This window comes from Pyrus communis, chromosome 7 (assembly GCF_041283825.1).
Source record: "Pyrus communis isolate YQ-2024b chromosome 7, ASM4128382v1, whole genome shotgun sequence".
NCBI lineage: Eukaryota > Viridiplantae > Streptophyta > Magnoliopsida > Rosales > Rosaceae > Pyrus > Pyrus communis.
Genome location: NC_142571.1, coordinates 17,885,912 through 17,957,100, shown reverse-complemented (window position 1 = coordinate 17,957,100; position 71,189 = coordinate 17,885,912). Strand labels below are relative to the sequence as shown.

The 71,189-nt window shown below is 38.2% G+C and overlaps 5 protein-coding genes and 1 pseudogene across 10 annotated transcripts in view; 2 read left to right on the top strand and 4 right to left on the bottom strand.

Moving 5' to 3' along the window:
* The window catches only part of LOC137733953 (sphingoid long-chain bases kinase 2, mitochondrial-like), a 3,589-nt gene extending 2,975 nt beyond the window's left edge, over positions 1 to 614 (bottom strand). The window contains exons 1-2 of the mRNA XM_068473174.2: positions 320 to 614; positions 153 to 229 (exon numbers count right to left, since the gene is read on the bottom strand). Of these exons, the coding sequence (XP_068329275.2) occupies positions 153 to 229; positions 320 to 515 (273 nt within the window). The 5' untranslated portion in view covers positions 516 to 614. The remainder of the gene's footprint in view (positions 1 to 152; positions 230 to 319) is intronic.
* An 822-nt stretch (positions 615 to 1,436) lies between these two features.
* Positions 1,437 to 3,874, bottom strand: LOC137735037 (large ribosomal subunit protein uL5c). The gene is made up of 3 exons (XM_068474397.2): positions 3,586 to 3,874; positions 2,784 to 2,984; positions 1,437 to 1,887 (listed from the first exon to the last, which is right to left on the bottom strand). Exons 1-3 carry the CDS (start codon positions 3,832 to 3,834, stop codon positions 1,555 to 1,557), a joined length of 783 nt encoding a protein of 260 aa, XP_068330498.1. The 5' UTR covers positions 3,835 to 3,874; the 3' UTR covers positions 1,437 to 1,554.
* Positions 3,875 to 9,917: 6,043 nt separating this feature from the next.
* Positions 9,918 to 17,040, top strand: LOC137735607 (uncharacterized). 2 transcript variants are annotated; one of them, XM_068475040.2, is made up of 11 exons: positions 9,918 to 10,273; positions 10,791 to 10,899; positions 11,028 to 11,126; positions 11,277 to 11,476; positions 12,292 to 12,485; positions 12,710 to 12,815; positions 12,944 to 13,248; positions 13,638 to 14,060; positions 14,484 to 14,562; positions 14,670 to 16,310; positions 16,669 to 17,040. In XM_068475040.2, the coding sequence occupies exons 2-11, from the start codon at positions 10,832 to 10,834 to the stop codon at positions 16,830 to 16,832; spliced, it is 3,279 nt and encodes a 1,092-aa protein (XP_068331141.2). In that variant the 5' UTR covers positions 9,918 to 10,273; positions 10,791 to 10,831; the 3' UTR covers positions 16,833 to 17,040. The 2 variants fall into 2 exon arrangements, with proteins under 2 accessions (XP_068331141.2, XP_088552476.1); XM_088696350.1 differs by having other exon boundaries at positions 9,987 to 10,301.
* A 679-nt stretch (positions 17,041 to 17,719) lies between these two features.
* On the bottom strand, positions 17,720 to 25,993 carry LOC137735608 (protein REVEILLE 3). Of its 2 annotated transcripts, none has more exons than XM_068475041.2 (9): positions 25,510 to 25,993; positions 24,266 to 24,323; positions 23,103 to 23,226; positions 22,847 to 23,020; positions 22,595 to 22,723; positions 19,309 to 19,418; positions 19,103 to 19,162; positions 18,052 to 18,168; positions 17,720 to 17,972 (listed from the first exon to the last, which is right to left on the bottom strand). In XM_068475041.2, the coding sequence occupies exons 1-8, from the start codon at positions 25,809 to 25,811 to the stop codon at positions 18,061 to 18,063; spliced, it is 1,065 nt and encodes a 354-aa protein (XP_068331142.2). In that variant the 5' UTR covers positions 25,812 to 25,993; the 3' UTR covers positions 17,720 to 17,972; positions 18,052 to 18,060. The 2 variants fall into 2 exon arrangements, with proteins under 2 accessions (XP_068331142.2, XP_068331143.2); XM_068475042.2 differs by having other exon boundaries at positions 22,847 to 23,014; positions 25,510 to 25,989.
* A 4,915-nt stretch (positions 25,994 to 30,908) lies between these two features.
* LOC148695806 (uncharacterized) lies at positions 30,909 to 32,780 on the top strand (annotated as a pseudogene).
* A 6,806-nt stretch (positions 32,781 to 39,586) lies between these two features.
* On the bottom strand, positions 39,587 to 45,110 carry LOC137734995 (C-terminal binding protein AN-like). Of its 4 annotated transcripts, none has more exons than XM_088696349.1 (8): positions 44,320 to 45,078; positions 43,328 to 43,496; positions 43,103 to 43,233; positions 41,544 to 42,335; positions 41,362 to 41,409; positions 41,147 to 41,260; positions 40,107 to 40,199; positions 39,587 to 39,851 (listed from the first exon to the last, which is right to left on the bottom strand). In XM_088696349.1, the coding sequence occupies exons 1-7, from the start codon at positions 44,920 to 44,922 to the stop codon at positions 40,125 to 40,127; spliced, it is 1,932 nt and encodes a 643-aa protein (XP_088552475.1). In that variant the 5' UTR covers positions 44,923 to 45,078; the 3' UTR covers positions 39,587 to 39,851; positions 40,107 to 40,124. The 4 variants fall into 4 exon arrangements, 3 of the variants coding, with proteins under 3 accessions (XP_088552475.1, XP_068330447.2, XP_068330446.2); XM_068474346.2 differs by having other exon boundaries at positions 39,587 to 39,790; positions 44,320 to 45,065; XR_011068595.2 differs by having other exon boundaries at positions 39,587 to 40,199; positions 41,362 to 41,440; positions 44,320 to 45,062.
* Positions 45,111 to 71,189: the final 26,079 nt, after the last annotated feature.

Below are 71,189 nucleotides of genomic sequence, written 5' to 3'. Positions count from 1 at the left end.
ATTAATCCAAAAGATTAATACAAGCAACGCAAGTACAACCAAAATTAACATAAATTAGTGGGTTTCAATCTCCAACCTCTAACGAATGGTGAAACCAAAATTGGATAATTGGGTAAAAAACCAAAGAGAGGAAAATTGGGTAAGAAACTCACATTGCAATCAGCGCTAAGGCGAGACCTTAGATACGGAAGCAGCTTCTTCCACTCCGTCCCTGTCCTCCCATTCGCACCTGCTCCAATTTCCCATTTCAATAACCCACAATAATCATAAAAACACACCCACAAAACTTATAAAAACACAGAAACAGAGAGAGAGAGACCGCTGGGATTGACGACGAAAACGAGGTCGCGGCGGCGAGAGGAGGAAGACCCATTTCGCAGAATGGAGCGGTCAGCGCACAGATCAGGAGCTTTGGGGAGCTCGGCTCTCACAGCCCATGATGTCGCCATTGAAAATCTCACTCCTCCTACTGCTATTCCACCACCGCCTCCGAATGCTATCAGATTAATGCCCATATCTTTTCTTTTTTAAGCTTCGGTTTTGGTTCTGTCGGTTATCCGATTTGCCTAACTTTGCAGAGGAAATCAGGGTTTTAACTGGTTAATCAGATTTCTCACCTGACTAATCACTGGTTTGGTATTGCTATGCTTTGAAAAAAAGATTGTTTCTGCTATGGTGTAAGAATAAGCAGCAGTGAAATAAAGCAACGGAGTTTGGTAAACTTTTTTGTAAAAGTGTTTTTGAAAAAAAAAAAAACAGTATTATAATGTTTCGTAAACTTTTATGTAAAACAAATGTGAAAAAAAAAATCGGTTTTTTAAAGTTTGGTTTTGCAGCTTCTTGTTCTTGGCTTTTTTTCACCAAAACTATGAAAAAAAACTGAAGCATGTTTACCAAACACAAAAAACAGCACTCAGCTTGTTTTGATACCAGCTTTTTTCAGAATCACGTCAGTATCAAATCAGGCCTAAATCAAATATAAGATCTTATATTTACAAGTAAAAATAGAATACCAATGAGTCCGTAGTACTAACTGACTCGACAGACCAAACTCTTATACCACCATTCAAAACTTAACCGAGCCTTATCTAGGTTTTTAAGTGATTCCCATTAACGTTATTAGTTGTCGGACTATTAAAGTAAAATAATCGCTGGGTGAATTTATAATACTAAACACAAAATCATTCTGATGGGAATCAACGTCATTATCTAATTTGTTGGTAGACGACACCTTTCTGTTTATTTCTTGATCCATATATTTGATTAGGATTTAGTGATACGTTAAACTTGGAATCTTTGATCATAATTATTGTATAAATCGATAGCGACATGAATTATACTTTTCACCATTAATTTTATTCATCCTTATTAAAACAAATTATCAAACAATTAGTTCGTTTTAATGAATGAGCCACTAGTGATTTACAGCTGCATAATTTACACAAGAAGAACTAAGATCATTTTCATTGAACATACAGTAAAACAGTTGGTGGTTTTAACTTGGCAAAATTACAAAACAGCATCAAAATGTCATCCTCTCCAACCTCCAAACTTTCACCGTCGTCCTCTTCCACCCTTCGAACTGAAATGGTGAGACTTGAGCTTCTTCTTGCGCACCGCTGATGCAGGGCCGGTCTCTCTGAACGGCATTCCCATCTGAGCCAAAAGCGTCTGAGCTTCTTTATCTGTTTTGGCAGTTGTTCTGATGCACACATCCATTCCCCTGCCCTTGCCAAGATCAAAGCGGATCTCTGGGAACACACTCTGTTCCTTAACCCCAAGGGCATAATTTCCGTTTCCATCAAAACTATTCGGGTTTAGACCTTGGAAATCCCTTGTCCTAGGAAGACCCAAGTTAATGAGACGATCAAGGAATGCGTACATCACCTACAAAATCGAACAGTAAGCGTAGTGCATGAGATTGGATGCATTTGGGATGTATCAGAGAAACAGACGTATTTTCAAAACTATTGGCATAGGAAATACTGGCTCAGAATTTTTCAAGGACCGATAAGACATTATGGTGCATGCGTCTTCAATCAATACTAACAATGCAATATTAAATGTTTTGAGCGGAAGGAAGAAGAAAAGATTCGCCCACATAACAGTTCTTGAGTACCATTTTGTAAGAGGAAAGAATTTTGCTTCTCATCAAACTATTTCTTTCTGTTGCAACTTATTATTTCTCATCCTCACCATCACCGATGCAGAGTTGCTACAAACACCAAAATTCACTCAGCACACAAATCATGGCTGCTCTTGCAGAAACCGCTAACCACCCTCACCATCGAACATCAATTTACCAAGCAACTTACAAATTCGGTCGCCGTTGCCAACTTGCCACCACGACTGCAGTCTAACAACTATACCAGCACATCCTTATTGATCATACTACCTCATCAGGATATAATTCCACACTGTAAATAAAGGCACTCTTTGCCTATGATCAGACCTTATAGACCAAACTACCACATCATTAATGATACGTTTTACGCACTAAATTGTTATTGAGCATTATTGATATGATACCCAACTAAGAAGGAAAAAAAAGATATGACCATTGTGTCACCATCATATAATCTACAGAACTTCCAGAAAGGCGCCGCATAATTTAAAGTGTTATCTTAAATCGTGATTAATGAACATTTTAAGTATTGAAATGGAGATGATAAGAAACATGAAGAGTATACAACAGACATGCTCAAGAGCAAGAAAAAGAAACAGTCTTGTTAGTATCTATGCAGAAGATAAGATTCACTTTTAGGGGTGAAAAGCAAACTCACATTTCCTCTGAGTGTGACAGCAATCCCAAGTGGCTGGCCTTCCCTGATCTTGAAGGTAGCAAGGGAAACCTTTGCTCGTGTCTTGATGGGTCTCTGCCCTGTAATGAGTGCTAAGTCATTCATTGCCGCTTCCAATCCCTTAGCATTCTGTTGAGCATCTCCAATACCGCAGTTCACCACAATCTTCTCAATCTTTGGAACCTACCCAAGTTCCCAGGTGCAGAAACAAAAGCAAGATAACACTCCATTAAACTGCTGAACCCCATGGCGGAATAACAAAACTACCAAAAGCAATATGAACAAGAATATCAACAAAATAGTATTTCCATTGCTTACAAGGATAATGCATCCCGGAAATCTCCGGACAAGGCAAAGAAGAATGTATCTTGCACCCAACCCAATTGACCAGTATAGATAATACAAATCTTCAGGGAACAATGCAATGGGGGTTGAATTATCAAATTCAACACGAAATTCTCCACTTTCGGAAGGTATTAACACAAAAAATAAAGTCTTTATGATTGAGAAAATTGTATCATAACACCAAAATTGAACCACATTGTCACTGTCTGCTCTCAAAGTTAATTTCAGTAAAAGGAAATTCACTGCAGCTAAATCCAAAATTTGATTGCTTACCCAAAACGAATCAAGTTCTGCTAAAATTAGAGGTATTAATTCATTTTCCCACCAAAACAAGCAAACCCCATTTCATTATCACAAAACAATGCCCAGAAAAATAAAAATTAGCAAAATTAATAAACAAAAAAATTATTTAGAAATAAAATTGCGGGTTTTTTTTTACCTGGTGGATGTTGGTGTAGGAGAATTCTTCTTTGAGCTTAGGGATGATTCTTTCGAGGTAAGCGGTTTTGAGCCGGCTGACCTTCTCTGCCTCGGACTTCTCCACCAGCGCCACCTCCGCGGCCTTAACGGGCACCACCACAGTCCTCGGTTTTCCGTGCGACTGTCGAAAAGGCGGAGGTGAAACCGCAACTGGGAATTGGCCGTGAAACGACGACGTGGCAGAGCGGAAGAGCGAAGGCCAGGCCATTGTTGTGTCTAAATTTTCCAGTATCCGTTTGTTTTTTGAGCTGAGGGGGAAGGGGTTTACGGAGGGAGGTGGTGGAAGGGGCTCGTATTTGAACTTATTTACGATAATGGCCGTGAGAGAAGGTTGAGGTTTTGTTTTGTAAATTTGGCTAATAATAAGAGTAGTTGTTGGACATAGCTCTCTGTGAATGAAATAGGATAAGGTAACGCGCTTTAGGAGAAAATGACGTATTATCTGTCTAACCAAGAGTAAGGGCAAGTTTGGCATTGCCATTTTTCTTAAAAAAATTGCTTTTGTTGTATTGTGGGAATAAACAATTTTAAAATAAAGTTGTTGAATTTTTTGTAAAAAGTTGTAAGTGTTTAATAAATTTTTATATAAAACTGTTGTTATATGTTTTCTTTTTGGTCGAATGGTTGTGAATATGTTAAACGACTAAAAATGATATAGTATTGGATGTGATGTAATAATTGTTAAAAAGAATAATGTAACGACAAAGATTGTAATTTTTTCCAATATGCTGGGCATACTTGTCATTTGAAAATTTCATTAAATGGGCACTGTTCGTTATGCTTTGGAAAAAAAAACATTTTTGAGGGAAAAAAAAAACATTTTTGAGGAAGAAAAAAACATTTTTTTTAGAAACATGGTAGTTTCTGCTTTTTTATGTTTTTCTACTTTCATTAATAGCATTTAAAAAAAAACACTTTTTTCTTGTTTTACCAAACACATTTAATGTTTCAAAAAATTTTAATAAACTGTTTTTTCTAGAAGCACCACAATCTCAAACCAACCCTAACACAATTGTGTTGCTTGAATTTTTTAGCATAAATAAGTAAAAATTGGGGAAGATCCTACTACTTTTACCATAAGGCCAACTTCAACGGTTGGAGTTAAAACTTAAACTTTTAGCCCATAAAATTTAAGTTCTATTTCAGAAACAACTCTTTTCCTCTAACGATTTTGACTTAAAATTTTAGCCCGAGATTATTAAAAGATGATTTATTTTAGTTTTATTTTCAGTGACATTTTTAAAAATAAAATTTATGTAGCTTAACGATAGGGAGTACCGTAGTATACAATCATGCACAGTAATGGTAGTCCTTATTACATCTAAGGTCAACTTAGATTCACCAAACCAAGGTTCATCTCGTGTAGTGATTGTGGACTTATAGAAGGATATTGACTAGACATTTGATGTATCAGACTTGGCTCAATCTTTCATAGCATGCATTCTCATCTGTGTCGCAATTGGATTCAATCCCCCAAACTGACTCTACTTGTTGCAACCTTCCAACCGCTCAACAACCTATAACCTAAAATATTTAAATTATGATAAATAATGAAAAATCACTAAACTTACCTCATTCTGACACATATGCACCACATGAAAGAACATTGAAAACCACACAACCTACCCCCGTTCTTAAACACAAATACATGGGTGGATAGAAGGAAAAAAAAAACAAAAAATTGTATGTCAAAAGTGAATTTTTGTAGATGTTTGAACAAATACATAAGTATTTATAGAGTTTTTAGGTGAATTTTGATTTAAATAAAAAAAATTAATTATTTTTGATGTTGGATTTAATGTATTTATAAATTTGATTTTTTATAAGAAAAATAATTTGAAGTTGGATCATTGGTTGATTCAACAGTCCAACTTGCCTCATTTTATATGGCTAAATTGGGCCCAAAAATAAGTTTTAACCCAAGTTCATTTTAAGCCCAATGATTGGAGAAATTTTGGGGGTTTTAAAACTCAAATGTTGAGTTGTAACCCAACCATTGGATTGGTCTAAGAAATGGTAAAATAACAAAACACACAAAAAAAAGTATCTTTTTAATTTATATTTTGGGTTTTCATGTATGTCATACTTTAACTTGTGAAATTCCGTCCCCAGATTTCACTATTTGATTTCTGTAATTCGTATTTTCCCGATTTTATTTTTATATTTGTGAATTTTAGAGGTTTTGACTAGTTATTTAAGTTCGACTTTTCTTCACCAACCATTAAAAATTCATAGCCCTTTCGAGACCATACTTAGTATTTTCGGATAAAACTCAATCCCATGAACGCGTACGCGAAAACCATTCATGAAACATATTTTGAACAAAGGAAATATAAGCAAGCAAAGGCAAAAGCATTTTCGTCATTTGGACTTCTATATATAGAAGACTCCATCAAAATTCGAGCAGCCTTACCATTTTTTGAAACTTTGACCCGCAAGCTGGCTCGTGAGTTGACCCAAATATCTTCCTTGACTCGCAACTTTAACTCGTTTTCTGGGCAAATTTTCCAATGCCGATTCCAGTGAATTTCAACGACGACGAACTTACCCACCACCACGAATCCGACTCAGCGCTGCCCCAACATCCTTTTTCACCCAAGAATCTTTTTGGTTGACCACTTGTCATGGTGAAGCAACGCTCAAGTTTTTTTTTTTCAAAATTTTTACGTCGATGATCTCATATCTCTGTTCACCTCAACACTAATCACCACCGCCAGTTGACTCATTGTGTCCCCAACTACAAAACCCAAACTTCACATTGGACGTTGAAGCTCCAACGAGTCCACAGCGAGGTACACAATTTTCTGACGATCCGACTATAGAGCCGTCTCTGAGATTTCGGGGGCCCTATTTGAAGTTTATAAAAGGGCCCCTTTTTAAGATATAATTTTTTTTCAAAGTATGACAATATATTGGTACTAGAAAATAATAACTTAAATCAAAAACAACATTTAGGACTCACTGATTGTAAGTTTACAAGTGTCATTAAACAAGTAAAAAGAGTTACAAACATAACATTCACTAAATAATAAAAAACAGTTCAATCTTAAGCAATCAAAGGGAAAAAAAAAAAAAAAAAAGCTTCAAAAACTCTAACTTTAGAGTTTCACTTGAATATATAGCATTATTATATAATTAATAAAATTGAAAAGAAAATTGTTTTTTAAGGTGTTGTTATTAGCACTCCTAATATCTCATTGTGCACTCCAAATTTTTATATTTAGAAAGAAAAAATAATTTACACTTATAAAAGTGCACTATAAGATTTTAAAGTGCTAATAAAAGTAATTTTTTTTTAATATATAACTTTATTACATATAAATATAAGATACCAAAAATTTTGGGGGCCCTTCAAATTTGGGGGCCCTGTGCGATTGCACCTTTTGCTCCCCTTCAACGCTGCCTCGACGACTTCCCAATGAAATTTGATTACCTTAAGCCATTTTCTAACTTCGACTTATGTATAGAAATTGTCTTAACTCTTCACGAGCTTCAATTTGATATATTATGGGTCAATTTTGGTATTGGTTAGATTCCAGGGAGTTATGGCCGGCAACTATAGTGTGCGGCAGCACGTGGCCAAATGACCCTACCTTGTTTGCCTAAGCTAATTGCGATGCCTTGAATCCATGTCTGTTTGATGAGATTCAATCATTTGATCTTAGTTTTGTAAATGATTGCCGCTTGACCTTTGTAAGATGGGAAGATACAACTGTTGGATTGTTATTGAAATTGTAATATGTTGTTGTGAAAGTAATGTTATGCCCTTAGGAACTCTTGGATTGAAAATCCGATGTGCGGATCTTTTGAATTGGACTGATTAGGATTGTTGACCTCAGCAGGGACCACTTTGGTTAAGGGTTGACTTTTGGTCAACATGTCCCAAATCATTCTTGAATGTTACGGCTTATATGATCTAGAATTACATAATTTATCAAGTTCTAAGATGAAACTTGTGTTTTGTTCTAGGCGTTGATCGTGTATGAGCGCTTCTATCCTTGTGTTAGGGTGCTATAGCGCGAACTCTAGGTGAGTGACTTTAATATATGTGGTATAATAGTACCCATGAGAGATGTGACATTGAACTTGTATCTTATGGATCCCATTGAGTTGGTCTAGAATCCTATTTATATTTGGTTCCATTAAGTTGGTCTGGAACTAGATTCCTAGAATTCTATTTGGTTCCATTGCATTGGATTAGAACCTTGTAACATCTGGATTCCATTGATTTGGTCTGGAATCTCACTTCCAATTCGATTCTGTTGAGTTAGTTTGGAACCCTATATTCCTTTAGATTCCATAGAGTTAGTCTAGAACCCCACTTCCTATTCAATTTCATTAAGTTAGTCCAGGACCCTGTATTCTATTAGATTCCATTGAGTCGGTCAAGAATCCCACTTCCTATTTGGTTTTGTTATGGATTCCATTAAGTTGGTATGGAATCCCATCTCCTAATTCCATTGAGTTAGTCTGGAACTAGATCCCTACAATCGTCAGGTTCTTTTGAGTTAGACTAGAATGAGGAATCTTAAGAATTACAGGCTTCAGCCAAATTGTGTCACTCTATCTCTAGTTTTTAGCGTATTTATGAACTAGAGATTTAAGGACCTTTGTGAATCAATTTAGAAAAGTTGATGGATGTCTGTGTGATTCCTTTGGACCTTAGCGAGTTTTGGTTATAATGTATGATGTATGAATAATGTTTCTAAACTTAGAGTTGCATACGTTGAATTATTGCTATCACATATGTTGAATTATTGTCACGCACACGAGCTTCGCAGCTTATATGAATTTTTCTTCGCACAGTGCACCTTCCCACGATGTAGATGACGATTATGCAGGTGACAAGGTTTAGTAGGCACTAGGTGCTTTTTGGGTAGCAGTGCATAGATCAGAGTGCTTGAAGTGACTGGGTTACGCTTGTACCTTTCTTTGCATTTCTTTTGGATTATCATTTTTTTTAGCCTATGGGCATGGTACCCTAACGATGGTTATGTGCATTTTGTTGTACAGTTGTTAAATATATTTGTAGGAGAGGCCCCATTAGCATATTTTTCTTTGTTTCAGTTTTAGTATTCCTTTGTATCTTGTTCGTTTTCCTCACACTCAACATTATAGTGTCTCATGTCGATCCTGAACATATGGGAATCAGGCGTGACACAACTCTCTTAGGCATACGATTATATAATCAACATAATAAGATTCAAAATGCAGATGCTCACCACTCTCCTAGGAATGACGAGGAGATGTTGAATCAAATGATGAAGTGGATGATGAATGGGTAACACCTAAGTGCTTCTACTAATGTAATGTTTGATTGTTTTTTTTGTTTTTGGAATCAAGTCATGGTGGGTTTTTATTTACTTTAAGTTGTTTTTTACTAATGTAAAGGTGGATTGGTTAAATTTACTTTAATTAATAATATAATTTTGACCTTTGGATTTAAATGTGAGTCGTTGGATTTTTTTTTACCGCTAAAATTGATTAACATAGGTTTGAGCCATTGCATTTAAAAATAAAAGAACCGTTGAAAAAATCATTCAAAATTGATCGTTCGAGCAAGGGTAAAAAAATTTTCCCTACACAATAAAAACCCGTTGGAAATTGGTGGGGGTAAGGTGCACCATATTGGATCATAACCCAGGAATGCACTCTAGCCATTGGATTCCAACGGCACAACAATCCCATCCGTAGAAAGGCTGCTGCTGGTGCACTCGCCTGTAGACGATCATTTTGCCTTGCACAGGGTTTGCCTTTCCCCCTCATCACGTGCTATAGCAACAAGCTGGGTCTATGCCGCCACTTGCTTTTCTTATCCATCGGTGGTGGGTTGCAGTCTTAGATTCCTATCTCCAAACCCAAAATCCCAAAATTATGACTCTATCCATCATGGGTGGGTTGCAGTCTCAGATTCCCATCTCCAAACCAAAATCCCAAAATTTTGACTCTAAAATACACCATTTGGAGAGATATTGGGCCGAATTTGGATTTTTTTTGTTTCCCACTACCCCTTGGAGACAACCTAAGGTTTCTGGTGAAAGAAGACGAATGTGCAAAGGGTTTGGGTGTACTCTTTACTCTTATTTGTAGAGCATGTGCTCAGCACATGATAACCTTAACGGAAAAATGGATAAAAAATTTAGAAATCTAACATCAAATTGATAATCGGCCATTAATAAAAGTTCAAGGAATATTCAATTAAAATAAAGGCTTATTGGTAAATTGATAAAGAATTACAAATTCAAGACGGAAATTGGCAAACACCTCTCTACTATTATTTTCTCCTTCAGCGATGTGAAAGGTGAAGGTAGTCTTGTCCCTCTCTCTCTCTCTAGCTTTCTCTCTCCAAGCAACTCTCTCGCGCTCTGAAATCCTCTCACTAATACTCTCTCTCTAAACATACCGATTGAAAGGAGAACATGGCAGAGAAGATCAAACCCCCAAATTCCAGTCAATCTCTCGCTCTACATCTCTTTTCATTTGGATCCCCGTAGCTCCTCCGTGCAAGAATACCTTAGTTTTTGGAAGATCTTAAAAAATATTAAAGAATGGAACCCTAGGCTCGTCGTCCCGTTCGATGCTTATTCCGGAGCCCTTTCATCCAAAATTTGAGGATTTTTTGATGAATTTTTGTTGAAATTTACACGGTATTCGAGTTTTGATTTGCAGAAAAAGGTTGACATACTTGTATTTGTGTATGTATATGTGTGTGCTTTGGTGTTTGGATTGGACAAATTTTTTTAGGGAGAGTATTGGGGGTGGGTTTTTGAAATATTTGGTGTTTTGAGTTTTTTGTTGTAGATTGAGCTGGATGGATCACAGAATGGATTTGCTTTGTTTTTAGGGTCTAGTGTGAAGTGGGTTAGATGTTTTTGCTGGTTCTGTATTGCTGGGGAGTTGCGAAATTCGATTTCGGATATGGTAACAGGTGATGGGTGAGCTGGGGTTACTGATTTTCTTGCACTGAATTGTACAACTTCCTGTATCCAGTTGACTTTTCGGGTTAGAATCGGTGTACCAATTAGTGGAAGTTCTTGTGTTGGTTTCGATGTTGATGTGGTTTCTGGGCTTTGCATTCTGAGCTTGGAGTAGTGACTATTGAATTGAAGAGTGGTTTTATTTTTATTTTTTTATTTTTTACTGTTGAGAGGTTACATTGATTAGGTCCTAGTTGGGATATACTATTTGCATCGACGGTTGGCAGAATGAGCTTAGAGAATGAAGAACCACACTTCCCAGATCAGCCTACTGAAACGAATCACGAAATGCAAAAGTAAAAGATTTGTTTTTGGCATTTTTGATTTTACTAGTAGATGTAGTTTCTGTTTGATATGTATTCATGCATATTTCATTGCTTTGCTATTGGTGAACTATAACAAATTTTTTCCTCCGGTGATCCAGGAAGTCAAAAATATCATATAGGAGAGAATTCCTACTGTCGTTTAGTGAATTAGATACTTGCAAGAAACTACCAAGTGGGTTCGACCAGTCAATAATAAGGTTAGATGCCTATTTTGAATGGTCTGATTGCTGTATCTATAGCTTCTGTTTCTGAAGGTAGTTTTGTGCTTTAGATGCCCGATTTAGATGGTTGTTTTACTCATCTACCATGTTAGGCCTGATATTTTCGTGTTTCCCTTTTCAAATCAGTGAATTCGAGGATGCTTTCAAAGATCGACAGAGAACTAGTGGTTTGTCAGCTTATAGTTTCAGGCGAAACGAGTATGGTTCATCTCCACCTACTAGAGGGGATGTAGCTGGTTATTCACGGCCAATCCATGGAAGGTGGGAAGGTCGTTCAACTGGACGGAGTGACAGGGATAGTGACTCGCAATCTGATAGGGATTCTGGTACGGTTTTGTTAATCTGTTGATATGCTTTTCTCTGTAGAACTACAAATGTAGCTGAATATGCATGTTTCAGAAAAAAGTTTCACATGATTGTTAGTTCCTTGTGGTAGAGGTTGGCAGCATTCTTCACAGCGATTTCAGTAGTCTTCCATAAGTACGTGCTAAGCAGGACTGTTGCCTTGCATCTTCTTTACATCTCTTCGATATGCAGTCATTTGACAGAAAAAACTTATGAATTTTTTAGCCTTTACCCAGACCTCTACCTACCCTCTCATCGTTGACCAAGCAATGCAAATTACATTTCAATTTTCCAAAGGACTGGGCTAAGATTGATTATGCTTTACATTCGCAGGAGGAAAAGATATATTTACGGGGTTATGTGAAAGTACTTAGGGATTGTGAGGGATGTCCAGATTATGCTTTTACGGATGTCTGGATTATTCATTTATGGATGTCCAAATTATGCTGTTTAGGAGAGCCATTGGAGTTTACATCTGAGACAAATACTTTGTGGAGAAGCTGATATTTGTTGTGAGGAGATTGAAGGATCTACTATTAAAAACATTCATTAGCATATAGAATTGGTGACTGGTGCCCCTGTGGTGATTGTTAAAATCTTACCATTGTTCATTTTCTGGCTTGAAACTATTAAGAAATTAATTTCTGATTGAAAAACTTTTTGTCCTTGTTCTGTGTCAGGTTCCTTTCTGTGGCAATATCATCTTACATTCTACCCTGCTATACTGTTTCTCTAGATAAATTAATGTCTGAAGTATTGTACTTTCTGTCCTGTTGAATTACTGTATCACTATCAGATTCCGGAAGGCATTTTGGGAACCAGTCTTGGCGGCCATTGCAGGTTCCTGAGCATGATGGACTACTCGGAAGTGGCTCCTTTCCTAGACCAGCTGGGTTTACTGCAGGGATATCAGCACCAAAAGTTCGATCTAACGAACCGTACCAGTTGAATAGAACCAATGAGCCATATCACCCTCCCCGTCCTTACAAGGTATACCTTGTGCTTATTTGTGGCGTTGACATGTTTGTAAACAATTATCCGAAGCTTAATGCCTGCAGTAGTGGATTTAAGTATCCGCGACTTTTAAATTGGAGCAGCATAAGTTTATTTTTCGTTTTCTTTTTGATAAGATATTTTTCTCTATCTCAAAGAATCGTATAATGTGAATCTAAAGCATTCCAATTATCTCTTTCCTCGTATCCTGTAATTTGTAGGCAGCACCTCACTCACGGAGGGACACTGACTCGTTTAATGATGAAACGTTTGGTTCATCTGAGTTGACAAGTGAGGAAAGAGCAGAAGAGGAAAGAAAGAGAAGAGGTACTTGATGAAATGTTTTTTACTTTTTTTCTTCTATCTTTTATTTGTCTTTCATATGTATCTAGTTTGGGTCAATATATTTCTGCTCAGTTAAATCCAAGTTTGAAAGTTGATGGATTTCCTCCCAGCTTCATTTGAATTAATGAGGAAAGAACAGCACAAAGCACTTCAAGAGCAGAAGCTGAAGCCAGAGAAGAATAAAGGTGAATTTGACTTTGCTACGCTGGTGGATGATTCCAAAGATGAGAGGAGACATAGAAGCAGTGAAGTAGAGGAGCCTCTCATACCACTAGCTGCAAATACTGATTCTGAAAAATCTAGTTTTCTTTTGCAAACTGCTGCACCCAGACCTCTTGTACCCCCAGGTTTTGCTACCACAGTTTTGGACAGAAATCTTGGACCAAAATCCTTGAGCGATACCCGTGAAGTTGAGGTAACCATAGTTCATTTCACTAACCGTTGATGAAGATGCTGAATTCAAGGATTATAATGGTTTGAATTCCTAATGTATTATATAGGTCATGTTATCTATTGAATCAAAATGATAAAAATCTTGCTTGAAGTGCTAGGAGGTTATATTGTGGAAGGCTGGTTTTTCATGTGAAGAAATTTGCATTCACTTGTATGTGATGCCAGGTTAATATTTACAACATTTTTCAATGTTGTGTGATTTGATTTTTCTTATCTCTGCAACAGATAGTTTACACTGCCACTAAAATACCATGTAGTAGTGCCAACCCAAGCTTGAACCTTCCTAATTCTCATGCTCTATCAATTGCGTTCTGCTATTAATGGAATACATCTTTTCCTTCTTTTTGATAGGTTGGGAGTTCTGGACTTGAGGAAAATATCTTGCGTGCCAAAACTAAACCTGTTTTAAATGGGACTTCTGATAACCAAGTGGAGAAACAATCAACTGAACAAATGATCTTGAGCAAGCAACATGGAAGTGCAAGTATTGATGTCCCAGTTGATGGCATGAGTGAGAAGAATCAAAATTTGTCACCACCTCAAGGTGCCTTGAATAAGATAATTGGCATTGAGAGTCAACTCTATAACATAGCTAATACATCACAACCTGTAGAAGTCTCCAGAAATAGTGAAGTAATTGACCTTAATGCTGAAAAGGTGATGAGGACTAAGATTGTTGGTGAATCCAATCAAGGTCCTCCTGCGTCAATACTGGAAAAGCTTTTTACCAGTGCTGTAGCATTAAATGGAGTTGGCTCCTCTAATATCGCTGAGGTAACTGTGGTGTCCAAAGTCATTCTTTTACTATATAGATTTTTGATAAATTCTTGCAAAGATTATTACTCAGGACAGTTAGGTTCCCCAGGGTCTTGATTCGTTCTAATTTTTATAACTATAAAGTCATACAGTGAATGGATTCCCCTCTATCTTGGCTTCTTTTATTTGTGCCTGCATATGCCATGCTATTACTATACTGAGACCTTCTGCCTATAGGGTCCAATGTCAGTGTGAAAACAAATTTCTTTGCTTCAGCTTTAATCTGAAGCATCCATCTACATATTTCCCCTTAAAATCAATTTTAACTGCAATTCATGGTTTATGTGTTTCAAATGTTTGTGTTTTTCTTCTCATTTAAATGAAAAACAAAGTCATTAGTTTGAATTATGAATCTCATGTATTTCTTTTGTGCTTTTATAGCATCAAGATAGTAAAGATGATGAGACACGGAGCTCTGACACTGCCCATTCTTCCAAATTTGCTCGTTGGTTTCATGAAGGTCTGCTGCTGTTGATATCTTGGAGTTAAAGCGCTTTCCAACTTAAATTGTTTATGCTTGGAACTAGAAATTACATTTAAGTTCTAATTGGTTCTATCTTACTGCAGAAAGGAAACCCAGTGATGATTTCTCATCTGGAAGGCAAAATGACTTACTTTCATTGATCGTTAGTGGTGAAAAAGGCGGATCCGGCATTACTGCTGGGAAGATACGTGATCACAGGTTTCCTAGTTTTTCTTCTCAAAACTCTGAACCTGCGGACAGGGTTATGAATTCAGATGTATCTCCTACAGTTGGTAGCTCTGAGCAATTGTCCAAAAGTACTAAACCAGAGGCAGTTTCGACAGTCCTTACATGTGAAGACCTTGAACAATCAATTCTGTCTGGAATTAGTGAAAATGGTCTGAACTTGCTGCCCCCTGTTCAAAAGTGGAGTCCACCTGGGGCTGGTGGAAAGCCTGAGCAGCTGAAAGCTAATGTTGATAATAATGCATCCCAGCACTTACTTTCACTTTTGCAGAAGGGAACAGGCTTGAAAGATATGGAACCATCCTATAATCAAGAAACAATGTATTTTGAAAAATTACACGACACTGAAGGAGCGACTATTGGCAATGCAGTCTGCATTTCAAAAAATGAAATTTCTGAAAATGTTTCTGATGCAGGGAAGAACCTGACTCTTGAAACACTGCTTGGAACTGCTTTTATGAAAGAGTTACAAACAGTTGGAGCGCCAGTTTCTGTTAAGAGGGCCCCAATTGGATCTGCAAGAGTAGATCCTATGCAGCCTCACAGCGTGCCCTTTCCTGTGACAGATAACAGTCTAAATCCTCCTGCAATTCAAATTGGACCCAACTCAACCAGTCATAGTAGTAGTGACTTAACAGCAAATCAGAGGAAGCAAACAAAATCAGATATGATCGAAGAGCAGTGGCTAGGTCTCAATAATCATCATATTGAACTAGGTTCATCATCATCACAGGTTGGAACCGACATGGGTTCTAAGATTGGGGCCTTTGAGGGGCATCCTGATTTTCGACTTCCTGAGGAGGATGGCTTGATTGCACCCAGCGAACCGTTGAACATCCAAAATTTTATGTCTTCCGGGAATCAAGTGAAAAGCAAATTGTTCTCCTCCCCGAACACACAGGTTGACATTGTTGAAAAGTTGGCAGCTATGAATTCTGCTTTTAAAGATGAAGGAAGCATGGGAAGCCAAGAAGTTCCTCCTTTTCTTTGTGGTCGTGGTCGTGGTCCTTATGATATGAGAGAACATGATAATCCATATCAGAACCTGCAACCACCTTCTCAACAGCTCCATCATCCTCAATTGAATCATGTGGGTCCCCCGTTCCACCCGTTAGACTCTCATCCTGGCAACATCAACTCTCAAATGAGTTTTTTGGGGCCAAAAGGCATTTTGCGAAGTGATCCACCTCCAAATCATCAATTTCATGCAAATATGCTTCGTCCACCTTTTCATCATTCTAACACTGGGCAATCTGGGTTTGATGCTCACACCCATCACCCTATGATGCAACAGATGCGTATGCAAGGCAACTTTCCTCCACCTCACCTGCTACAAGGATTATCCAGTTCTCCACCCCAGCATCCTCATCCCAATCTGGGTGCAACTCTGCCTGCTCAACCAGTCAGTCAGGCTTTTATGCAAGAATTGAACCCAATGCAAGGTTTCCACTTTGGTCCCCAGAAGCTCGACTTTGGTGGTCATGGAATGCCATTGCCTGGTAAGGCACTTCTCGTTGCATCTTTTGGTGGTGCCTTTGGTTGATTTCATTGTGTCTTGCCTGATATTCTGTTTTTAATGCGTTCACGTAGTGGCTTGTGCAACTTTTGCTTGTATTTTCCTTAGAAATTACTCTGAGTGATTAAATCTCCCAAAGTTGCCGGCAACAATTGTAGCTCTTTGATGTTCCACTTTCTTCAACTTCCAAAAATTGCCTGATTATTTTTTCTTGTTTTCGTTTCTATTTAGTTCAACATTAAGTCGAAATCTTCTACCCCTCATAAACATTGGCTGAACTATAAATGGTATATTGTGATGTTGGAAATTTCATGAAGTACACTGACTTCCTTTTAATTCAGCTCCTGACGCTGCCGGTGGAAGCAACCACCATCCAGAGGCGCTCCAAAGGCTTATTGAGATGGAACTACGGTCAAACCCGAAACAGATTCATCAGTTTCCTGCTAGTGGACACACTCAAGGGACGCATGGACACGAACTTGACATGGGTTTCGGGTATAGATAGGCCACTCGGATGTCTTGAAACTTGTGTATATTCAATTTACTCAGATTTCAGAGTCCTCTTGAATGGGCATGTGCAACTCAAGGAATGGGCGATGTGTTTAATATTTTGCTTCTTTGAAATGGGATGTGTTGAGGGCAGGTGGTGTAATTAATGCATTTTTCATGACCTTATGTTTCTCATATTCTTATTTGATTTCCGAAAGCCACAAGGAAGAGCATAAGGGTGACAAACTGATATGTCTGGGTCTTAGGTTGTTGTATGCCACTATTTCAACACGAATTGAATAAAGAAAATAAATGGACTTCTAGGGAGAGACTAAATTGTTCGTAGATTGTAGAAACGCTTTATGGAAAAGCAACTTCAAGAAGCACTTAAATTTTGGGTTAACGAATGCTAGTTACTGAAGCAGTCCCGAACCTCCAAATGTACGTCTTTCTCGTTGATAATATGAAAATTCAGCTGCCCAAACATAATAGCAATATCTAAAACTCACGATTCCGTCTCCACACTAACGTTCATCTCGTCAGAAAACGAAATAGAATGGCAAAAATGAATAAAAACACTTTAGTGCTTCTTCCAGGAAGCAGTTTAGGTGTTTTTTCAGGATTCATTTGCATATTTACTAAGAATTGGTTCCAAAAACATTTTCATCAAAAGCGCTTTCACCTATTTTAAAATCACCTCCAAACAAGCTTATAATCTAAATTCAGGCCGGACTTAACCGGAGAAGCTTCAACGTCAAAAAGACCAGAGGTATGAACTTTCTGCATGATGTTTATTGTTTCAGACGGAGACGGGGAAACCACTTAACAGTAGCAGGTTTCCCTTGTTTGGCACCATTTTGAGGTCCTCCTTTATTCCAGTTATGTAAAACCGAAAAACAACAATTGCAACGAAGTAGAGTCCACAATCAACGATAACATCCTCGAAACACTATACAAGACGGCCTCCGGAACAAACACTGGAGTTGGCTGTATCATTCCACATTCCTTCATGACGAAATTACAAGTATGGTCTGCACACAAAACTGGGTTTGGTCCACTCACAAGCTACATGTATTCAAAACCGTGTATTCTACATATATACAAAGCCACTCTGCGCTATTAACTGTTAGCGAACTTGGTCGTTCAACACTCTGCCCTGAAATCCGTAGGTAAAAGAGTCAGCATGGGTTGGATATTCGCTGTAAATATTGAGGAGTTTAAAATTTCCATTTTACCTTCATCTCTCAAGAAGATAGGATGGGATTCTCTGATTTGACAATGCGTGACAAGTTGAAATTGCCGTTGGATTTAGTTTTGACTGAGCTGGCGCCATGCGATTCAATTACCTTTCTCTGTGTAGATAAAGATAACCGTTAGTTGCAAATACACCATATTATATAGTCGAAGCTAGAAAAGAGACCAATACTAGAGAGTGAAAAGTATTGACGTGATGCGTCCTAGAAGGCTCACAGACACAAGCAAAGCACAGAGAGTTCGTCTGAAGTCAGAACTTAAAGAACTTTTCAGATGGATAGAGCGTGCATGCTCAAACTATTGGATCTTCTTATGCAACAAAATTGATGTTATAGTTTCCTATAATTATTTTACAAGTTCAGCTGAGTAGAGTAGATCATGGACTTGAGTGGCAACCACTGCCTGCCAATGAGAATAGGGTATAATTTGCAACAGTTCAATCACGGACAAAAGATATGAACTTCCGAGCGATGCCATGTGCACAAGATATGAACATGCCATTTTTTTTTTTCAACAAACGATATTATCTACACTAAAAGGGAGGGGGTGGGGTTAGCCTTAAAATGGGCTAGCAATAATGTGGTTCAAGCTCGCCTTTGGCGAGAATCGAACTTAAGACCCCTCACTTACAAGTAAAGAAGAATACCACTAGACCGTAGTACTAAGTGGCTGAACATGCCATTCTTAAACTGCTTGAACCTCTCTCTATCAGACACATCGGTTCCTCAGACTCTGGAGCTCCATGATGAAATAATACCAATCAACTATTACCATGTAGAGCCACCACACACTAACCTTTTTGTGAGTTAAGTTGACATACGACTATATTTTCATGAAGTAGACTGTTATTTTATTCTTAATGCAATGATGAAAGTTCGGTTTACAGCTGTCAAACAAAAATTAAAATGTTATTGGGAGGTGCGAAGGTTTGGAAATTTTTTAAGACCGTAGAAGACAAACAATTAGAGCGTTGCCTCTTTGTGCAAATGTGCAAACAATTCGAACTTAGAAGTTGAGACGGTGAATACTTACATGGTCCTCAAACTCGGGCCTTGTCAAATTAATGGAGAGGTTCCGCATCAGCAAAAATGCCTGGGAAGGAGCCAAAATAGAACACGTCAGTAAACTTAGCGGTTAGAGCAAGACCATCCAACTCTTTTAGAAATAGGGCTCTAATAACCCTTTTGATGATATGATTGCCAAAAATAATGGTTACAGTGATTCTAAAATTGACTTACTGTTTCCAAATTTATGGGATCCAATTGTCTCAGCCTCTCCATATGATTAGTTGTACTGGGGTCGAACACACTTCCGATAAATTTATACACCTGAGCAAAATCTGGCAAAACTGCATATACAGGAACTATAGTTAATACCAACAGAACTGCAAAAAATGTCATAAACGCAGGATAAACATTGCAACACCAAGGAATATATCAATTGCACGTAAACATCGTCTTCAACTCTGAACGTGCTGAAGGAGAAGATTATGGACCCGTGTACAGTATGGGGCATCTAAAAGCATCACATGGACATCACAGAGCTAGGAACATTGATTATCCTCCATGGTTTGTGGTGTTATAGGAAGTGACAAAATATTGCCAAACCATATGAAGCAGGTAATACATTCTCAAGGATCTATAGACAAGAAGGAGCACATCATATTATTTTGATTCTTTTCTGCAAGAGTATTTTTGGCTAGATTCATTTTATCTTTTTTTAAGAAAGAAAGAAAGAAATAGGGGTCGAAGTTTAGACCGCTCACTGTAGTTCTACCTATAGAAAAGATCGTCAGAGAGGAGACAACCCAATTTTGATTCCAGCCGAGACGACTAGTAAAAGGAAGGATCCAGAATGTCATATATTTCAGGAGCTAGATCAGTTGCCGATGAACAAATAAGAATTGCCTCAACAAAAATTGATGGAATTGGACCTAGAAAATTGGACCTAGAAAAGCCATTCAGGTTCATTATCGATTAGTTATCAGTGGGAACCAGTGTATTAAAAGCGTGAGGCGTGGGCAAGGCGTCCAAGGGATAGCCCGGCCTAGGCGTAAGGCGAAGCCTCACAGGACCTAAATTTTTTAATATATACACTGAGCGTACACATATATTATATTAAAAACAAGAAGATTATTAATCAATAATCACCCTAAGCACACACACATATTATATTTTATATATACATATAAAATAGAGGATGAAAAGTACAATGAGCAAACATATAACAATGCATGCAGACAACACACACATCCATTATATAAAAAAAAATAAAAATCAGAAAAAAAGCAGAGAGGTGATAGTGCAAGGAAGAGGTATATAAGGCAGTTAAAACCTACCAAAAATTTTAAAAAATAAAATAAAAAATAAAAAAAACCCTGAGGCTTGCCTAGGCGGCTCCGGTGACGCCTTCTGCCCACTCCCTCAAAACAGAGGCGTTAGCCTTCGCACCCAACCTTAAAGGCGCCCTAGGCGCGCCCTGAGGCTAGTTTTTTAAAACATTGGTGGGAACATAAAGATAAAAGAGTTAACTAAGTATCAGATCGACCAAATTGAACAAATGATAGGTCAAGATCATGTTGTTCATTGGGAATTGAAGGAAGGGAGAATGGGCAGACATCGAACAATTAATTTCTATTTCTCGTTATCGTGGAATTCGTCATCAAGATAGATCGCCCTTACGCGGTCAACTAACTCATACTAATGCAAGGACTTTTTGCAAGCAAATTCAAAAATGAAAGAAGTCTACCGAAAGCCCTTGGTACTTGTCTAATCAATCACACCGATAGCTTCAATAGTTCACTGATTTTTTTTTTTTTTACCGGTTACTAATCCAGCATACGTATAGTAGGCCTCCTTTGCCACTCCACTAGTGGCTCGGCTTGGTCTCGCTCCCTTCGCCCAACTATTGTATCGGCTCAACTTCGTCCTAGAAGCTACTGCTTCAACCTTTCTAAGCTTCACTATCGCCCATGATTGGTATATGGATCTCTCCATATAGTGTGGTTGGCCTTCTAGAAGCTTCACCAGAAGTGACTAGTCGCTTCCCGAATGCCTCTTTACTTTAGTATGGTCCCAATGCCTCAATCTTTGCCGCCAAAGTACACTACTAGGAGAGTAAGCAAGCTACTTTGCTTGCATTCTAGAAACGGTAGCTTCCGCCCCCTTCCTGCCTGCTGAAATTGATGTGAATGACTGTGACAACTCTTCAAATCCTATTCAGTTTGATTAGATGTCACTGAAACAATCCGTTATGTCTCTGTTTTATTTTTGGATTCCGAGGATGAGCCGGCCGATCCTAATATCATTTATGTGGAGCCGGACAACGAAGCCGCCTCCTCAGATAAAGATGTCTCCAACGCGGCAAGAACAACTTTTTCAATTGTTATTTTTTGGGAGGTCAAGAGAGACAAAAGGGATACTTTCTATCAGTCAAAAGCAGATACCACCCCCCATGCTCCCACGATCCGCTCCCCGAGGAATAGAAAGGGAAGATCGGGGGCCGGGGCAAGTTGGGTTGGGGTATAGAGCCGTAAGCGTGGTTGGGGGGGGGGGGGGAGTGACAAAGGACGTGCTTGTACGGTTCAAAGAAGGGTTTGTTGGGAACTTTCACTACTCTATATTCAAAATATGCCTTTCTAGAAGCATTACGATCCACAACTCAAATGGTCCCTTATGAAGTCTCTATTGGTCTTATTTTTATTATGCGCCTTGTGAACGCGTTTGGATCTGCGAAGGCAATCGCTCGGATGTTCCCCTAACCCAACCTGGGAACGGACCAGAGGGAACCGCAACATGGGGAATGTCCGCGTCTCGTTGCAAAGCTCATTTTAAATTGTGGGTCATAGGGCGGGCAGCTTTATTTGATCAAGGGCCGGGGCACAAGGATCCTGGTACTATCCAGGTGCGAAGAACCCCGAAGGTGACTGCAATGAGCAGAAATCTCACTCACCGGCCTAAACGACGAGCAAACACTCGAACGTGAGAGCAAGGGATCACTCAACAAATGGCCGAGCTCCAAGGAAGGAAGGAGAGAGGAAGACAAGAACCATGCTTTCAGAGAAGTGGCGGTCCAAATCTTATCTGAACTGCGAGAATAACTGACTACGCCGTGCCATAAGGGTCATTCTCCAAACGGGACGAGGCCAAGCCCTTAGGTTGTTTAGAGCCTCCTTAAGCAACTATTATAATTTTAACCACAACAAGGGCTGGTTTGGGATTGCTTAAATTTTTTTAAAAGCAGTTTCTTAAAAAAGTTGGGATCTTAACTGTGTTTGGTAAATGAAAAAAGAAAGTGGTTTTTTTTTCTTTTCAAAATCATGGGTCAAAAACAGTAAAAAGAAGGTAAACAATAACCTTTTTTCTTTTTTGTTTTTGTTTTTTTTTTTTTTTGCTAAAAGCACTTTTAGCATTATAGTTTACCAAACACTTAACTACTTCTAAAGCACAGCAACCCAAACTAGCCCTAAGACTTCTTAATTCAAGCACCTGAAAGAGGCATTAAAAAAAAAAGGGAGAATTTTACCTCTTTGTGGCTGGCCAGGACCTACTCCATCAATTGTCTCACGCATTTTCCAATTTATTGGGTTGCTTTCGTTGCTACTGCTGTAGCAAGAGTTATGTGTAACAGTTGGCCCAGATAACCTTCCTTCGTCTAAGAAAAAAGCATAATAAAAAAGGAAAAAAGTAACATTTTAACAAGATAGGGAAAACAACTTATTATGGTCAAATTGATCAAGATTAGATCACTAAGGCAGGCAGAAAAAAAAAATGAAACCTTTAGTTTGTGACATGTTGACTGGTGGCCCAGAATTACAACTCCAAGAAGATAATGTTGCAGCGTTAACTGGAGTTCCAAGCACAAATGAGGAATCTGGCTGGTAAACATATCCATGTTCAAGTGAATCAGATGAAGATTGAAACGGCCCAGCTACTTGAGATACAACTGCAGCTGCCAGATATTAACTTATGAGCATTAATTCAATCAAAACCATAAGAAGCATTGACAAGAAACAATGGTTGACTATGCTGACCACTTTTTGGAGCTTTTTGCGGGTATGGGTGAGTTGCTTTCCTCTTTGGCCTAGGTGGAGGTACATGTTCGCTTGTCCCTTTCTTCTGAACCTTCAAAAAGTACTTCTGTGCATGACTACGGATCTGAAGACAGGAATATCATTTGCCCTTAGTACAACGCAGACATGACTCACATATGCATTCAAATGCAGCCAAAAGAAAGATTACAAGACAGAGTAGATACAGGGCCTACTAAGACACAATTTCTCAGATGGTATCTAAATTCTAGGAGGAGAGAAGATAAGAATTGCAGAGGCCTGTATTTCTCTGTCACCTTGTCCAAACTGTTCGTTTTAATTATTTTTTCTATGCTAAGCAAACACCATGCTTGAAATAGTGAACTTGAAATCCATACACATGATTAAAAGGATGTTATTTTTAGGGCTGACTAGATTTCACACCCTCCAGGTTTGGATGATTTTCAAAATAGGCCATGAAATTTCAATTTTTTCATTTTGCACCACAAGGTATCGAAATGTATCAATGCAGGCCTTAGGTCGGATTGATTATTGGATCATTCATTAAATTGACGACATGGTGAGCTTAAGACTCTTATATGGACTAACATGTAAGCTATATTTGCATTAATTGACAAAGACAACTCATCAATTCAATGGAGGATTGAATGCTCAGCGAGACAAAAGGTATATTTTGATATAATTTCAGAGCCTCAGGGTGCAATGTGAGAAAATAGAACCTCATGGCCCTTGAAAACCACCTCAAACCAAGAGGGTGTAAAATGTAGGTAGCCCTTATTTTTATGTCATTTGACAATTTGTTAACTTAGAATTTCTCCATATTGGTTCACTATCCACGAGTTCAAAGGATAATCAGTTTCTGACTCAACTATCTAACTTCAATCAACAAAAATACTACAAAATGAAATTTGCGGAACCTATAAAAATGTTAGAGATCCTTCAAGTACCCACAAGAGATCACTTACAAGTTACAAGCGTTTCACTATACACATGTAAAACAACAAAAACCATCTAGCATCACTCTTTAAGTAATTATACAAACTTTAAAGCAAAATGGAATTCAAATAAAAAATAAAGCATATTGTTGTATTTTTATTTTTGCTATACGCAGATACATGATATATCTGACTATGATAAGTAGTCACCTGGATAACTGTTTTTGAGCCAACAAATGATTCAATCTTCTTCCAATCACGATCAAATCTGAGTCGACCCAAGCAAACAACATAAGAATGTATAATGGAGGAACAATTCACATGAATTAAAACCGAAAAGCTTACATGCGCAGTAGCTCATGCACACACCTCACACACAAATATAAAAGATGTATAGACACATATACTCATGCAAACATGTATATTGCGCTAAACATAAACCAGATATGTCAAGTGGTCACAATCAACAGTAATACATCTTGACCATGAGAAGAAGAGAAACTAAATACCAAATTGATAAAACGGCCTATAAAGACATTCCATTGACACACATACAGTTTGAAGATTATCCATTTGTAGTTAATCACTGGGGACTGACTCAAATTGGCCTTTGCAACCTTTGACATACATAACTTACACTTAACTTTTCTGCTAGTCTCTTTTCTTTAGTTTTTTTTCAACAACCTACTGAAGCAATGCATCTATTCAACAAATCTAAAAACAGAAATAAAATAATGAATCGTATTATATTTAGTACGATCTGATACCATTCGTTTATCTTATTTTTCTTGGATAGCAAACTATGTAATGAGTACCTAGTAAAACCTATAACAAATATCAAGAACTAGACCTAATTGTAAATTCCAAATTGGGATTTTGAATTCCTCAAATTCCTAGATCAGCAACTTACATAACATAACATTCCACTGGAATGAACTAATCCAATCAACTGGATTGACTAGAGCAAGATTTTTAATTTAGATACAGCCTAATGTTCAGAACAACATTCTTCGACAACATGCAAGTCTTTACCTACACTCGAGCACCTGTTCTCTCACTCACTAATACAAACCCGAAAAGACATCCCTTGGACAAAATTTTAGCTCCAACTTAGCAAAATTAATCTAATTAGCACAAGTTCACATACAAAACCCATCAAATTATCTAACATTACAAGTAGCAAATATCCGAAAACTGAAAGACCTTTAATAGGCACCAATTCTCTAATTGTTTAATAAGAAATGGGCTAATCCTTTACAGAACAAAAAGCACCATCCCAATCCCAAATTTTCCGCCATTAACTGAAAGAAAAGATTTTCCATTTAATTCTTATTTAATTAGATTAAAAAAGAAGCAGCCTTTTCAACTATTTTCCATACCCTGTCCCAAATTTCCTAGCAACCAAACAGAAACCAAATAAACAATACAAATAACACAAAAAGCCAACTCCTTACAGCTGAAGAGCTTCGAGAAACTTGTCGTGCTCCTGGTCCGTCCAGCTTTCTCTCGACTTGGTAATCGTATACGGTTTCCGGATTTTCTTGCTCTGATCATCCGCCGACATCGACGCGGCGTTTGCGGCCGCGGACGACGGCGTGCAGGCAGCAGTCGTACTGGTCGCCGCCGTAGCTGAAGCAGCACCAGTCGTCGGCGGCGGCGGTGGCGGCATAGAACTGAGACCCGGAAGACCCATATTGGTATTCATGGGATCGAATAAGTAGAAACCTTGAGGTGGGTTTGGATTCACAGACACCATGAGCTAGAAGCTAAAAGCTACAAGCCGAAAGCTGAAATTATCAAATACAGGTAGTGAAAGCTATCAAGTTTGTAAATAAACCACACAAAAGTGAAATTTTCTCTCCGAATTGTGGTGGCTTTTGTTGCTTTGCTTTGCCTTGTGATTTTGGTAGGAAATGAAATGTGGTTTAGAATGTAACCGCCTTTGGGGCATTTTGCTCTCATATTTATACGTGGATATTGACCGTTTAACGATAATATTTTATTGAGATTTTTTTTTTATATTAAAATATATATATGAATATTTGCATTTGTTGAAATAAAAGTGTAAATTATGAGTTAGAAGAAATATGAATATTTGCATTCGTTGATGTTGAGGTAGGCAGGGATAGGGGTGGAAAAAATTCCCAAAAATCCCGAACCGAACCGAAAAAATCCCGATCCCAAATCAAAAATTTCCCAAACCAAAATTTTCAAAATTTTTGAGATGCTATCCCGAACCGATCCCAAAATTTCGGTATGGGATTCGGGATTGGCTTCTCAATATTTCGGGAATCCCATACCAAACCGTAAATATATAATATTAATTATTATATATATTATTCTTTTATAATTGATGCTAGTAGTTTCTAATTCATGCTCTGCAACCTGGAATGCCCTACACCTTGCATATTTTTCATGTTTTGTTTGATATTCATGTGGATTTTATTATTGATGTTGCCATGGCTGATGCTTTTAGAAGACTTGATTAGTTTGTCTCTCAACATATTGCAAAAAGGGTTTAATTAATTTGAATTTTGACTATGATAAAAACAGTCAGGCATGCCAGTGTTCAATTAAATGGTAGTGTGAATGAAATGAAATTCCTAGTTCATGAATGTGTTCTTGAATTATATATTTGAAGAACAATTCATAATTTCATATTTCAATTTGGGATTCCCGATTTGTCCCAAAATCCCGAAAATATTTCGGGATTCCCGAAATTTGGGATTCTCAAAAATTTAGTTTGAGATTGGTCTTCAAATTCCCGTCCCGAAAAATTTTGGTTTGAGATTCAGGATACTAGTTTCGGTATGGTATCCCATACCGAACCATCCCTAGGCAGGAACACTAAAATATGGATATTACCAACTTGGGTATGACCCGACACGTGGCGGCACATAGATATGGTATCAAAGTATGTGTTGGGCATACTCGGAGTGGCACGTGGCAAGTGCCATTGCTATCGCATTTAAAAATTCCCCTTTTTTTTAACTATGTGGGACGATGTAATTGGTCATAGTTTAGAATAAATTAAAAACGAAAAATGAGAGATTTTGGGCAGCTTCAACTTCAAGGGTAGCAAACGTGGAGAGTCGGGCAATAGTCTTCAGTCACCTTACCATTGGGTAATGGAAAAATAATAGCAATTCTTATTAGTGCATTTTCATCCGTTGGTAAAAGATAAGGGTAAAAGCAACAATATTGCTTTTTAACTAGAAAAAAAACTCTCTAGCAGTCCATAAAATCAAGAGCAAGTGGTCGGCCAATTACTGCCAGCCCAAATGCCCAACCTTCTCAAGCCAAACTTGTTGCCTTCAAACAAACTAACGCAACATGACAGCAGAGAATATTTTTATTTTTATTTTTTATGTCAGGTACATGCGTTACACGTGCCCAAAAGGAAAGTGACACGACAAACCCTGTAATGGTGGGCCCCGTTGTATCAGATATCACAAAACCTGCAACAGTTAGCTGACGTGGATTGCTCCAACAGTAAAAAAAATTTAAAAATATTAACGGTTCGTCATGTGGCGCAATTTGGTGCATCTGATTTCAAATTAACGCCTAAGATTGATCTAACATTAAAAACTTATAAAAAAAACCAAAAAACCAGAAATAAGAAAAAATTCTAAAAGAAAAATCTGAAAAAATGAAAAAAAAAAAAAAGAAAAGAAAAGAATTTCAGAAAAAAGAAATAGTGAAAAATAATTCAAAATTAGAATTTTTTATATTGTTGTTTCAATTTCTAGTTGGTTATATGTTTTTCATCAAATTAATTATGTTTGAAATAATTTAGTAGAATTATACAATTGTTTTATGGGGTAACTTGATATAGATCCAATTTTGTGAGCCATTAGTAGAATTAGTCCACTTCATTGAAATAGGTCCAATAATTGAGATTCCATGTATGTTTATTTGCAGTTTGTACCATATTTACCCCTTAGGCTTATGAATTGTACTAAATATACAAAATTTCTTAATTATGAGATTATTTATGGTTTAACTAATCCCTTAATTGTATGATTAGTTATAGCCATATAATCACCTCAACCCCCAGTCCGTTTCATCCCTCATTTTTTCCTTCTTCCAAACAATTCCCTCTATCAATCCTCCTCTTTTTTGTCTCTTCTTTTCATGGGTGATAGTTTTGTGTTCTTCCCTCCAAATTCGTTCCTTTAATGGCGGTATATTATATCATATTTATATTTCTATGTTCCGCCATGTAGGTTTCCAGCATTTTTCTTCCAATACAATAGGTAGTTTATTTTTGTTTTGCGGGTAGATTATATCTATTTTGTAGGTATAAAGCATTTTTCTTCCTATACAATAGGTGTAACATCCCACATCGCTCAGGGGAGTGATCCTTATATGTATATTCCCATCCCTACCTAGCACAAGGTCTTTTGAGAGTTCACTGGCTTCGGGTTCCATGGGAACTTCGAAGTTAAGCGAGTAGCACACGAGAACATTCCCATGATGGGTGACCCACTGGGAAGTTCTCGTGTGAGTTCCCAGAAATAAAACCGTGAGGGCGTGATCGAGGCCCAAAGCGGACAATATCGTGCTACGGTGGCGGAGCGGGCCCGAGATGTGGTGGACCTTGAGTCAGGATGTGACAATAGGTAGGTAGTTACTAGATTATATTGGTTTTGTTTTCTTCATAAATAGTAGGTAGTTACTAGATAATATTTTAGTTTGAATATTTAAATATTCAAAATTTAAAAACTGAATAAATGATAAAAAAATTAAAGAATTTAAATATTTTTCTGAAAGGGAAAAATTGATATCAAAATATGTAATTGAATAACTGGACTTGGTCCCAAAAACTACCTAAGTTTTTGGACCTAGATCCAAAAGCCCCTTGTTTTATTTTCAAAGTATAAAAATAAAAATAAAAAATAAATATTTACTTGCCCTAGCTCTTTTTCTTTTAAAACTAGTTAAGTTGCACAAAAGACAACTTATATGCCCTTGCTCTTGCCTTCCACCACCAGTTGCTCTTAACATTTGAAAAAAAATTGCAAGCAGGGTAATAATCTTCTCTTGCCATATCATTGTGTAACCACCAAAAAAAAAAAAAAAAAAAAAATCTTTATTAGCCCTCCTTTTTTTATTTAACCTTTCATAATAAATAAGTTCTTTTTGGTGGCCTTTTCAAATGTAGATAATATCTCCTCAATAGTAACAAGTAATTTTCATGTACGCGCGTGAAATTAATCAAAATAGCTGAATTCATATAATAAAATCGGTTTCTATTGAATTTACATTAAGAATAGAGAAAATAATATTTAATAACAACTGATTGAATCACATTATTGCTAGCCTATTATGAGGCTAAGCCCACCCCCTCTCCTTTAGTGTAGATAATATCGTTTGTTAAAAATAAAAAAAAATAAAAATCATTTGACAAATAATTTAATCATATTATTATGCGGGTGCGAAAAACTTTTTTTATAATTGGCATTACACACATCTTAAGATGTTTTAAACGTGTTTAAAAATAGAAAAAAAATAATATTTAATGAACAATTGATTAAATCATATTATTATTAGCCTATTGTGAGGTATTAATTAAAAATAAATAAATAAATAAATAAATAACTGTACAAAACAATTAATTATTAAAAAAACACTATTAAAATGACAAAAATCACTATTCAAAAGACATGTCGGCTTTATATATAAGAAGATAATATTAAACATTGTATAGTTTTCACTCAAAGGGCTATGCTGAGATGACGTCAGTATCTCTCAAATATAATATATTGTTCTCCAAAAGATGAAGACATGGAAGGAAAGCTCTAGAGTTTCTTACCAGCATAGTTGAGAGAAGCCCAATCCATTTGGCAACTACTAAACCAATAAACCCGATTAGTTTAATGACTTAATTATCAAATCAAATGTTAACCACACGATTAATTTAATGGGCAAAATACTCATGTATTAATATTAGTTGTGTGAAGCTAAAAATAATCACAAAGCGACATGTGGATTTTTGAATAAAAGAGGACAAAAATACCCTTGAGGCATACCGGGATTTATACACGCGAGCAGCGGACAATCATCCTTCAACCAAATCAAAAGTGCCCAAAATAGGTAAAAATTCAAAATCTATTTCATCGATCCTCATCCAATATTCTCTACAATGTAACTCCCAAAATCTTTCCTTTTTATTATATTTATTAGCTAATCAATTAGGTAATTATTCTATTAATTAGCTAATTGATTAGGTAATTATTCCATAACTCCCAAATTAACCTAAATCAAGAACCCAGCCCACCAACAAGGCTAGGTGGCCGGTCCTCTGTCACCTTAGGAGGCCGGCCACTCTCCTATTTAAACCTCATTCTTTTCCTCAAAGTTCACTTCCAATTCTCTTGCTAAAATTCTCTAAATTCTTCAAACATTTTTCCCTCAAAATTTTAACTTTGGGATCGGAGGATCTTCGGCCAAAGCCACCTATTCATCGTGGGCACATGAGGCTCTTGGTCTTAACCAAATGTGTTATTTGTTTTGTAGGTGCAATTTTGTCCAAGAACAAGGAGGAAGAAATTTGCATCCACAAATTGGTGCTTTCATTGAGAGTTGAAGTACACACACTCGTAAAAGACTCTTGCATAAAAGGTTTTTCTCTATTTTTTCTTGTCCATTTGTATATTTTTCCTACGTTCTTATTATTAGAAATTTTTATTTGCAAAGATTCTTTGATAAAACGTAAAAGAGAAATACAATGGCTAGAAATTTAGAAAATTCCACAAGTGAAAATTCCAATATTCAAGAAATAGGACCGTGGTGATCCACGAGGCTAAATGTGATCATAGGTGGAGACGCACCACCGCTATGGGGCTCCACCATGGCAACCACCGCGGTGGCCACCATGACCACTACCTACGGCGAGGTCCATGGCACCACCATGACGGCCTAAGCCATGCCATCTAAGCAAGCCCTAGCCGTGCCATCTAAGGCCCATGACACCAAAACCACGGCCTAAGCCATGTCACTCCAAGCCCAATGCATTGCCAAGCCGAGCCCTAGCCGCGCACCCACGTGTGTCGCATGCCAAGTAGCCCATTCCCGTGACCCAGCTTACTCCCACCGAGCAGCCTACTCTCGTGGCCCAGCCTGCTTTCACCGAGCAGTCCACTCCCGTGGCCCAGCCTACTCCTAAGGCCCAATTTGCTCCTGTGGCCTTCCAAGTAACCTAAATTGATCTAAGATTAGTTCAACCGTCCCGGCTTCAAATTTCCGGACCGACGATCGAACTGGGAGCATTTTCACCACATTTTTCTGCGGATTTGACATTTCCTAACTCAAATCTCGCGCCCAGAGTGTACCACACTTCCACTACTTAAGGAGACACATTCCTTCTAAGCTATTCTAACTCAAATGGAAAACAACACTTGTCTTGACAAGTTATAGAGTTGACGAGTGCCCACGCACAGCAGACGACCTTGGTGAACCAGCTCTTACAGCGCACCGAGATGCAACGTGCCATAAACGAGGTGTCTTGAAGTAGGACAAAGGAGACAAAGAACCTTTCTAGCAGCATCCCGGTAAGCAGCCACTCAATCAGCCACGAACCGAGCGCAGTGTACACTCCCAATTGGGCCCCCGAGATAACATATACTCCCATCTTAGAGCGCGGAGGAGCGCGCACTCTCAACTAGGCCCATAGACAAGCGTACATTCACGGTTGGGGTCACACTCCGATAGTCAACATGAGCAACCTTCCAGGCGAAGTGTTTATTCGCGACCAAGCCCGAAAGGAGCATCATTCACCTTACATCGGAGTAGGCAGCACAACGGACGGAGAGAAGCAGTCAATTAATCCGGCTCAAGCTCAACCAGCAGCCTGCGAAGAACTCGCTCGCCTGCTAAGAATGCACCATATACACCGCATCTGCGACATATACAACCCAAACACATGGAAGAGCAGCCTAGACCAGCAAGTCACGGCTGGGGGCAGCCGAGAGCTCTACTACCCCAACAAAGGCAAATTCAAGAAAAAGTAGAGAGACTCTTGACCAAGCGATTGCGTAATTTTCAACGCAACGAGGTCGCAGACAAGGCATTATGATGGAACATGACCAACATAAGTAGGTCACCCTTCACAGACGAGATCAAATGAGCAGAGCCTCCATGCGAGTTCATCATGCTATATTTCATATCTTTCAAAGGGGATGAAGACTCGGATAGACATGTAAAGCACTACCTAGGCGCAATGATCCTCTATCGAAACAATGACGATCTCATGTGCAAGATATTCGCCACCACTCTACAAAGCGAGGCGCAAGATTGGTTCTACACCCTGCCGTCACAATCTATCCGGAGTTTAGACGAACTTTCTTTGGTTTTGACCAAAGAATATTCATCCTATCGCTCGATAAAAAAGAAGTCCGACCATTTGTTCAACGTCAAGAAGAACCCAAAAGAGTCGCTTCGTGACTATGTGAAGAGGTTCAAAGCAGAGAAGGCAAGGATAGTTGGGTGCAACGACTCGATAGCTAGAGCAGCATTCCAAAAAGGACTTCCACCAGACCACCCGCTATTAAGAAAATTGATCATGAAAGAAGATCTAACTCTAGTAGACTCTTTCGCTTTAGCAGAGATGCATACACTTTGGCATGAGGCTCGCCAATGCACATTCAAGGACTTGAAGAAGCACCCGACATCACCTCCATACTATCCAAACTGGAAGCAGATGGGGACTTATTCATATGTTTGACGGTATCTGAAGCAGCAATAAGCTCTACCATCATATGAGAAGAGTTAGAGGCCCGACTACCTGTATTCCACAGTTCAAAAGCTCTCATCGATGCTATCAAAAATTCAAAAGCTAACTTTGGCGATAGTTGTTGCAACCCGAAAGCTCAAGTTTTACCTTCAAACGCACGTAGTCACCTTCATGACGCATTATTCCGCTCAATCCAGACGTGCGAAGATAAAGACGTAGACCTTAACGGATGCAAAGTTTTCTGATGAACACAACAACTCGGTCCAAAAGACACGCCAATGACATATGAACACTGGAAAGACACACTCGGAAGCAAGTTTTGCCTTCGTCGCCCCAAAAGATTCTACATATGAGCAACATGTATCGGCAGTTGAGCATTACCTTCGATTGCGCGTCACACAGCCCTAGCCGACCCTAATTTAGCTTTAAAATGGTCCAATACCGGCAATTGAGCATCTCCTGCTACGTGTAACATGGCCCTAACTCCACGACTCCCTGCCATGCATTCACAATGCAACAGAGCGACCTAACGATGCCTCGAATGCAGCCTAGCACGCCCTAGCCGCGCCTGCTCTACCCGATGGAGACTTCTGGCATTTGCATGTCGACGACTCATCCAACTACAAAGGTTCGAGAACAGGTGGTCTTTGTCACCCTAGACGATTCGATACCCGAACAGGCGATCAATCTAGGCTTTAAAGTACCCAACAACGAAACAAAGTATGAAACCCTACTAGCAGGCCTTCGAATGGCAAAAAACTTGACGGTAGACAACGCTCACGTGGATGCACTAGCCGGCCTAGGCTCTGCTTTCGACGACCAACTTAAACGCTCTATCTCGGAGGAATATCTAGACAAGCCAAACATAGAGGCGAAACCAGCAGCCGAGGTGTCACAGGTTAGTACAACTCCAAACTGGCAAGATTCCGTTGTAGACTACCTGGTTAATGGCACATTCTCCACGGAAAGATTGAAGTATAGGAAGCTCTAAATCAAGGCAGCACGCTATTACATATGGAACGGCATTCTCATTCGAAGATCCTACACCAGACCACATCTTCAATGTCTAGCGCCTCCCGATGACTTGAAGGTTCTAAGCTCAATATATGAAAGCGTTTATGGAAATCACTTCAGAGGTCGATCCTTAGCATAGAAGGTTCTTAACGCAGGCTACTATTGGCCTACCATGCACCAAGATGCTAAGGAGTTAGTATAAAAGTGCGACCGCTACCAACGCTACAAGCCTATACTAACACTGCCTGCTAGTGAGCTACACATGTATACGAGTCCTTGGCCGTTTATGCAGTGGGCAATCAACCTGGTAAGACTTATACCGCCTGCTACTGGGGGCAGAGGCATGATGATCGTGGCAACGGACATAGAGCACTTCATATAGAGGAACATCATTTGTCGATTTAGCATCCCTTAATCCATCGTCACCGACAACGATCTGCAATTCGTGGGCAAAGATATGGCGAAGTTCTTCCAAAAGTATGGCATCAAGTAGCACATGCCCACATAGAGATATCCTCAAGGCAATAGGTAGGCTGAAGTATCCAACAAGATGATCCTCGACTGCCTTAAGAAATCCTTCACCAACAAGAAAGGAAAATGGCCAGACGAACTCCTCGGATGTTTATGGGCATATTGCACCACCAAAAGATGAGCAACCGGTGAGACTCCTTTTTCTTTGGCATTTGGATCAGAAGCAATCATTCATTCCAATGCCATCAAGCCAAGTATCATCGCTCTACTACCAAGTATTGAGCAAAACAATAAAGAAATGGCCACAAGCTTAGATCTAGCAGAGGAGAAGTGCGAGCAGATCATCACCCGTATCGCAGCCTACCAACAACAACTCCTTTCCAGCTACAACAAAAGGGCCAAGATCCCGTAGTTCCAGCCCGAAGATCTAGTCTTAAGAAAAGCCTTCATCACTGCCCACAGAGAAGGCTCTAAAAAGATGGATCCCATCTGGGAAGGTCCGTACAAGATCAGCAGAGTAGGCGACAAGAGTAATTACACCCTTACCACTATGAAACGACAAAAAGATCAAAAAATAGTGGAGCGCCTACAAACGAAGAAGTACCATATGTGACCTCACACTACATCAAAGCCCAAAGACTCAAGCAGCTCGACGGGCACCACTTCACAAGCCGAGGACTATCCAGTTGTTATTCAGTTTCTACTTTATAGCTAAGCTCTGGTTCATTTCATTCTTTTTCAATGAGGAATTTAGAAGTAATCACAACTTGGCTCAGCTGCATACTTGCAACAATTGATCATTCCTGCACTGCAAAAGAAGAGACGTAGATTATGCCTCTCGAGGGACCAACCATGCTCTTGTTATCTTGCTTTTGTTTCTGCACATGGGGTTCAGCTGCATACTTACAACAACTTGGCTCATCGCAGGCATTGTGCCTCTCGAGGGACCAACCATGCTCTCTAGTGTGAAAGGGTAAACAAATTCCTCGACACCCACATAGGTCAACTCTCTAAGACGGGAGGATAAACTCTACACTTCGAATATCCAGACGTGGATGAGCCTGACTGCCCTAGTATAACTAGATACACGATGGCTTGCACCAGGATTCCTAGAAGTAGCCACAATGGTCTTTTTCAAGGCTTAGCTAACTGAAGGATTTTGGGTATTTTGGCCTAATCCGTGGAGAACTGGGCCCTAGATACGAAGGGGGCACATTACGCAGTACATCCGATGGACGGCTGCCCTGGAACCCTAAAATTGCTACTGAGTGCACTAAGGTAGCCTACAGTTTGCAGAAGGCTGCTTACATCTTGCCCTTCGAGCAGTAAAGCCACGCTAGACTTATACAACTGCACATTCTTGTGAAATGTTAAACAAGCTAGCGTGCATATATGAAGCTTTATCCACTGTCGACATGCTACGTAGTCGATAAGCTTCACCTCTGCCAAACGTGGAACAACTTACACTAAGTTCTAAGTGTTGTGATACTTGCTACGCAACCTACGAAATTAGAGAAAGCCAAGGTTAACAGCTTAGTGGTTACGTGGACTTGTCTGCTTCTGTAAGTAAGACATTCGGTTGCCAACCCTATGGATAACAACTTTGCAAAGTTCTACACCAACACCTACAGCTGCATAGGCTACGCGGGCCTATCTGCTTATAAAAAAGTAGCACGCCTGCCACTAGTCTATAAAGTCTAAAGGTTAGGGCATGAACAAAAGAAGCGAAGATGAAGAAAATCAAAGGAAGCATGTTTATAAACAACTAGCGAAGGCCGAAGGAGTTCAAGAAAAACAAGAACTACAAGGAAAAACAAAGAAAATCCTAAAAGCTACCTAGAAGACTACACTTTAGTAGCTTGGACATCCCACGACTACTCAGTCACCACACCTTCAGCAGCAGCATCATCCAGTGCTTCACCCTCAGCTATCCTAGCTTATACACCAACTTCTTCAACTACTTCACCAATGGAAGCCTCAAAAGTAAAAGCAAGCAAGTCTTTCGGAGAAATAAAGAAGGTCTAGAAACCTCGAGCCCATCTTTCTCACCTTTCAGCTGCACATTCTCCTCGAACAGACCAACATAGATGCGCTGCAACTCATCCACTTCCTTCTTCAGACTTTCGTTGATCTTCAGTACACCTTGAAGTTCCAACACTTGGGGTTCAAACCTATCGACGATTTTCTTAAAGTGGATCACTTGATTATAAGCAACAATCAACTCTTCATCCTTTGCATAAGTAGCGAAATGAAGCTCAAAAACTACAAACTCAAGATCTTGAATCTAAGGTATGTAACATCCAATCTCCGTTTCTGCACTTTCATACTTAACTTGGATCGTGTCAAGTCTAGTCTTCAAGTCAACGATCTCTTAGCAAGCGGTCTCAAGCTGCAGAGAAGTAAGGGCAGAAATATTAGACCCCTTCAAAGTAACGAGGAATAAGCTTCAGCTGCAATAGTCTTCACCACCTCATTGGCAGCTTTGTTATATCTGCATCATAGCAAGCAGAGCAGTCCTTCTATATTAAGTTGTATGCTTCGCAAATGAACTTGGGCAAACAAACCTTTCTAATGCCATCAACAAACTGGGCACAAGTGTATGTCTTTAAGCAAATCTGGTTTCAAGAGCACACAGATCTTAGCAGCCTCCTTAGAAGCAAGCTTAGTGGATTTCTCATAGCTGCCCATGCGAGCAGTCTCCTCATTCCCAAAAGGAAAATCAGTCTCAACAGTAGAGGGAGTGGGTATTGGCGCCGCTTTAGTAGCAGAGTCTACCTTATCGCTCTTCATAATAGCAGGCCTCTCTAAAGGTGAACTGGACTTGTCTCCCAATGGACGTCTTGGTACAAACTTCGGCACTAGGGGTATGATAGAACCTTTACGCTGAGCAATCCTATCAGTAATTGTATAAGCCATTCTCGACAAAGCAGGCGCCACATGCTCAGATCTAGCAGCCTCATTTTTCTTTCCATTGGAAGAAGTCATGTGAATCACAGGCCTCTCGGTAGCAGGCGAACCCTTATAAGCAGCAGAAGAAGTCTTTGGTTTTTTCTCAGCTGGCATCTGTTGAGCAGGCAGGGAAAATCTCTTTTCCCACCTTCACTTGCAGCGGGATCCATAAACAACGATTGGACGAGCCAATGCATCCGCCTTGATCCTATTCATCTCCTCTCTTGGGAGCAGCCCACATTTTCTCGACGAAGATGACTAAGCAACCAACGCCATTCACGGTACTCAGCAGGAGAGCTCAACCTATATTGGCTTTTCCTTCATTTTTTTCCTCTCAAACTAGCAGGCATGAGGTCTGCATGTCCAGCATTTTCAGTAGCCCATGAGGCTCGCGACTACCTCATTTCTCCCAATCACCGGTTGGCCCGTGTCAGGTCCAAGAGCCTAAAGGACATGAGCCATGCGGCTCGCCTAGCACTGTGCCCCAATGCCACAATCCGCGACCCTAGCCGCACAAGTTGCCCTTGGCTCTAGCCAAGTCGAGCAACCTGAAACAGTGGTCCTTGCCATAACACATCCTAGGCCTATGTCGAGCCGACTCCTTGCCTCTACCAGCCGACGTGTAACACCACCTCGACGGCTACCCCGCGACAGCACTATCCAAGAAGAAGACAAAAAAATTAAATTTTTCTTACATCGGTGCAGCATAGAGAAGACAAAGAAAGCAACGAAAGACGGTCCTTTGCACGGGCAAGATGTAGAAGATTGCTAGAGGAGGGGGAACAAATATCCTCTAAGCTTTCTCTCTTGTAGGGTAGAATAAATTGCTCTCCAAAGTTGATTTAATAACCCACTTAAGGTGGACTTAAATAAGCCTTGAGAGAAATTTATTTCCCTTTCCTAGAAGGATCTAATTTCCTATTAAAGAGGGAATTTACATCAAAATAGGAAGCAGTCCTAAGTTTCCTAAAACAGAAAGATCTATACACCTGCTGCCCTTTCCTACGAGCAATCCAACAGGTGTGGGGGCATTTGTGGGGCCAAAAATAATCACAAGGCAACACGTGGATTTTTGGATATAAGAAGACAAAAATACCCTTGAGGCATACCAGGATTTCTACGCGCGAGCAGCAGGCAATCATCCCACAACCAAGTCAAAAGTGCCCAAAATAGGTAACAATTCAAAATCTATTTCATCCATCATCATCCAATATTCTCCACAATGTAACTCCCAAAATCTTCCCTTTTTATTATATTGATTAGCTAATCAATTAGGTAATTATTCTATTAATTAGCTAATTGATTAGGTCATTATTCCATAACTCCCAAATTAACACAAATCAAGAACCTAGCCCACAAAGAAGGCTAGGTGGCTGGTCCTCTCTCACCCTAGAAGGCCGGCCACTCTCCTATTTAAACCTCATTCTTTTCCTCAAAGTTCATTTCCAATTCTCTTGCTAAAATTCTCTAAATTTTTCAAACACTTTTCCCTAAAAAATTCTAACTTTGGCATCGGAAATTATGCGGGCAAAGCACCCCACCGCCCCCCGATGTTGTCTAAGAACAAGGAGGAAGAAATTTGCATCCACAGGTTGGTTTTACAGGATCAGGATCCTCTCTTGAGCTTAGGGCTGAGCCTCTTGAGCAAATCACATAAGCAGTTGATTTTTGATCCAACGGCTACAAACAGGGAGCCCCTCTAAAAGTTTATAACAATTGCAGCCGTTGGATAAAAAATCAACGGTCCGTGTGATTTGCTTAAGAGGCTAAGCCTCTTAAGCTCAGGAGAGGATCCTGATTCGGTTTTACATAATTGGAAGGAGTATTAATTTAGTTGGTCAAACTAAACTGCATGGTTAATTAAGGAAAAGCCGTGTGGTTTAGTCGTTGGCATTTTGATTATCATATTTGTAAGTAGTGGCGTAGTCATAATTTTCAAACAATAGGGTCATAATGTTAACCACAAAAGCTTCATTGGACTATTTCATCAAGCACCTAGTTGGCACCTGCCAATTTATGTCAACATATGCCGAAAGTTTATGCCAACATATGTCGAGAGTGGATGCATGATACTATGGGTAAGGTTAAAGACAACCAAGGCTTTTCAACTAAAGTATTTCATACAAAAAGAGAGATAAAGAGACAAATATAATAGAAAAAGGAAGAGAAAGTTGCAATTTAGTTTGCTTATAGGGGCCATTCAGTAACAAAACTATTGATTACTTGTGTTCTTAACCCGAGTTCGTTGTACTACCCCCGTACCCCGTCCATAATATAGAACCGCGGACATAGACTTCGCAGAGCAGTGAGTTCCTCTCTTTGCACTCAAAATTTGAATGGTTATCGTTGCAATGTGGGTCAAATTGAAAGGGCAACAGAAATTTCTCTTTACTCCAAGTACTTGCACGAGTTTTGCTCGTGTCTCAAATGAATTCGAGCACATAACAGCAATTCCAACAGGAAGGCAGATATGGTTTGTGGACAACAAACATCGAACAGATTTTTAGTAAGGCTAATGCTGCATCACGTCACAGCTCTGGATTCCGCACAATAAGCACATCGAAAATCTGCAAATTGGTACGATGATGGAGAAACTTCCCTGAGAGATGAGTCATGCAACCGCCATCCCTTGGAACAAAGGATATCACTTATACATTACACAATACATGAACCTCATGTCTGGAGGCTGAATAACCCACAACACAAATCCTCTACCAGCTCATAACATTATGCGAGGAAAACCCGGAAAAAACAGAGAAAAAAGGAAGTGTAGAGAACCAAAAATAATAAGAATTAGAACGCTTTACAAGTTTCAAGCTGTTTTAAAATGATACAAGCCTCAGAAAGAGGAAAGAATCAGAATGAAAAAGTTAGGATTCTTACTCTTTTTCCTGTCGCAGTCTAATCAAGCCAGCGTGTAACCCCGTCGTCTTCCCCTACGGTGGCCAGAATCTCGATGCTTACATCCAAAACAGCCTACAGTTTTGTATCAATGAAGCATTCGGAAGATGAGAGGGATGAAATTGGCAGCAATAATTATAGTTTTATGAAATTCACATGGAATGAACATATGCAGTATTGACAACAGAAAATGTTCACTCTGAGGCATAAAAGCAAATCATCAGAAAATTATCCTTCATTGAACAATAAGTTCGTCCTTCATTGAATAATAAGCTTGACTTAATTAGCCAAACAAAACCCTCACAATTTAGCACTTCTACGACTATTTGGGCAGAGAATTACAACATAGAGTCTGGAGAACAAGAGGCAAATTTTTATAGTATCGTTTCCTGGTCAGTTAATGTATAACCCTTAAAAATAAATATAACGCAAGCACAAAATAATTTAAAATAATAGATTCGGGAGACCAAAGATTTAAACAGGAGAGTTTTCTTCTTTATTTATGCTCGGGGTTGGGGGAAGAGAGATGTTCGTCCAAAGAAAACTTAATCACCTATGGTTATAGAACTACCATTGCTCTTCACTGTGCACCATAGTTGGTAAACTACAGAACAGTATAGTACGTGAAAAATACATACATGTATTATTCAGCAACTTATCTAAAACGATACTTTGAAAATTTGGCCTTTTTTTACATTTTAATATTTATTTATGTTTGTTTTCCAATAATATGTTAAAAATACATATAGAAATACGTGAATTTTATATGTATTATTGAAAAATGTGTCTAGAGTATTAAACTTGAAAAGTACGTACCTACTTGTATCATACGTTGGAGTTTTTAAAAAGTGCAATTCAACAAATCATTAAGACATGTACGAAAAATGGAATTTAAAAAAAATACACTCAAGTACGTGTTTTTTACATTCAAAAAATATGTACGTAGTGTCAAATTCGCAATCTAAAATACATGAAAGCAGAATGTAATGCAAGTACATAAAATAACTAGTAAGGGAACTTACCAAAGGATTTCTACAGTTAACCAGCTTACATTCCCCCAAGGTACCTTCCAACATCCAACTCTCCCAGACATCGAAACTGTGACTAGCGAAGACAAATTCCATTCTTCTATTTATCTGCAATGTTAATGTAGCACTTGATTTTAATCCCAGATGTTTAAATAGTCAGGTAGTCAACTTTTAAGATCAATTTTTAATCTCATTCAAAGTAATATTACCTGTAATAACTTTCCACCAGCAGCAAAAGATCGCAAACCAATTGTGTCCTATAATAAGGAATCGATTATCTCATATCAGCTAACCAGATTGCAATTAACACAGTAGTCAGCATAGATTGAATAAAAGGCTTACAATTTAGGTCTTTAGGGCCAAGAGAATAAGTGAGTTCTTGCATACTTACCTTGCTTCTAATAACAATGAGAAACTGCGCTGCAGGATCTCTTTTTGTTACATTTGACATAGTATCTAGGAACCAACCACCACCTTTAACTCTTTGCCTTGAGACATGGAGAGTGGGACGATCTCTTGCATACAAAGAGACAACATACCCATCCTTCAACAGCTCACCAGGCTTTCCACTGAGCCTCTTAATAGATTTTTGAAGCTGTTCGGAAGGAGATACTTGCATTGATTCTATTGGAGTTTTCCTACTTCTCGAGTCCTCTGGGGAGGCAAACCGAGAACTTGAACTTAACGCTTGTTCAGTTCCACTCATAGCTGTATCTTCCTCCTGCTGTGAGGTACTTTCTATTTCTCGTGAAGGATCATCTGATTTTTGCCGGGTTTTTTGGTGTGCATGCCTCTTTTTGGCTTTCTTACCTGATCTGCCTCGTCTTACATCAGGTCGAGTGGCACTTTGAGATAAATTTGAAAGTTGGTGCTGGCTAAGAGACCCCTTGGATTTAATAGCTTCTTTATTCTGAGAGCTTTCCGAACTTGCATGATTGACTTCAGTTGGTTGCTCAACAACGGATAGCTGCAAGTTACTTTCTCTGTCCAGCTTATCCGACTCTTCATTTTTATCACCTATTTCACTTTCATTCTCCTCATCAGATACAGAATCTTTTGGAACAATCCCGTCAAAAAAGAATGCCTGCAATATGGAGATAGCTTTCTCCCTTATCTCCATCCATACTTCTTCACTATAATCTGCACTGTGTGGCAGTATCAACACGTTGGGCATCTCCTTTACCTGAAGTAAACCCAAGATAAGATATCTTAGCACCAACCTGGTATATCGAATTAAGATGCTCCTCATGGGCGTCATTCATGCATGTGTAGGAATAAAGACGAAAAATACATAGAATATACTATCATCCAGAAGCAGGTGAAATTTCCATACCCTTCCGCCTTTCATGCCCAAAAGTTATCTTATCACATTTTAACAGCACACAAAACACCATGTGGTTTCAAATAAAGGCTACAGAGCCACATGTTAGTTCAAAGACAATTTATGCTAAGAATGTAGGTGCATTTTTTTTCCTACTCCTATAAGAAAAATCTACATCTAATAATGTGGTTTCAAAGAAAGGCTACAGAGCCACATGTTAGTTCAAAGACAATTTATGCTAAGAATGTAGGTGCATTTTTTTTTCCTACTCCTATAAGAAAAATCTACATCTAATAATTCAGATACCAAGTGGGCAATCAATGAGAAGATGGGTGAGGCTAGAAAGAAAACAACCAGACATACACATAAGTTGCCTATTAGTGCGTACAGTTCGCAAGAGAATATGGTTTATAAATAGTTGAAAGCTCCCAAGCTTTTATGAGCAAGTCCTGACATTCAAACATGGCAAGAAAGTGGCAAAAACTCCAGCAACGGAGTGAAAGAGAAACTAGACTAACTGGATATAATGAAAAGCACACTGAAGCAATCAAGCACAAGTATTTGCCAGAAATTGACACAGTTACACAGCCTACGGTAACATATAGATAGCCCACAAAGAGTTAGCATACCCATGCTTCCATCCATTGTGGCCCTTCAGCACCATCTAAAGCACAACCAGCTAAAATTCCATCAATCAGAAGCTGTTTCACAGAACAATCGTCCAATAGTTGACAGCTTCCTGTGTTTACCAGAAATGAACCTGCACAACAAGACTTAAAAATCATTCCATGCTAATATAAAATACAAGGACCACAAAACTCCTTAAACAGGGATCAAAATGAAGAATAATGTACCAGGCTTTACATGCTGTAAGCATTCAGCATTTAGAATCTGAACTGTTTCATTCGTCAGAGCACAGTGCAGTGAGATGAGGTCACTTGCAGCCAATAAATCATTAAGTGTATCCATTCTTCTGGCAGCAGGTGGAAAGCTTATGTGAGACCTGCTCACTTTTCCATTCACCTGAGATATTGTATCAGGCAAAACGTTTATACAGTACATAATAAATTCAACCAGAAGAACCAAATATGAGACGCTAAAGTTAGTTCCAAACTAAAAAGTACACAGTGCCAATTCTTAGTCAATTTCCATCAATAAAAGTGGCAAAAACAATTTTATTTCCATAAGAAGTTTCATTAAGTTTACAAGTCGCTTAATTTGAAAAATATATAGTGAAACCATTTCAAGACACTATACTTTCCAGAATTCATATAATCTTTAGGATACGAGGAAGCAGTACTTCGCAACTAAAACATCAACGTGTACCCACCACCCCAATAGATAATTAAATAAGTAAAAAACTAAAAGTCCACAATTTCTCGACAAGTAATGCATTCTGCTCCAATAAACCTAACCCATTCCAATCCAAAAAGAAAATATTAATGAACCACAATTTAACTTCAAACATCAAAATGAACCAAATCTACTCTCTCTCGGTTTTTTTTTTTTTTTTTTTTTTTCCGCTACCAGATTCATAGTCAATTATACAGTTATACTACATTTTAGGTTGGGAACGTAGATTAGGATCGAATACCCAAACTTTTCCACATTTTCCATCATAATATGCTTCAATAAACATCAGAAAGAAGTTCACTGTCTCAGCAATATCAATATGAACAATAAAAAGCACATTCAAATGTCACATATTTCAGCTACTCAAATGTTAAAACTTAAAAATGAATTCAAAAACTTCAAAAGATGCACTCTTCGAGCCACTAAACATCGATTTTTAGTTCAGTTTAGCTGAATATGAGTTTCAGAGAACTAAATTTGATCGAATCAGTACCTCTACATCTTGAACATCGAAATAGAGAACGTTCATTTTGAAGGCCAAGCTCCTTGTGGCCAGAGACCTAGCCGATGCAGATCTACCGATAATCCCCAAAACCAAGCCTCGACACCGTCTCATCCCGCGGCACAGCGGTTGGATCGAGCCGAGCCATCCCGAAGCGGAGAGTGTGTGGCGGGAGAGCATGTGCGTCCGGCGCAGCAACCCGAGGAAGAGCGCCATGACCGTGTCAGCAATCTCTTCGGCGCGCGATACGTCTACGTGGATGAGCCGGAGCCCCAGGTCTGCGGCCAAGGCCGAGTCTACGGCGCGGTCGGCGGAGCCGAGGCAGAGGATGAGCTGGTAGGGGCGGAGGCGGCGCTGGGCGGCCCGTGGGAGGTAGGCGAGGGACTGGAGGAGAACGGCGGAGGCAGACTCGATCTTGCCTTCCGCGAGACGACTGAGCGGCACGTGCTCGACGGCGGCGACGCCGGACAAGGAGTCCTGCTCCATCCCAAAATCATCGATGCAATTGAGAGTGACGACCAAGGGAAGCGATGAGGGTGAGGTGGTAGGGCTGTTACGGTGGGGCATTGTCACAGGGGATCTGGTGGTGCTCATGGTCGGTGGTGGTGGTGATGGTGGATTAGGGTTTTACGCTTGTAATTTTGGGCATTTCTTGGGGTTAACTCTAGTGATGGCTCTCATTTCTTTGCTGGAGAGTTGAGAGCTTCGAGTGGCCATCCTTGCACCCCTACTCCTCTTTGGCTCTGCCGCTCTGTTCACCCACTACTTGCCCCTCTCATTTTACATAATTCCCCTCATGTCCCCAACACTTATTTATTTTTTTTTAATTTTTTTTTAATTTTTTTTTTTGTGATTTTACTTTTAATTTTTGTTTTGTTTTTTTTTTTTGAAGAGCTGGCTTCCATTAAAACCAGGGCCGAAGCCAAAACGCAACAGAAGCATACCGAGAGCAAGCTACAACAGAAACCACCACAAATTACAGAGGAGGAGGATCAACACCACCTACCGAGCCTAAAGCCAGAGTCACCCCCATCCCTAGCAAAACAAAATTAAGGAGGGCAAGGCAACCCATCCTTGTTCAATACATGGACCAACGAAGATGGAGGGAGATTTACCCAAGTTACATCGCACATCTCCGGATTACTTCTCGACGCCAACACATGCGCCGCCAAATTGGCCGATCTCGGAACCCAAGACCAGCGACAGTCCTGAAAGACCCCCCTAAGGCGCAAAGCCTTCGAAATAACGGGGAAAGCCTCCCATCTGCCTCTCAAATGCCCCTGAGTTAAATTAAGGATGTTCTCCTGTGAATCGGACTCCACTATGATGCTTTCCAACTCCAACTCTTTGGCCAGCTCACATCCTAGCAAAATCGCAGCAGCCTCAGCAGCAGCCACACTTGGGGCCCCAACCCGACCACTTTTAGCTGCCACAAACTTCCCCGCATGATCCCTGATCACCACACCAGCATAACCGCTTTTTGAACTCGCAATCCAACTCGCATCCACATTCACCTTCATGAAAGGATGGCCAGGGGGACCCCAGCGGGTAGGAGGGTCAGAAAGAGAGGGATTCCTCAGAGGACGACACTCGGAAGCAGCAGACGCCTCCAAAAACCCATTCACCGACGTCCTAATAGCCATTATGACACGATTCGGAGAAATACCCATGTTATCATAAACAAAACTACACTTGTTTTTCCAGATGTGCCAGCAAGTAAAAGCCACGATCATCAATATCCTAGCCTTCTCTTCCTTTGAGCCCAATCCCGACACAAGGAAAGACAAAACCCATGCAGGGAGATTCGAAATATTGGCTCTAATCACCCGATAATTCAACGGGCCACCAAACCAAATCGGTTCAACCCACGGGCACAGAAGGAGCATGTGCTCAACAGATTCAACCTGATCCAAGCAAATAGGGCAGCGCGGGGAAGGGGAACAACGGCGTTTGAACAAATTCTCCATCGTGGCCAAAGCACGACTCAATGCCCTCCACATAAAATTACGAACCTTCGGAGGAGTCTTCAAATGCCAAATACAATTCCAAACTTTGTTCGGGATGACAGAGGAAGACGAGGAGGCCCCGCCAATTATAGAGCTCGAATTAGCATACTTCCAATGATAACCAGATTTCACAGAGTACTCCCCATTCCTGGTAGCCGGCCAAATCATCCTATCATCTCGTCGCCTATCTCCAATGGGAGTGTCCAGAATGGCTTTGAAGACCTCCAAAGAAATAAAAGGCCTAATGGCCTCAATATTCCAAGATCCGGAATCATTATTAATCCCTATATCCACCCGCATATTCCGAGACACTCTCACATCTCCAATAACCGTAGGTTTCCCAGCAGGGATAGTCGGCAACCATCTATCCTGCCATAACCTGATACTTCTCCCATTCAGCCAATGAGCACCCCTCAGAAGAATCTCGCGCCCAACCAGGAGACTAGACCAGCCCCAAGAAGTACGTCAAAAGATACTGCATCCCTATCCCCAAGGCACATCCCAAGGCTAATTCCAACACCAACTCTAACACCAGCATTCAGCCATGTGAGTTGGCTGTCCTCACCCGTGTACATTTCATCGGAGTAGAAATGATGTCCAATTTTCCCTTCTGACTCATACTCTTCAATTTCAGAGTCTGTAATCTGCATACGATTGCCAATCAAGGACTCCAAGTCAGTTAAAACTACAGATGATAAATATGCTTCTTTCCTCCAGTGCAGAGGCTTGGCTAAGTAATGGGGCTAAAGCCTAACCCAACCCAAAACGATAACAAATGCAGGAAGATTAATCACCAATAAAAGCTTGGGAATCATATGTTCAGAAAAACGTACTGAAAAAAGAACATATACCGCTACTAATGCATTTGCAAAATGAAGCTAATCTAGCTGCAATTCCCCCAATGAGCTATATGTTTCGTGTGTACACGTGCACCAAAAAATTGAAGTAAAGGACCCTAGAATGGGAGGTAAGTTATCAAAGAAACAACAAACATTTCCATCCTAACAGAAACCTTCAACAACCATAAAGGGGAAAAAACTTAACGCAACCCCTTCTCCCTCACTTAGAAAACCACAAAATGGATAGCTTCCAAGTGATATAAATAATCTACGAGATATGAACTGGCAGGTTGTGAAAAGTACAGGACCAAACTTGAGAGCAATAAATTAAATACATGATCCACAACAATTATCTACAAAGTTTCGGTCCCCTGTAGCTGTAATGGCGGATTATACTATCATCCCACTTACCAGCAACATTCCCTTAATTTAAATAAGTATGTTCGACAGAACAGCGACTCATGGAGCATTTTGAAGAGCCTCAAAACACTGCAATTCAATCAAAATCAAAAGCGTAGTTTAAGAGCCTCATACACATGTACCTACACTTGCAAACACAATTTCCCATCTACAATAGCCATATATGCTAGAAGGCCACACACTATTGTGCATCCTTTGACATGAATTATTCCCACCTACATAAATTCATCAGAAATCCAATTTCTCTACAACCGCCACCACCAAAATCCTCACAAATTCACAAGGTAGCTACCAACGATTACCGAAACCATATTAAATTCAATCCAAATAAAGAACAAAACTTTCAACTACAAATCAATGGCAACATTTCAATACCTGAAGTTTCCGATGGTGAATCATCCCATTACAGCCCTTGATGTGCTCCTTCCCAACCTCCTCATCCTCTGGAATGGCATCGAGCGCAGCGTGCCTGGGGGGCTTTCCTCCTCGGACTCAGCTGTATGTTTTTTGTCAATATCACAGGCACACCGGAGCAACACCCGGCGATATAAACCTCGATTGACGGGGCGGAGACCCCGAGTTACGGCAGAAAAAAAACGAGGAAGAACCCGAATTGATCGAGGCGGCCATGTAGCAATCCATGGGAAAGATTGATGATGTGGATTTGGAATTTTGTACGTGTGAGGTGATTGGCTAAAGATGGGTGCAACATGCATGCAGGAGTCATCCGTGCGTGACACGTCGTTAAAACAAATGAAAAATCTTTGTCGTTTTCTCTGTTTTTTTAAGGTGGATTTGTACCTTTTTCTTTTTCTTTTTTATTTTTATTTTTTTATTATGTATGATCTTGGAAAAATAATTGCTTGATTTCGGATGTTAATGTCAGATTTTAATTGTAGAGAGAGATGATTGTGGCAAATAGGGTTTAGGGCTGTATTAGTGACGGTGATGTTGGGTACTCTTCAGTTTCGCTTTGGTGGTTCGTGCTGAATCGTATTTTGCATTTTGAATCAGTTAAGCTATAATTAGAGTGGATATGTTGGACTTATCTAGTTTTGAGTTCATGATTAAGCTATATTGACAATATATGATAGGATTGAAGCATAAAATTGTAGTTTAAAATAGGGAGTTTGTTGTAGGCATAATTTGCTAAACAACATAAAGAGGACATAGAGAGAGGAGGTGCGGCATAGTAGAGAGAATGAGAGAGTGTGTAATTGTGAGGTGTGTTATTCTATCTCATTGTGCCTTTATTTATAGTAGTAAGAAAGGTAAATTCATTACCCCAATAGGATTGCAACTTTAATAAGATAACATCTAATCTAAGACATATAGTAGACTCTCATAAAGATATCCCAGATATGATAAGATTTACACGATTACATTCCTCATCTAATGGACATCAACACTTTCCTTTGAGTGTGTAAATAGTCAAACAAATGACTCATTAGATCTTCAACGATGAAGTAAGTACAATTGATAAATTCGTCGGCACAATGAGCGAATGTGAGTCTCAAAACAACGGAAGAATGCATAAAAGGTAAAACTCACAAAACCTCGCTATAGTAAAACCCAAGGTGGGGGGAAACACATAGACTAAGGAGAAAAGTGAGAAGTTGCATTAAGTCAAAACTAAACATCTTCTGGACGCAAATAAAGAATCTCACAAGGGTATGACCAGCCCAGGATGGGTGCCTTGTCAAAATTTAGTTAGATAGCAAAAACCCAGTGGGAAAAATGCTCCTAAGCTTAGGGAAAAAGAGTACATTAAGGTCAAGTGAGTATACTTCTGGATACTCCCCCTAAGTTTGACAAAACTTCCAAATGAGAACTACAAGCATTGCATATGAATAGTTAGGCATACCAATTCCTCTGACAAGCTTCTAGAAGGTTAACTTTAGCAATAACGTTATGTAGAGGTCGACAAGGTTTTCTGGGATTGGTTCGCATGACTTTAATCTCCTGATGCTTTGCTGATGTAGATGTAGACGCAATATGTCTTAGTGTTGATCTCATTAATGTATCATGTCTTCGTAAGGTTGATTCATGTGACATAGTCTTCATGGATCATTGTTGGGACTCAACGATGGACGAAAACAATAAGTATTTCGAATATGCTCAACAAGAACTCTCAACCATGTCTCACGTGTGGCAATTTGAAGTGTAGTAAGTCTTGGAATGATTCAAAGATTTTGTAACTAAGGTCATATCTTAGACCTCCAAGATATTGCGATATCCCTAATGGTAAAGACATAAGGATATGCCTTGTGTGAGTTTGATAAGTAACATGCGTCAGCATAACAAACAAGGCAGACATCATTCCTAGGATCAGGGGGTCGGATCCGCTCGGGATGCGTTGGGATTAGCCCATCCGTAGTATCTTTTAGCATAGCGGAAAAACATCTTGAATACCAATTTAGGGGTTATATGATGGCGCGGAGCTGCATCTTTACCAATAGATCAACATTGAAGAAGATGTCATGTTTAACGCAATGAACTAAGTACAAAAAAGCGCAAAGTTGAACTTAGATATGGAACTTCAGATTCCATAACCTCTTCAAGGGTCTTATTTGGATATAGCGTATGGAAGATCATAGGTATACTCAAAGGTAACATCTTTAGGTCAAGGCATCAGGTCAAGGCATAAACGAGTTTTCCTAAGATCTTTCATCTCAAATTCCTTCTTCAGGTGTGAGGTAGTTTTCTCAAGCTCTTCTAAAGTCGTAGTGAGATCCATGTAATGGATATGAACTATAACTTTAGCAATTCAGAATAAGACTTCTTACTTTAACACGCAAAGACATAATTTCATATCCCTGACTAATCAAATAATCACTTAGACGGGTATACCACATCTGTGGGATTGCTTCAATCCGTAAGTGAACCCCTCAAACAAGTTGAGAGGGTGTTCCGTGGTCTGGAACTATATGAACTAGTACATGTAATTATTCGGGAACTTACATGTAAATCTCCGTATTAATATTCCCATGGAGAAACACTAACCACATTTCATAATCTTGTTGTCAATCATAGGGCATTTGAGGGAAACGTTGCGCTATAAGGCGTGCATCATATCACACTATTTCATTCATCTCATTACGCTTCCTTTCCTACTTGTAACATAACAGGGTTACTTGGGCAATGTAGGTAAGATAGGTACAAACACACTTTGGTAAGGAATTTAACTTGGATTGTAATTTCGATTGTCTAATCAGTTCTACGTTGTCACTAATCAACAGAACACGGTTCAATATCGTTGCTTTTCATTTATGCCGGTAGCTACCATGTAAGTGAAAACATCATCGATGATAATCTCATTCTAATTCCATTATCTCATCCAAACTAGCATACTGGACTAAGAACTTTAAGTTTCGAGAGTAATCTGGATTAATCTTATGAGATGGAAATGCTTTGAGACAGAGATCGAGTATGGATTCATGTTGCGTCATGATCTTCCTCTTCTAGGGAAGTGAATCCTATGAAATGAGTGATCTATAGTACTTCAGATTGACAGGTTGATTGGCTATCCGCCGGGGTATCAGATCGTCCAATAGGGGCGGCCAAACCGTCCTTTAGGAGCGGCATACCTGTAATACCCTGAAAATTTAAATATATGAATATGTGAAGAAAAATAGAAAATAAATCGATTTATGGGTATTAAAAATTGAATTAAGAACTTTTAAAGTTTTGTTTCCGAAAATTATTATAAATTACATCGTAAAATTTATCGTTAAGTGGAAAAGATGAAAATGCCCCTAGCTGGCTTAATGTAATTATATAAGGACTTATTTTTATCCTCATATATTTTATCGTATTTCTTGATATACTTGAATAAAGGATGACCCTATGAGCGTGTAGGTGAAAACCGTTTGCGAAACGGAGTTACAACGAATGAGTTATTAACGATCAAAGTTGAGGGAAAAATGGTCATTTGACCACAATCTAGAAGACTCCAGATTTTCTGGAGCAATGAGGTGTGCCACGTGTGTGGCTGGGATGAAAGGAAAAGAAGAGAAAAAAGAGAGATGAACAGTTGTGATAAAGAGAAATGAGAGAAATAAGGAAAATGAGGGATGAAATGGGTCCAATAAAAAAAAAGGAGGGAGAGAAAGGAGGGGGAAGAGAAACACACAACCAGGCCCTTTTTTCTCGACCCGTTTTAAGGGCGATTAGGTAGTTCAATCTGGTTTCTTGACCCTGTCGTATCTCTCCCTCCGACGTCCGTTTGAGGTGATTTTGATGTCTATGGAAAACTCTTGGCGAGCCCAACATCCATGTGGTATTATATTTCTCGATTTTTAACCCAATTTTACAAATCATAGCCTTAAAGTCCTTGGTTTTCCTACCATTTTCCTGCGATTTTCCTTTTTTTCCAGTGATTTCGACAACGGTTATCGTCGATCACCATAATCAATGGACTCCCCTTAACCTCAGGAACAAAGCCAATGCATTTGTTAGGGCGTCAGAGTTGTTTTGGAGATGAATCAAGAACACCCACAATCAAGGGTTTCTGGCGGTTTGAGGGCAATTTGAGGTGTTTCTTGGCCAAACTAGGCTTCGGCCCAGGTATAAAAGTTCTTCCCTTTGTTGTGTTCTACAACCTTGTAAAATTTGGTAATTTTTAGAGTTCGTCGAAATTTGGGGTTTCCGTTCGCCAGAAACTACCACGCGCAGCCATGCCTGCGGTGACGCATGGCCAGTGAGCTGATACTGCATTTTTATGTGAATTTCATTATTCCAATTATGTTTTTGGTATCTATTTAACGTGTTTCAATTATTAACACAAATGTTGGATATTTCGATTAATTGTTTATTTTCGGAATTGGGTTGGAATTGAATTGTGAACTTAGAAAGGCTTGATCCCACTAAAGGTACGTAGGCAGTCTAATAGGGTTAGATGCAGCCTTAAATAATCGAGAATTATATTTGGTTGAGTAGTTGATTTAGGGAAAGAAATTTGATTTATAAGATGAAATTAAATCTTATGTTTTTGGTAAGTAAATTTTGGTTGTAGATTTTGTGAGTAATTAAGGAATTTTAAATAAAGAATGGTGTTTAATGGTAGTAATATAAATAAGAGTTCAAATTGGGACTATCACCGAAATTATTTCCCGAAAAAGTAAATTTTCGGGCCGGGGCGTTACAACACCCTTCAAAGATGTTGACTTGAAGTCCATTAAGTACATTTATCCTTTTAGCTAGATCAGAGAAATGTGTATGGAGCAACATTCTGAAAGCTAGAATACATTGCATTTACTTATCATACTTATGCGATAGGGGGATCGAGATAGACATAGTGGGCAACATCAACGCAAATTCGCATCGTTCTACAGGAATGTTGATGTTCTTATCTCCCTCTAATAGTGGGAGGACAATCTTATTGAAGTGAGAATCTACAAAATGAGCGGTAAAGAGATCGCTTGAAAAGGCTCTAAGAGAGTCAGTGCAAAAGAGAATCATAATCGACAAAGATTCATAACTTTATGTGAGGACCCATGTTGGTACGTTAAGGTGGTGCAACTTGGCATATGGAATGCACACCCAAATGCATAAGTACGAAATGTCAGGTTCATACCCAGTAACCAAATGTAATGTCGAAATAGTTTAGGTGGCAATGGGTCTTAAGGTGGACCAACATAGATACGTACAAGATTGCATAGCCCTGAGTAGAAACCAAAAGCTTGGTGCGTTCACTAAGATTCGGGCGATCATTGAAATTGCGCTTTATGATCAATCTGCGAGGCTGTTTTGAGGTGAACATGGGAATTTCAATGTTCAATTATCCCAATAGACATGCAATACTTTATCGAAAACTGTTGACATAAAATATCTGGCATTATCCAATCTTCCAAACTTTATGGGATAACTAGGGTGGTGAACCCCTAAATCGGTCAGGAAGTTTAGCAGCAATGTGTGTGGATAAATATGAGACCAGTTTGTCTATTCATCAACCAAAACCATAAGTATTTATATGGTTCGCATTTTGGTTAGATTAGTCCATATATATTCCCTTGAATCCACTGGGAAAATAAGGTCATTTCGTATCTTTGTTATAGATGATTTAGAAAATCAATTTCCCCAACGAGCAGGCTTGGCAAAGTGTGCTTGTAAGCACATGATCATTACTTAAGGCAAGGAGATGCGTTGTAGCATCAATGTACGACCTAAGTGTCCCAAAAGGTCATGCTAAAGCAAGTAAACTGCTCGAATCACACAGCTTCAGGGCGGCCACACGTGGCGTATCCTAGTCAGGAAGTAGCCCGTTGGCCTTAAAATAGAGCTTTAGGCTCATTTTTCAAGGTGGTGCGAAGATATATCACTCTATTTTCTTCAGTGGTTTCATTGATGATCATTGTTATCAAATATCTTTAAAACTCAATGACATTTTTTTGGAATGGAGAGAATCCAAATTTAGTACCATTCATACAACGAGGAGTATGCCAATGCTCTTAATTAGGTTGGATAGACCTAAAGTCATTGCTAGAGATGTGACTTAGGTATAAAGTTCGTGTGCATAGTATTGTATTCATCCATACAACTAACTTTCCCACATTCGTACCTAGTCACATGTTTAATTGAATTCGGTCACATGTATTAGAAACATAATTCAATTAACTTATATTCGAGGACAATATCAATTAGATTATCCATGACCTAAGAACATAGAAAAATGTTCACAAAGTAAACCAAAGTTACTAGGGGGATTTGGCCAACAAGGCCATTCATATCAAAATTCTACTCTTCCAATGATGTTTGATGGAGCAAAATTAGTCTCGCATATTGACTATGAGAATGGTACCTCTCAATGACATTGGTAGGGGCAAGAACAAGTGCATAACCAATGATCTCTCATATCAAAACAAATGTAGATTCTACAGGGTTGAGGTTCAGGAACATTATTCCTTATTCTTGAAGTTTTAAGTCTTAGGTGTCAAGGATCTCGGTTCAAGCATGATGCCACACCTTGGCAGGCCTTGATTGCACCATATATTGTAAAAACAAACTCGAAATTTGTGAGAGTGACAGACCTAGACTTGGGTTTGAAAGGTTCCAGCTGAAGCTGGAGAGGTCAGTTCGGTACGCTTCTGCCAAAGCAGAAAATACATTTTGGTGGGCCCTAGCTGAAACTAGGTATCACTATTTGGTAAACTCCAGCCAAATTGGGTCTATACCGTTCGGTATACTCAAGCTGAAGCTGAGTCTATACATTTCTCTCACATTTGTGGTAGTAACCAGATTCGAGATTTTGGTAAACTTTTGTTTTCTACGCTACCGTTTTAGGAGCAAGTTGGAAACATAGAAGGACGGGAAAAGTATTCTCCAGTCAAAACTCGATTGGATTTATAAACTTTAGAATCGTACTCATTCATGGACGTAATCATGGGGAATGTTTTCATGCTTCGTGGTTGTTTCAAATTTCTTCCATTATTTTAAGTGTACATGATTGGCAGAAAACAACAAAAGCCTTTGAATTTGTAGAAGATCCTTCTTGGAAAGCCGAAATTGCATATCCAATGCGTTGTATCACGTTCAACAAAGAAAAATTAAATTGAATCAATAGCATTTAGATTAATTCAACAAAATAATAAATTAATCATAAAAGGAATGATTAAAATGTAATACTTCCCAGATTGAAGAATAAACTCTCTTTAGAAGCGTCAAGAGTATGCTAATAATGTATTATAAGCATAATTTACTAAACAGTATAAAGATAACATAGAGATAAGGGATGCCGCACAATAGTGAGAATGAGAGAGAAGTGTAATTGTGAGGTGTGTGTTACTCCACCCCATTGTGCCTTTATTTATAGTAGTGGGGAATATAAGTTCCTTACTCCAATATGATTATAACACTACTAGGATAATATCTAATCTAAGAGATCTAGTAGAATCACATAAGGATATCCCAGATATGATAGGATTTACATGATCACATTTCTAATCTAATAGGACTGCAACAGAGTTAAATTTTTAAATCAAATTTTGTAAATCAAATTATGTGGGGGTTGATGATTGAATTATTACTTAAGTATTGATTAACGTGCTAAATTTAGTTTGCAAATTTGGTTTAAAAATTTGGTCTACCTAACATTACTCATTAAAAAGGAAAAATTGAGAAGGTGAAGGTGAACTGTTGGAGAGAGATTTCCTACACGAAGAAATTCCTCCACAACTTCTTTGCCTATAATCTGCTCGTTCGTCGAATCCCTCGTCGAGAAGCGACCCTGAATACTTTTTCTCCAAAGCTTCATTAAGGTGGATGAGGGTACCTGCAAAAGGTACTCCGACACTTAAGTCAATGAATTGAATTTGTATTCTCTAGTTAGGGGTTTCGATTGCATACCTTACTCTTTTTCTCCTCTCCACATATATAGAATTCTAACGCTTAGAGAGCACATACCACAACATGTCCCTCGCTCACTCCTTCTTAATGGTCTTCCATAGTGGAGGTAGTTATTTGCCTCCTTCTACCTTTCTCGAGCTCTCCGTGCAACGTCATACACATTCTCATTCCTATGCAAGAGTGAGGAGTCATGGCACACGCCAGGTTATCATGTTTCTTGTAGAGTTTTCTCTTTAGTCTAACCATCATAGGCTTGCCTTATGTAACACCATCTCTTAAGATGATTGGTATTGGCCTATGAGTCAAAACCGAATTTCATCCTCCCATAATGCCCATTTTTTCCCTTTTTTTATTGGTGTGTAAAATAGAGGAAAATTGAGATTTCAATCACATGAGGCCCACGAAATAATATTCTCTAAAGCCAAGCTAAAGCCTAAAGCCGCTTTTACTAAAGCCAAACTACTTACTAAAGCCAAATTTACTATGGCCACTTTTTCTGAAGTCATATTTACTAAAACTAAATTTTCCAAAGCCATCTGACACTTTCATTTTTGCAAAAGTCATCTTGCACTCTTTTCTTAATTCTCTAAAGCCATTTGTCCATTTGCCTAACTTACTAAAGTCGTCTGACACTCTTTACCTAACTTACGAAGTCCGATTGACACTCTTTGCCTACTTACAAAAGTCGACTAACACTCTTTGCCTACTTACAAAAGTCGACTAACACTCTTTGCCTAACTGACGAAAATTGGCTGGCACTCTTTGCCTAACTTACAATACCGATTGACACTTTTTGCCTAACTTACGAAAGCCGACTGACACTCTTTGTCTAACTTACGAAAGCTAGCTGACACTCTTTGCTTAACTTATGAATGTCGATTGACACTCTTTGGCTAACATACGAAAGCCAACATACATTCTTTGCCTAACTTACAAAAGCCAGCTGACACTCTTCGCCTCACTTACGAATGTCGACTGACACTCTTCGCCTCACTTATGAAAGTCGACTGACACTCTTCGCCTCACTTATGAAAGTCGACTGACACTCTTCGCCTCACTTACGAAAGCCGACTGACACTCTTTGCATAACGTATGAAAGCCATTTGACACCTTTTTTTTTTTTTTTTTTTTTTTTTTTTTTTTGGAAAAAAAAGACAAGTTGCACCGAAATTGGCTTAGTTTACACAACATCACTTTGCTAAAACCAAAGCATTTATCGATCACTTTTCCAATTCTCTAAGCTTGCTCCCTGGCACTTTTTCCAATTATTTATTTATTATTTTTCTTTCACATTTACTTAGTATTATATATATATATATATATATATATATATATCCGTCCTCCACACACATATCCTTATTCATGCGCACATATATCCCTATTTGTGCACACACATATTCTTATGATGTTATTTATTATTATTCCTCCACTAAACAAGCCATTAGCATGCCACACACGAGGAGTGGAGCTACAATCAAGCAACATAATTCGCACCCACTGCATGGAACATGGAGAAATAGAAGGACATTGGAACTTGGACCCCAAGACTTGAATGTTTATGAAAGGCTATAATCCCACCAGCATAAGGGTGTCGGAGAAACAATGGGGAGGTTTGAGATCGTTCTATATTTCACAAGCATCTTGAGCGAACACTGACTTGAGCATTAGAGTGCTTTCTTGTAGGTCCCCCTGCTCTTATGATGACAAGCAAAGATGGTGTATAAGGCTTAATGTGTTCAAGATTATTTGTTGATGGAGAATTAAAGTACCTAAAATTTTTTGCTCCAACATGAACAATTGAATAAAATAACGGGAAGTGACCCGACACAGAAAAGCAAAGAGGCTAACCTTGCCCAAGTTATCATTGAAACCGAGAAATAGATCAACGAAATTAGTAGCCAAAATGAATCACTTTTTAAAAAATAACAAACATGTTATTATTATTTTTCAGCTTTAGAAAATAAAGAACACACAACAATTTTTACTGAGCCACATCAACTAAGAACATTAAGCATTGTTCTAAAAATTTCCACCCAGGCGCTAAACGGTTGGCCATCACCATGAATAGTCCCTATGCGTTTGAAAATTAAGAAATTGCACCTAAACCTGCTTAGGTAGCCGCCTAACCCGCCTAAACCCACTTAGGCGCCACCTGGGTCTTGACTCTCACTTAGATAGAAAATTGATAACTTTCATTTTGTATTTTATTTTTTCAATAAAATGTATGAAACTTGTTGAACACTTGGGTAAACACTAATTATATACTTGTTTCCATGTTTTCAATATGTTTTATTTATAACCTACATGTCATTTTATTTTGCGATTTAGTATACAATTATGTGTCTTTTATGTACAAATAGACACTTATATACAATATATATATATATATATATATATATATATATTAAATTTACTTAATTCCGCCTAGGCCTGTTGATAGGGATTTTACCACACACGCAAAAGGGTTAAAAACTCCTATAATACTTGCAAGAATGACAAGGTTATTGTAGTACAAATGAATCTCGCAAGGTCGTTCTCCACATGGATTATTAAATAATTCGAAGCAAACAAAATTCCAAATAATTATTGTAAAACAAAAAGTTGAGATGATTTTTATGACCTAATTTAATAAAAACGAATTTAATTAATAAAAGTAAACCAATATGCAATATTAAAGATGAGGAAAAAGGAAACAATGTTGTAGAAATCAAATTAAGAAAGCACTGGGGATCCGCCGTCACCTTAACAATCCTTTATAGTTCTCCCAATTACTTATGACCTATACATGCATATTTCAAATGTTAGGTTTTTCTAATATATGCCTACTTGGACCCCCAATATAGAGCATATATTAAGCGTGCAATCCGTCTGTGGTATTCAGATCAAATCTAAACATGAATGACTCATTAAGTTTTGTGAAACCTTTTGAAAGGCTATACAACCCTTAAGACATGGTATTCATCCTAAGTGGAATTACACAGATTAATCACAAGAAGCCTTTTCAAGGACCAACCTCAGACCAAAATTGCATCAAATTAATTTTCTAAACATTCTAATGGTCGTGAATCATCAAGACACTTAGACAGTATAAACCAGTGATTAATTATTCGAAAACCTACATGCATATAATCATAAGCAAATTGAAGAGAAACTACATATTCTTGCTAAGGCATGTGGCCTCACCCTAGCAAAAAAAGAATTAGTTACGCATATTCATAATAAAAATCACAAAGTTCTTTATTGAATTAATAAAAGATCGAAAACACTTTAAATGAAAAAGTTTGAAAATTTCTACGCTTGGCCAATTTCCTCCCTTTCAAAACGCATGGAGAAGAAGTATCCATTAGGAATAGGGCTGGCCAAGCTTATTTAACCCGTAAAAATTGAATCCTCCTAAAACAAAGGTCTTCCAATCCAACTGGGAAACTATATACTAGAATAAAATAGGAAACAAAACCCTAAATTAAATGATGAAATTCACCTAAAATCTGAACAGCCACGTTTTAGACCCCTAAACTGCTCCAAAACCTGCCCAATATAGGATTTAAAGTTTGGAATATTTTAAACACTTCTCCAGAAGGCCACGAACCCATTAGAGGTTATCTTGGGCTCTAAAAATGCAATTTAAGCCTAGAAACGTCATTTCCAACGGTGCATACTGCTCCTTTATTCCATCGCCAGAAAATAACCGCTTGGTAGAAAAATCCCAAATTTTGACACGAACATGCCAAGAGACACATGAACATCCTTCACCTTGAATCACTATAAAATTCGTTTGTTTGATCACATTTTGCTCCAGAGAAATTCAAATGTCCTATATTAAAAATATACAACAAAGTATTAAAATTCTACCAAAATAATTACCAAAACATACTAAGAATACGGTAAAATATATAATATGAAATTGACTCATCATCCGTCTAGCCACCTAGACATTAGGCTCCAGCCCACCATTTAACTAGCACCTAGCGTCTTTTTGAACCTCTAAATATTATTCAAAGAAGGATGACCTGGCGCGGTCGCCAATTCTAAGAACTTGAGACCCTTGTTTATTGTTGAGTTACGTATTCCCAATTCTTCCGGACAACATTAAACAAAGTTCCAGCATTCATTATCTCGTTCACGATGAACTGTGCTTAAAAGCGGTGCTAATCCATGCCCAAATTTAACGGGCAGGTTGTTGGCAGGCCCATTGGACTTTGTTTGTATGAATTGATATAGAACGAAGCCCATATGTGGCCCAACCATGCTGCTAATGAGTTTTTCCTGCCTTGCTAAGCCAATGCCCACTCCACATACATTCATAAATCAAGGTAAGTGTTTGTTACACACCAATTTTTTTTTTTTTTTTTTTTTTAGCAAACAATATTTTCTGCATTAAGAGAGTAGAAGAGTAGGGTAAGCTTCATAATGGGTTAGTTCGAACAATATTATTACTAACCCATAATATTATACCAAAGACAACAAAGTATAGTATTTGAACGACATTAAAGAGGAATATCGTTTGCTTTTGGTATAATACCACTATCCTTGCTTTTGGCAACAAAGTATAGCCTTTGATTTGAACGACATTATTACCACTATCCTATAAGGAAATAAGAGAACTTTGTTGCCTTTGGTATAATATTATAATTCTTGGTAATCTCTCACTTACAAGTTAAGATGAATACTACTAACCATAATATTAGGTGTCTGTTGCACACAAAATTTAACAAATAAGGAATCAAAGAGTTGAAAGAAGATCCCATGAACGAGGAACTAAAGAAGGAACGGCCCCAAAAATTATAGTATTATACCAAAGACAACAAAGTTCTCTTATTTCCTTAGACCAACTCCAATGGTGGGTTAAAAGCCAAATTACCCCCCAACATTTCCCCCCAAACCCACTCCAACCCAAGGGGAAAATTTGGGCTAAATGCTAAATGCTAAATCAAGGCCAAATTCCCAACAAAATTAACCCAGAAATCGGAGTGGACTTCACCCAATATTTATCGGAATTTAAATTTTTTTAGATTAAAATGTTCATAAAATTAATTTACGATAGTCTACATATTTATTTAAAAAAAAAAATTTAATTTAACAAAAAAAAAAAACCTAAGTTCATTCTTTAATATTTCCGAGCTAAAATTTTAGGCTAGAACGGTTGGAGTTTCTAGGCTAAAAGCTAAATTTTTCGGACTAAAATATTTAGCTTTTAGCCCAATCATTGGAGATGGCCTTATAGGATAGTGGTCCTACATTGTATTTTTAGCTTTCAATTTTTGTTCTTGAGATAAAAGAAAAATACATGAAAGGCATCAAAATTCGCTCACAACAAAGTTATTCACAAGAATGAGTCATTTCACGTCAATTGCCTGTTGAACTCACAATAAAATCAAACATGAGATTTAAGCTATTTGATTCTTTATACAAAACCATAATTGAAGAAAATAAATTAAATCAATTCGGAATCTTAATGCAAGAGTAAATACTCTTAATTAACTTAACTACAAACTCTTTACCAAAAAAAAAAAAAAAAGTTATTGGAGGAGTTTAATTAGATCCATCTCATATATATATATATATATATATATATTTGTGAAAATATTTAGGACCCTCGCAAAGGCACGGACCTCACCTCAAGTTCCACGTAGGTAGCCATGCAAAAAAGGCGGGCGGCTACTCAGCCTAGTCTAGAATTGTCAAAACTTACATGATTGATTAGAAAGCAAAAGATTCCTACACATCGATTGTCACCTTATCAAAACAGAAGTATTTTTGTTTACTACTATTTAGTGTGATGTATTCTCATCATTATATTTATTATTGTTAAATGAGTTTGAATTTTAAGATTCATCATGTAGTAGATAAGCACAAATCTCAAAATTCAAACTCAACTAATAATAATAAATAAAATGATAAGTATATACCACACTAAATAATATTGAGTAAAAATACACTCTATCAAAACTCCCAGAAAAGAACAGGCAGTCAACTGACTCAACACTAATAACATTGTAAGTACCGAAATGTTAGCTCAAAAGTAGTGGAACAGACTCAACACTAACAACTAACTCCTAATTAAGCTAGCTACCTAGTGTAATTAATTTTTATTGTGCCATCTTAATGCAATTCCTTGATGTGTAGGAAGAAATTGTGTAAATAGTCTCAATTTTAATTCAATTGAAGTAATAGTCTCTCAAATAAAAATTCGTAATTGTTGGTCTCTTAACTCATCAAAACGTGCAACAGTGGTCATTTTCGTCAACTTCGTTAGAATTTTCGTCAAAATGAGTCACGTGTCATGCACGTGAAGCTAAATCAAGGGGCAAATATAGAAAATGGAATGAGAATAATTGTAGCAATGGTCCCTCAAATTTTACCCACTTGGACAAATGGTCCCTTAACTTTAACCCAATTAGAGCAATGGTCCCTCAGCTTTAACCCAAATATACAACGGTCCTTCCAACATGACTCATTTTGATGGAGTTGACGAAAAAGACCATAGCTGGACATTTTGATGAGTTAAGGGACCAATGGTCATGAATTTTTAGTCAGGAGACTATTGTTCCAATTGGAATTGCTACTGTTTTCTTAAACCGTAGATAGTAACCTCATACTTTGCTCTCATTCTATAGATGTCTTTATCAACATGTATGCAAACATTAAGTTCAACTCGGAATTCTGGTAAATAAGAGTATTCACTCATGATTCATGCATTTGAGGTCATGTGTTTGATTATTATTTCTCCTAATATCACGTATAATACATTAAAAAATATTTAGAACAAGAGCAGTTATTAGTTTTTACTCTGCTTGTTATTCAATAATATAATTTAGGCATAAAACTGATACATTTGTAGACCTCTAGAAAAGAAGATGATCATGCAAGTCTAAAAAATATTGCCACTACAAATCCTTCCGCTATTCGTGCAAACAACATAAAACCTCACACCTTGATAAAAAAACCCATACAACCTCACACTAGTGTCTCATTTTGTGTCGACACAGCATAAATGTCATACAACGAACTTGCTGATAATGTTATTTTTTTTCTTTTTTAAAAGGGGATTAGATGATGGTTTTGTCACGACAGTTCATCATTTCGAAGGTTGGGAAGACACACAAAAACATTTCAGTCTTCCTTGATCACCATCGTGTGATTTACCAACTCTAGAAACTAAGGATGTGTCATGTGGAATATGGGCCTAAAATTTGTTCCCAACCCAGAAAGTGCTGATATGATATTTGTACTCTTATAAATTGATTGACAAAGTATTATTTGCCATCTTGTGTAAAAATATAAATAACATGCGCCCACATAATGGAAAGGTAAGTGATTTTCACTCTCATATATTACTGTTTGGGCCCAAAATAATATTGTTGGGCCGAGCACATCGTGTGATTTACCAACTCTAGAAACTAAGGCGGTGTCAAATACTATAGGCCGAATGATAAATCCAGGGCCAGTTGGCAGGGTCGGTCAAGTCCTATCCTAAGAAGTAGTCTGGATAAATAGAAAAGGTCGAGGAAGTCCTAGTGTGACCAGGATTCCCGACCGGCAAAGAATAAAGCCTCGAAAAAGGGGAAAGTTCAAAGTCCTAGTGGGAGTAGTCTTGTTCGAGGTAGAGTTGAAACGGGACAAGGACTCCCAATCCAGATAAGGATGTAATTTGGTCTTAGGGAATGGGGTGCTATAAATACAAGAAATCATGCAACAGAAAAACCCCTTCAATTCAGCATATAATCGCCCTGCGCAAAACCTCTCAAATACCTTGAGATTTTTTCCTTTTCTTTTTCTGCCGATACATCTTCAGTTTGGATAAACAGCACTGTGGAGGCACCCGGCGAGCACCTTCAGTTTGGATAAACAGCACTGCTGCCGCAGAATCAACCGACCGAGAAGCACCTTCAGTTTGGATAAACAGCACTGCGTCGAGGCCGACCGGTTACCTATCTAAGTCTCAGCCGAGAAGGGTTTTCGAACCCTTGTTGGTAGAGGTCACCTTGCTAGCCTTCTCGGCGTAGTCAGGTGTTACGAATTGTGTTGCTCGGCGTACTGGACGCCAAGTGATTTTATGATTGGATACTCGCAAGTAAGTTTCAGGGTTCGGCATTCCGACGGCCGAACTACATTTACCATCAAGACATACATCACATTTGAGTACCTGTGCCCATATAGTTTGGTCTCGATTCGGCGTGCTTATACTCTTACGAATATAATCACAGTGACCGAATCGGGCTCCGACGATTTGTGAACTCCGCAGAATTAGTAGCCTTGTCTTCAGGCTATAGAACCCAGAGACCGAGAGTGTTCCTTCCTCGGTCGCAATTGCAAGATAGAGAAGTCAACGACGCGCTCAACGCGACATCAACAAATTTTACTCCTCGACCAAGCTCGGCCGACGAGTTGGCACGCCCCGCATTCAACCGAAGGACGTAGTTAGCTTATTAGTTACTCGGCCTGCGCGCCACGTAGGTTTTGTAATTTTTAGAGTCAACAATCACCTACAAGTTCGTAACTCATAATACTATTATTAAGTTAGTAAAATCACTCATACCACCTATAGGGAAAAGATTTTTATGTTTTTACGGCTATTATGAATTTGACTTGAGTGTTTCTTACACTACAAAAAAATGGCCTTTAAGAGCACAAACTAATGTGCCCATTATTTACAAAGTTGGCACACATATTTTTCTCTATCAACCTTTTCAAAACAATGGATTTAAATAGATTATTTATGTCATATTACTTCAAAAGACACAGTTTTTTTTTATATTTTTTTTTTCAGAGACTTATGACTTACACCTTACTTTCTCTCCCTCTCTTCCCTCTCTTTAACCCACCAACACCCCACGCACTCTCTATGTGTCCCCTTAACCAATCCACACCCCAGTTTCTCTCTCTCTCTCTCTCTCCCCTTCCTTTAACCCACCCACCACACACACACTCTCTCCCCCCTTAACGCACCCACACCCACACCCACACACACTTCTCTCTTCCAGCTGTTTCTCTCTTTACCAAATGGATTGCTTCGGTCTCACACATATACATTATATGTATTTAATTTTAAAATTATGTGGATAGTCGGATTGGTTGAGATTTAAATCTCAAACCGTTGTTTTATAAGAGCAACTTCAGCGTATCAAGGCCCCCCTATGGCAACTTCCTATTGAATAGCCTCCAGTAAACATTAACTACCTTTAATGAACAGTAATTGCGTTTTGCATCTTCACTCCTAAACTAAATAGCCATGACAATATGCAATAAAATATTAGTATTTTTTATTTTATAAAATAATAAAAAATAATTTTATTTCAAATTTCGGATATGATTTTTAATCAGTCTTATTGTACCACGCTTCATTAAATAAGAAATTACAACCCAAAGTATTTGAGAAAATATAAAATTGTGGTGTAAGGTGGAATATAATGATAAGATATTTATAGAAAAATTAAATCCTTTTCTTTTTTTATTTTTTAATTTTTTTTCAAATTTTTTATTAATTGTTTACATTTTTTTTTTCATTTTTTACATTTTTTATTAATTTTTTACATTTTTTTATTAATTTTATAATGTGACGTCAGCCATGCATCATTTGGCCTTAGGCTCTCGGACCATCGATTCGAGCCAGGCCTCTCACTTGGGCCCCTCTCAACCTAATCGCCCACATGGGCTGGAGTAAGGAGCTGGGGTTATTGGGTAGGAAATGATGCCGGTTTATCGGGTTGGAGCCCCCGCTGGACTTGTTCTAATTAACCCTAGTAACCTCTCTCTCACCTCACCTCACTCTCATTGTCTCTTTCACCCGATTCGCCTCCTCCGCCCAAATCCAAATCGAGCTTTCCTCCTTCCTTCATATATGGGGTTTTCCTTTGTTTTTTTTTTTCTTTGAAAAACACCAACACCACCCATGCATCATATTTGAGTTCGTGTTTTTATGTTTCGAGTTTATATCTTATGAGATCTGACATATATATTTTGTATCTCTCCTCGTTGCTTATGGATTTGAGTTTTGAATTTATTTTACATTTTTTTCATCCCTGCATGCAATTATGGATATGAATATGATGGATTTTTGGTTAATTCATACTGTGAAGTTTCTCGGTGACTGGTTTAGTTGACCCGACCCAACTCATATTGGAGCGGTTTAGCCCTAATTTGTCTTAGCTTAACTTTTTAAAAAAGTGGGTATGAAAAAAAGTTGGTGCATTTTAAGTGTTTGGTAAAGACTTTAAATCAGTTTTTTTTCAAAGTTATGGGTGAAAAGAAAGCTGAAAACCAGAAGCTGCAAAACAGCTTATTTTGGTAAAACATGGATGAACAGTAAAAAATAAATGAACTTGGTAACACGTCGGGTTGCAAACTTCAATCTGATTGATGACGACGATCTGACCTTGACCATCGCACCAAACAAACACTGATCCTTTGATTCAAAGGTACAATATCGAAGACGCAGTGAGACAAAGAAAACGTTTTTCTTCGATCCAGAAACAACAAAATGACGTTCAAATTGTTTTGCAGGACCAAAATGCCAGACGGGAGTGAGTCAATTGCAAATGTTCTGAGCTGCGAGGTGATCTCCCCGTCAAATGAGATGTGCGTTTCGATATGGGGGACGAAACGCGAGAGAGAGGGGGAGGGTACGCAGGTGGGTGAGGATTGAGAAATTTTAGGAGGGGAATCGTTTGTTTATCGATTGTTGTTAAAATGAAGAGAGAGAGATATATTATTGTGAAACCATGGTGGGGCTCTTCTGGTTTTGTTGGGTTACTTATAAATTGTGAAACCTTTCTATCTCCCCCATTTCTCAATTTGTTGGTTGAAAGAGGATAAACATTATCCATCTAAGTCCTTAAATTAAGAATTGCTAATCCAATCCCTATAACAAATCCAACACTTCAACCTCTGTTCCTAAACTACAAGATAAACGATGAGCAGCATCAATCTAAAATCAAAATCCAAAACAAAAACCAAATCTAAAACCGAAATGGAAAGATGGAAGGAGCAGCATCAATCAAGAAGAAAGAGCAGTTCAATCAAAGAATTCAACTGCGCACCCAGATGCAATTTCAGTTCGTGATGTCTTTGTTTGTGAATGGGGAGTGACTACGGAAGAGATGAAATTGAGGGGATGAAATGACCATCTTATCCTCACATGTGAAATTGTTTTTTTAATTTCTTAATTATAAATATTTAAGATAAAGTTTATAAATATTTTTATTTTAAAAAATAAAGTATATTTAGTACTTCACCTTTATTTGTTAAGAAAATTAAATTAATGGCATATCTAGTATTATATATTTTTTGGTCATTTCACACAGTCACAACTGTTTTACATAAAATTTTACTAAACACTATCATACTATTTTTTTTTTTCCAAAAACACTTTTACAAAAAAGTTTACTAAACACTCTACTGCTTTATTTCACAGTTGCTTATTTTCATAGCACAACATAAACAATTTTTTTTTCAAAGCACAGCAATACCAAACCAGCTTTTAGAGCCTTGTTCTCTCTGTTTCCGTAACCTCAAAGGCCCTGCCCTTGTCACGCCCCCATTGCCGGTTCGTATTTTGTATTTGTATGGAAGAATTTCATATCTATTATTATATTTATGGAGCCATGTTGCTTAGAATTTTAGAATTTTGGATCTTCAATTTTTGGAAAAGCGTAAGTTTTTGTATTGATTTATTAGGAGTTGTCTTGATTCCACCCCTACCACAATACGTATTTATTTGTTTTTGACTTTTCTTTTATGGTGTGGCAGCATTGAAAGAAGAGGATTTAGTGATTGGATATAGGTAGAGATGAAACCAGAAGTGAAATACGAAAAAATGTATTCAAATGTGAAGTTCTTAAGGTGCTAATGTTTAATCGTGTTAGTTTTATTATTTTTATTCTTATAGGAACCATACAAGTTTCATCACGAAAAATGCAATATCATTATACTGTCTATGCTAACTTAAACAAATATTTACTAGGTATGTGACCATAAATAATATGCATACTTATATATTTCTTTGATTTAGGTGACCATGAGCTGAATGTATTATCTCCAACCCAAAAGTTACTTTTACAACCCGAAGTGAGGAATACGAATCTTTGATATGGCAGATCTGGAACTTGTAGGTACTGATTTTAATGAACTCTTTTAAGGTGTAATTTTGGACTGATTGTGTTTTGAATTCGACTATATTTGTGTTGACTTCTGATGAATATTGTAGTCTATGTTAGCTGAGTGAGTCTTTTACTCACTGACATCAAGCTACAGATTATGTCAGTTGGTCTTCAATAGTTTTTAGCCATGGTCACTGTTAATAGCATTAATTACATTTGGCCAATTTCTATGGTTTGTTACAAAATGTACCCTGGTCTTTGTGTTTGAATACTGGAATCAAAATGAAGATGATAATATTTCTGCACAAAATTTGAACCTTAAGCAATTAGCCATGTAACTTTATGCAGGGTCTTATGAGTCTGAACAATGTAGTAATGCAGAGTTGGTTGTTTTGGAGGGTGGACTTACTTTTATTACTTGTGAACTTATTTTTGATGAGGAATACTTGTATACCTTCCACATCCATTGTTGGTTGTTTTGGAGGGTATAGTTGTTATATAAGAATCATCTTAAAGCAAGTGGTGGAAAGACCCTTGAAGCAAATAAGAGTCCTCCCACAAAGGTATTCCTTTCTTACTTTCTTTATCCCTTCATTTTCTTTGCTCTTGTAAATTGTGTGGTTTTTCTTTATCTTTGCATTTGGTATTCATGACTTCTGTGAGGGTCCATATACTGCATGTCATCTGGTTAATTCATTTGATGAGGTGCAAGGCCTGTTGGGGAAGATGCATCTGTCCAAAAATGTTACCTTCAAGTGTTTTTTTGTATTAGAGAGAAGACATGTAACATTACAATACATGTTTGTGAGATTCAGAAAGTGAAAGTTGGTTTCATGGTTGTCGGCTTTCTTCATTTCATGAAAATTTAAAATTTTCATTTCCTCAATTTAGTTTCAATTTTTCAAATTTTTATTTATTAATTCATGTTGGCACAATTATAATATAAGTGCCAACATGGCTGGAAAAGCTTATCTAACAAAGTTGTCAGAACGGGGCACAAATGGACCACTGTTTGTGCTTGCCTCTCTGGCACAAACACACCATTGTGCTCTTTCAGCCAAGGGCATGCCCAAAGAGGCACATATGCAATTTTTGTTGCTGCACTGTTGCTATTGATCTATGGCCACAATTTTTAGGCCTCAAGGGGCACAAATAACTTTTTGTGCACAGTGCCCATATTTTTTGTAGTGTTAGTTGACCATAATTTTTAGTTTTAAAGTTTGTATTGGTTTTAGTAATAGGTTTTCTTATTGACAAGTGATTTTCACACATCATTTTAGCCTTTCAGGCACCTCTCTTTATTTTTTGACCATTGCATTGAATAAAATCAAACGACAACAACTGCCAAGATTAAATATAGATATCTAAGAAGCTAAAAAAGGTGTGTTTTTACCATTTCTCTTGTACAATATCCAAAACAGAAAAAATAATATTTTTTTCAAACAAATCTTACCATTTTCTTAAAAATTATATTAAGGAGGACTCATTTAAAATTTTTGCACAATACCCCCAAATTTTCAGAAACATCCCGGAAGAATAATTGAGACTCCACGAGTACAAAAAGAAAGCGTTACACGATTACATGTTTAAACAATCCCACCCACTTAGCCCAAAAGAAAAAATCCCACCCACAAATTTAGTTATGAAAGCACATTATAATACGTAACTATCATATACTTTAGCCAAAATCTATCTTCTTCTTATTATTCTTCTTCTTTTCATCATTTTACTTACCAATAAAAGTAGTCGTCTAGTAATAATGAGATTATTTAGTCCAACCTCTAGCCACCCAGACCTAATCAAAATCGAGTAAATAAATTCATTGATATATGTTACCGTGGATTCAGATCCTCCTCGGACCTGTCTCTTCGAACTTTCTAGCTCAAGTTATCTTGGTTATTGATTAAAAATTATGTGACCAGGAATTAAGTTTAATTTTTTATTTTATTTATTTTATTACGAGTAGTGCTACACTTATCATTTATTTATATCATCTCTCTAATGAAGATTGGGTCCACATGTGTTTTGTGGGTCCTACTTTTGCTAAAGATATGTTACAAACAATGATACAAATAGATGGTAAAAATAACATTTTCGTTCCATTGCAGACCTCTTTATTCCTATTTCTCTTGATCCTTCATATTCACGCCTCCATCCTTCTGTCTCTCTCTCTTGTTTTTTGAATTCTTTCTCCCAATTCTCACAACATCGTCCATTGTCGAGAACCAAAGAGCTGAAAATCAAAAGACAATACTTGATGTATGTTGATCTTATCTCTATTAGAGAAAATATACATATAATAGTACAACTAAATAATAAGAGTAGTATTTTTGTTTGTGGATATGATTCTCTCTAATATTAAACGTCCAACAAAAATAAATTTGCGCCACGTTTAATTTAGTTGTTTTTGTGTTGCAAATTCTTCTCTCTTTACCCTTCTTCTCTGTTCCTCTGTTCCAATTTGTAATCAGACCAATCAACAAGTACTAACGAGGGTTTGGGTGGCAATTAAAAGAAAAAAGAAAAAAAAAAAGTTAAATGAGCTTTTTTTAAATCATCAGGGCACTAGAGAGGAATAAAAAAGAAGGATATGAACAAAAAGAGGAGGAAGACAAAAAGGTCGCTGTTGCATCTGACAAATGAAAAAGAATTGCAATTATTTTAGTCGCACGATCTACTTGAATGGCTAGTTGTAAACGGGCTGTGGCTTCTCATAAAAAAAGATTCTGAGAGGAATTAAATCTTGTTATAATAACTTATGGAGATCCTAAAAAAATAAAAAAAATTACATGAAGTGAGTTCATTGTCACGTAACATCTTGATTCAATAATATTATCATGTAAAGAAAATTTGCACGTGATAATACATTATTTGATAAAAAAAAGGCGACGTGATAATGAATACGTTTTATAAATCTTTCTTATATAAAGAATCAAACGTCATTTGCTTGATTCTGCAATTGGTGATGGGCTTCTATATAGTCTAGAGATTTCTATATTCTATTTTGTTGATGTCCCTATAATTTGAATATATATTTGCTTCGATAGCATTTTTTAAAAGTATATGAAGAAAGGTGATTATTTTTTTATTTTTTATTTTTTTGCTTTGAATTATTTATCTTTGTTTTTTGAAGCAATAAAATTTTATATTATTTT

Bases quoted from the DNA above. Each gene is read 5' to 3' on its own strand.
- LOC137735037 (XM_068474397.2), bottom strand. From the start codon at position 3,834: ATGGCCTGGCCTTCGCTCTTCCGCTCTGCCACGTCGTCGTTTCACGGC. The intron at 2,985-3,585 runs GTAAAAAAAAAC...GAACTTGGGTAG, and splicing joins CCTACACCAACATCCACCAG to GTTCCAAAGATTGAGAAGAT. The intron at 1,888-2,783 runs GTGAGTTTGCTT...TCGATTTTGTAG, and splicing joins CTGTCACACTCAGAGGAAAT to GTGATGTACGCATTCCTTGA.
- LOC137735607 (XM_068475040.2), top strand. From the start codon at position 10,832: ATGAGCTTAGAGAATGAAGAACCACACTTCCCAGATCAGCCTACTGAA. The intron at 10,900-11,027 runs GTAAAAGATTTG...CCGGTGATCCAG, and splicing joins ACGAATCACGAAATGCAAAA to GAAGTCAAAAATATCATATA. The intron at 13,249-13,637 runs GTAACCATAGTT...TCTTTTTGATAG, and splicing joins GCGATACCCGTGAAGTTGAG to GTTGGGAGTTCTGGACTTGA.
- LOC137735608 (XM_068475041.2), bottom strand. From the start codon at position 25,811: ATGGTGTCTGTGAATCCAAACCCACCTCAAGGTTTCTACTTATTCGAT. The intron at 23,021-23,102 runs GTCAGCATAGTC...AATATCTGGCAG, and splicing joins GCAAAAAGCTCCAAAAAGTG to CTGCAGTTGTATCTCAAGTA. The intron at 19,163-19,308 runs GTAAGTCAATTT...GCTCCTTCCCAG, and splicing joins ATCCCATAAATTTGGAAACA to GCATTTTTGCTGATGCGGAA.
- LOC137734995 (XM_068474345.2), bottom strand. From the start codon at position 44,922: ATGAGCACCACCAGATCCCCTGTGACAATGCCCCACCGTAACAGCCCT. The intron at 43,234-43,327 runs GTACATTATTCT...CTTGTTGTGCAG, and splicing joins CTTACAGCATGTAAAGCCTG to GTTCATTTCTGGTAAACACA. The intron at 41,410-41,543 runs GTAAGTATGCAA...TCCTTATTATAG, and splicing joins TCATTGTTATTAGAAGCAAG to GACACAATTGGTTTGCGATC.